The sequence below is a fragment of the Schistocerca cancellata genome, chromosome 3, assembly GCF_023864275.1.
Source record: "Schistocerca cancellata isolate TAMUIC-IGC-003103 chromosome 3, iqSchCanc2.1, whole genome shotgun sequence".
Classification (NCBI taxonomy): Eukaryota; Metazoa; Arthropoda; class Insecta; order Orthoptera; family Acrididae; genus Schistocerca; species Schistocerca cancellata.
Genome location: NC_064628.1, coordinates 164,939,529 through 165,011,617, shown reverse-complemented (window position 1 = coordinate 165,011,617; position 72,089 = coordinate 164,939,529). Strand labels below are relative to the sequence as shown.

At 41.9% G+C, this 72,089-nt stretch overlaps 1 protein-coding gene across 1 annotated transcript; it reads right to left on the bottom strand.

Annotated features, from left to right (window-relative positions):
* Positions 1-44,531: 44,531 nt before the first annotated feature.
* On the bottom strand, positions 44,532-47,148 carry LOC126176178 (transient receptor potential cation channel protein painless-like). The gene has a single exon (XM_049923319.1). It carries the CDS (start codon positions 47,146-47,148, stop codon positions 44,887-44,889), a length of 2,262 nt encoding a protein of 753 aa, XP_049779276.1. The 3' UTR covers positions 44,532-44,886.
* Between the last annotated feature and the right edge of the window lie 24,941 nt (positions 47,149-72,089).

Here is a 72,089-nt window from a genome sequence, read left to right as displayed (position 1 = left end):
AGTCAGACCTGATGATAAGAAGAATTGGAGCCAACTCTACACGAAAAGCTAAGTGAACTAGAAAGTTTATTGTAATCTTTATTCCACTCAAATTTTTCATAAAAGACTTTGCTTATTGTGGAGAACAGCAGGAATTAGGAATTTGGGGGGGGGGGGGGGGGGGAGAGAGAGATTGCAAGTGTGGGCGTCATCCATGATTAATTGACTAATAATGAAGATTCGTCTGTTGCAGAAAGTGCTTTATTTAATTGATTTTTGAAATTTAATCATGAATAAATTTTCGATCACATGAAGCAAAAACTGATGGCTGCCCAACATAGGATCCTTACACCGACAGTGACGATGTACTACCAATAATGATGGACCAGATCAAATGAATGTGAAGAGGACTTTACAACTACAACCAGGGACATCAAAAAGGAAAGATAAGTACAAACTATTTGTGAAGTTAATTTGTTTGTGGACTCATGCACTTGTTAACAAAATGAATATGGACAAAAGCAAAGGTGAGATAGAAATGAAAGCTGCTGGATCCAGTCAGGAAGTGTTTGGGCCAAGTGAAATTGTAGTCAGTAGAGAAACAGTTAATTTTGGCAAAACTAAAGGAAATGAAGGTAGACAACAACAGGAAGTTTCGGCCAGTTAATGTTCAGTTAACTGAAATAAGACCTGAAAACAATAGCAAAATGTATAGAGTACAAGATCAGATAGATCAACTTAGTAACCAAGTTTCAGAGTTAAAAAAATGGGTTTTCAGAATGGTTAAAAAGTGTGAATGAAAAAGTTGATGTTTTAAAAAATAAATTTATTGTTTTAGAAAATGATTTTGTGGATGAGTCAGCAGAACAATCAAAGAATGTTGATGACATCAGAGCTGAACAAAAGGCCACAGTGGGGGAAAAAACAACAACAAAATATTGCCAGTTTAAACCAAAAAAATTAAAATCTAGAAAACATTATCCAAACTATAACTGTTTTAGATAAAAAATTTCAGCAGTTAAGGAAATTTGCATTCACAAAAATCTGTGTGCAAACAATGGTATTGCATGTTACAACACACTTATCAAAAGTTTTCAAAAAAATGTTTGTGAATTCCCAAGGGGCCAAACTGCTGAGATCATCAGTCCATAGACTTACACACTACTTAAACTAACTGCCCAAGGGAGGACTCGAACCTCCAACGGGAGGGGCCGCACAATCTGTGACATAGTGCCTCAAACCGCTCTGCCACTCCGCGCGGCCCGAATGTTTTCCATTAGATAATTTACATCCAGTGGATGTTCCACACCACTGGAGAGAGAGCTTTGTGTCACACATGAATGACAATCAAAAAATTAAATTTTTTAAAAGATTTCTTGAAGGTGATACTCTGTCATGGGTAAATGTAAATTTAAGTCTGTGGGAAATGTACCAGAGTTTCATAAAAAGTTTTTTAGATAAATTTTGGTCAGAGGCAGATCAGGTTAGAATCAAAAGTGAATTTTTGAATGGTCCTAATTATAGGAATAGGGATGGCACTTTGAAAGAGTTTTGTGAGAACCAACTTAACTAATTAGCACATCTTGACAAACCATTTGATGATATGACCTTGACTGATGCACTTCAAAGGAGATTACCAGAAAGCTTACAGTGGGATTTAGTACACAGACCAGATGAATGTCTTGAACAGTTTTTGCTATATGTTGACATGCTAGACAGAGCAGTAGAAGGAAGGACATATAAAAAAAAAGCTTTGCATCATCTCGGTTCCGAGAGTTCCGGAACCTGTACAGAAAATTGGAATAGAGATAAACATAAACGTCATTTCCACCCTTTTTATTGCTCATGAAAACCACACATTTCATGTGTACCACCATACAGCAAGATCTTCGGACTTGGTAGTTCAGATTTCTGTACACACTGATACCTCAAATACCCAGTAGCACATGCTCTTGCATTGATGCATGCCTGTATTCATCATGGCATACTATCTACAAGTTGATCAAGGCACTGTTGGTCCAGACTGTCACATTCCTCAACGGTGATTTGGTGTAGATCCCTAAGAGTGCTTGGTGGGTCTGATCGTCCATAAACAGACCTTTTCAATCTATTCCAGGCATGTTTGATAGGGTTCATGTTTGGAGAACATTCTGGCCACCCTGCTCGAGCGATGTCGTTCTCCTGAAGGAAGTCATTCACAAGATATGCATGATGGTGGCACAAATTACCCATGAAGCCTTACCAATATGCTGCTGATATGGTTGCTCTATCAGTTGGAGGATGGCATTCATATGTCGTTCAGCCGTTACGGCACCTTCCATGACCACCAGTGGGGTACATTGGCCCCACATAATGCCACTCCAAGACAGCAAGGAACCTCCACTGTGCTGCACTCGCTGGAAAGTGTATCTAAGGCATTCAGCAAGATCGGGTTGCCCCCAAACATGTTTCCGATGATTGTCTTGTTGGAGGCATATGCAGCACTCATCGGTGAAGAGAATGAAATGCCAATCCTGAGTGTCCATTTGGCATGTTGTTGGGCCTAGCTGTACCATGCTGCATGGTGTCATTGTTGCAAAAATTGACCTCGCCTTGGACGTCAGGAGTGAAGTAGCGCATTATGCAGCCTATTGCGCACAGTTTGAGTCGTAGCACGACGTCCTGTGGCTGCATGAAAAGCGTTATGCAACATGGAGTCATTTCTGTCAGGGTTCCTCCGAGCCATAATTCATAGGTAGTGGTCTTCCACTGCAATAGTAGCCCTTTGGTGGCCTGAGCAAGGAATGTCAATGACAGTTCCTGTCTCTCTGTATCCCCTACATGTCTGAACATGATCACTTCGGTTCACTCCGAGACTCCTGGACACTTGCCTTCTTTGAGAGCCTTTCCTGGCACAAAGTAATAATGCGGACATGATCAAAGCATGGTATTGACCGTCTAGGCATGGTTGAACTACAGACACCACAAGTTGTGTGCCTCTTTCCTGGTGGAATGATTGGAACTGATCAGTGGTCAGACCTCCTCCGTCTAATAAGTGCTGCTCATGCATGGTTGTTTACATCTTTTTTCAGGTTTAGTGACATCTCTGAAAAGTCATACGGACTTTGTCTGTGATACAATAGCCACAGTCAATGTCTGTCTTCAGGAGTTCTGGGAACCAGGGTGATGCAAAACTTTTTTTGATGTGTGTAATTGGAATGATAGAAATCACAATGGTAGTAATCGCTGAAACTGAGATAATGGTATCTTCTATTGGGATCAAAATGTCCATAGAGAGAGAAATTCTGGACATCAGCAGGATAGGAATAATGGGGACAATCATGGGCATTTTAACAGAAGAAGCAATCATAGAAGTAACCATGCAGGAAATGACAGTTCGCCTCAATGAAGGTCTGCGGTTTTGGAATGAGGAAACATAACAAGTACAGGACTCCTAAGTTCCACTTGCAATTAGACAATAATAACAGCGTTAATGATATGACACACGTTTCTGAAATTGAACAGAGAGAATATCAGATTTCTCATTTATGTTTTGATCAAAAGTTTTGGGATACTATGTTTAATTATGGTAATGTAGCTGCTAATCACAAACCGGAATGTGAGAGTAGTGAGAATATTGATGTAGTATGTACTAATGATTTCTTCTCTTGGGCAGAAAACAGTGTTATTGATGTATGTAAATCAGGTGATGACTGTATTGGATCTCAACTAGGTGGAATTTTTTTATGTAGATTTGAATGAGAGCTGTGAAGTAACAGAGGTTGGCAAATCTGAGACTGGTGGATGTTGTTGGGGTAAGTGACTTTGATAAAGATGAGTCTTGTATTGTCAGTGATGTTGTTGATGAAGTAATTTTCGAGAAATAGGATGATAATGAGTATCAGGTATTTGTGAAGTAATGAAGTTTATAAGTTATTTGTAAATGATGTTGACAATACAGGTGAGGTAAGTGATGCATGTGATGTTGTAAGTGAGGGTCATGGAATACCAGTCCAGTCAAAACAGTTTTTCATTAATGTCATGCAGAGTAAAGGTCCAAACAGTAAAGGTGAGGTATTTTTGAGCCTCGGGAAGAAAGGTGAAAACTTTTTGAAGTTTGTTTGGGACCAGATTGATAACATAGATAAAGGTGCAGTCTGGAATAACCTAGCTGCGGTTAGTCAGAATTTGTACCCCAATTGGTCAAATGAAGTGAAAGAGGATCTAAGCAAGAAGTGTAATGTTGACAGTCATGTGTTTTGTGTTCCTTCTGTAACAAGTGATGTTAGTTGTGCCATGGAATCTATTCACTGTGTCTTTACCTGACAACATGAGTAATCAAAGTAATGTTATTATACCCATAAAGTTGAGAAAACCTTGTGAAAACAGTGTGGATGTCGCATTTGATGAAATTGAAAGTGATCTTTTGCTTGAAGTGTCTGACAACAGAGAGGATGATTCAGATTTTCGGTGTCATTACATTAGAATTAATATTGATCAGTGGGAAGACAACTCTTTGTTTGATATAGGTAGTCCAGTTTGTAGTATATCTGAACAGTTTAGAGACAAAATAAAGTATAGCAAAAATTTTGTGGAAATGCCCATTGTAAGTGGAGAGATAAGAGGAGCTACAGGTAAGCAAAGCAAATTGGTAAAATCTCAGCTACTTTTAACTTTTGTACAGAAGACAAAGCCTTTGAACATGGATGCTAAGTGACCCCTAGTCTGGAAGAGAATATATGCTATATCTGCAGGTTCATACAACAGTATTACATAGATGTAAATGAAGCTGTGAAGTAACTGAGGTTGGTAAGTCTGAGAATGGTGGCTTATTGCAAATGGATGTATGTGAGGTAAGTGACTTTGATGGTGATGAGACTTGTATTGTAGTGATGTTGATAAAGTAAGAATTTGAGACATATGTCATGTGACTATGTGGGTAGATCTTTTTACAATTCTGAAATGGAAATATCTAGTAATAAATTTCTTATTTTAGAGTACTGCTAATGTTAAATATTATTATTATTCCTTCTTTCTTTCTTTTCTCAGACGTTATGTCTGGTCAAAAATGGAAAGTGACGCGGACCTTGATCAAGCAAGACATCCTTTTAACTGTATGGTATATGTTGTATTGCATTTAGGAACTTTCGGGTGATTGAACATGTATCAATAATTACGGATTTCTGTAGTTGTATATATAAGTTTGGATGTAGCTGTATTGCATTGATGTACTGGTGGCTATTGTGTGGTATGACTCCTGTAGTTGATAGTATAATTGGTATAATGTCAACTTTATCTTGATGCCACATGTCCTTGACTTCCTTAGCCAGTTGGATGTATTTTTCAGTTTTTTCTCCTGTTTTCTTCTGTATATTTGTTGTATTGGGTATGGATATTTCGATTAGTTGTGTTAATTTCTTCTTTTTATTGGTGAGTATGATGTCAGGTTTGTTATGTGGTGTTATTTTATCTATTATAATGGTTCTGTTCCAGTATAATTTGTATTCATCACTCTCCAGTACATTTTGTGGTGCATACTTGTATGTGGGAATGTGTTGTTTTATAAGTTTATGTTGTAAGGCAAGCTGTTGATGTATTATTTTTGCTACATTTCTTGTCTTCTGGGGTATTCTGTATTTGCTAGTATTGTACATCCGCTTGTGATGTGATCTACTGTTTGTATTTGTTGTTTGCGAAGTCTGCATTTATCTGTTGTGGTATTGGGATCTTTAATAATATGCTTGCTGTAATATCTGGTGTTTATTGTTTGATCCTGTATTGCAATCGTGAATCCTTCCGTCTCACTGTATATATTGCCTTTTCTTAGCCATGTGTTGGATGCATCTTGATCAATGTGTGGCTGTGTTAGATGATACGGGTGCTTGCCATGTAGTGTTTTCTTTTTCCAATTTACTTTATTCGTATCTGTTGATGTTATGTGATCTAAAGGGTTGTAGAAGTGGTTATGAAATTGCAGTTGTGTAGCTGATGTATTTATATGAGTGACTGCTTTGTGTATTTTGCTACTTTCTGCTCGTTCTAGAAAGAATTTTCTTAAATTGTCTACCTGTCCATAATGTAGAGGGAAACATTCTACGTGGGAAAAATATATCTAAAAACAAAGATTTTGAGACTTACCAAACAAAAATGCTGGCAGGTCGATAGACACACAAACAAACACACAAAATTCAAGCTTTCGTAACAAACAGTTGCTTCATCAGTAAAGAGGGAAGGAGAGGGAAAGACGAAAGGATGTGGGTTTTAAGGGAGAGGGTAAGGAGTCATTCCAATCCCGGGAGCGGAAAGACTTACCTCAGGGGGAAAAAAGGACAGGTATACACTCGCGCGCGCACACACACACATATCCATCCACACATACACAGACACAAGCAGACATTTGTAAAGGCAAAGAGTTTGGGCAGAGATGTCAGTTGAGGTGGAAGTAAAGAGGCAAAGATGTTGTTGAAAGACGGGTGGGGTATGAGTGGCGGCAACTTGAAATTAGCGGAGGTTGAGGCCTGGTGGATAACGAGAAGAGAGGATATACTGAAGGGCAAGTTCCCATCTCCGGAGTTCTGACAGGTTGGTGTTTCTTTCAGTCATTCATGCCCACGGTTAATGAAGGCAGTGTTCCTACCATTTTCCCCTCAGTGGCTGGTTTATAAATAGTTTTTCAACACTCTTGTATTTTTTGAGTTAGATCTGTCAGAATTTCTGATGTGGTAAAACTTGAGCAATCATCATTGATTACCAATAAGAAATTTTCAGTATGACAGAGGCCTAGACCTCAATAATATAAAGTAAAAAAATCTAAAAGGCACTGCATAGTAAATTTTTGATGATGGATTCATACAGTCCACAACAAGCTGGCTGTCCAGAGTATAGCAAGAGAACAGTTGCTGATATTGCAAGGTACACACAAAATTACATGGATTAAACTCTATGTCCAAACAGGCCTCAGACTGCCAAATGGTACTGACCGACCACCACATGTCATCTTCAGCCGATAGGCAACACTGGATACAGATGTGGAGGGGCAATGTGGTCAGCACTCGGCCCTCACATCAGTTGTCGATTTTCGTAACTGGAGCTGCTGCTTCTCAGACAAGTAGCTCCTCAATAGACCCACAAGGACTGAGTGCACTCTCCTTGCCAACAGTACTCGCCAGTCCAGATGGTTTCTCATCCAAAAGTCCAATTGCTAGCCTAGCCCGACAGCACTTAACATCAGTGATCTGATGAGAACTGGTGTTAACACTGTGGAAAGGTGTTTGTCTGTATGGATTAAAACAGAGACTACATTGCTGGAACAAGTGTTTCAAGAGTGTTTTGGTAAAGTTTGATTTTGAAGAAAGCTAGGGTGACCAACACTTGTTTTGTGAAATTACATTCACACACAAGCTGTTTGTGACTGAATATGTAGATAAAGGCTTAGTAGGTAGGTTTGTGCATGGCATAGTGCAAACTTTCATTATAATTGCTGAACCAGTTGAATATGTTTCTAAGTGAGCACTTTTAATATCAAGATGATGAGTCAGTTGGCTATTCATAAATTCAGAGCATTCAGTGGAAGACTTTTTGGAAATATTATACAGGGAAAATAAAAACATAGTTTGCAATCCACTTGGGAAATGTGCATGGCAAGGAGAAGTTGAAAAAACTCAGTTATCTAGAAAATCATATTAAAAGGCTGTTGGCTGTCTAATGATTTGACTGTAGTTACTATTCTGAACTGTGCATTGAATTACCCATCTCATTTTCAGAAAAAATCATGAGAGAGGCATAGGAAGATAATATCTCACATTTAAGAGTACCTAATAGGTTCATCACCGTTGCATATTTTATATAAATCTAATTTCAGTAATTAGGTGATGCTAACCTTGTTTAAGAACCTATATCAAAATCAATCATCAACGTAGAGTGAAGCAGCAGTTATGTGAATCAGCAAGTGTCAGAGATGTCTACTGCTCCTCATTTGTGGCTATACGTTCTGTAGCGGTGATGAAGCTGCTAAGGAAGCAGTTCAGTTTTTCAGAGTATTTGTAATAGAGTAAGGGTGGGATTATTCTCCTTGTTCTTTTACCATTCCTGACTTGAATAATACTCTAGTCCTCTTATGATCCTGCTTCATTAATAATAGATATACAGTAGTTACTTAAAATACCCAGTTTCTTATTCAAGCGAGAATTAATAACATTTTAGCTTGACAGTCCAAAAAATTTTGAGACTCAAAAAGTAGACAAAAGTTATAATTATGGTTCTACTGAGTTTCCTATTAAATAAAATGTGCATAACGTCTATCCAGCGCTGTGAAACTATCAGAAAAGTCTTTATTTGGGATGTAGTTCAATCTGTGCATCACACTGACCTGAATATCTGTTATGTCATAAAAGAATTGACTCTTCACATGAATTATAGCACAAGGCAATTTTATGGTAGGTTATGATAGGTTTGTATCAATAACACAGTCTCATCACCTGTGATGATTCCCCCACCCCCCTACCCCGGATATGAGCTGCTTCTTAATTACGTTCTGGACAATGCCCAGAACTGCTGCTTTAGAGATACTGGTTCATTGGAACTTGTAACAAAGCATTCACACACTATGGTTATATGTCCATTACTTTATACTACCTGCTCACAACTGAGAGGGTTGAATGTACATGTCATCTACATTTGTTGATTCCAGATGCCACTATACTTACTGTATTGATGTCATTTATACACCAAGAATAAAATCAGTGTTGGTATTTTTTGGATGGATGATGTATTTTTTATTCATTGCATAATTTCTGTATTACTGATGACAATAATATAGTCATTTCACCTAGAAATATTTTATTTTAAAAATATTTGAGATTTGATATGTATGCAAACCACAGGAAGTTCAAAATTTCGATGAGCTAAAAGTTATTTGTTTTTTGATTAGCATAGATCATTTGAGAGCCATCATTCTCCTCTTTTCAACAAATGATTTATGATTTTCAAAGCTTCATATTTTGTACATTATTGATATTTAAAATTTTGGTGTTCTAAAGTGTTCCAGTCTTAAAACATAATTATTTAAAATAATCAGTACCATAGTTTTGTAACTCTGATGTTTCTATTTCCCAAAAATATGTCCTTTCACTAAAATAACATGTCAGTTTCTTAATTATTCCAGATAGAAAATTTCACTCTCTTGAGATATTCTGGCAAGCTCTGGTAATCCCCTTTCACAATGAGCTGTGCCCTCATAAAATAGTACCCATAATTTTGTTGTTTTGTAATTATACAGCCATTAGTTAAACAAACATACTTCTTTAGCTGCTGTATCTTTATCTCCTACACTTTTGCTGTCTTTTATGAAGATAAGTGAAATGTAATGGCGCTGTATTTCAGCAAATTGTTTTGTTGTTGTCTGTACTGCAGACATCTATAAATGGGCATACATACGGATATGTAGTCCATGTGTAAACATCATATAATCATTTAGTTTATGTCCAGTAGTCAATATCTAACCATCTATGGGAGCCAGACAGGCTGTGAATTCATACAAAATTCATGTTCTGCTGGTACTACAGTATAGTTACTATCCAGAGTTGTGTAAAGTAATAAGTTACTCTTCGACAAGTTAACTTTGTGGTGTTTTGTTAGTTCATTTAGCTTACTAATACACATAAATTTTGAAACTCCTATGGTTTACAAAGCTGATCATCAAAAACAGATCATTCGTTGCCAATAAATAGGAAGACATTAACAATCAGTTGCTGCATCATTGTCTACTTTATTTAAGAAATGTTCATTATGCACATTAAGAGCAGGAGGATGACCAAACAAGAAATGTTATGAGACTTCAAAGACATCTACATCTACATCTGAAAAAGCTACATCCCATTGTACCAGTTGTTAGGGTTTTTTCGTGTTCCATTTACGTATGGAGCACGGAGAGAATGACTGTTTGAATGGCTCTGTGCATGCAGTAATTATTCTAATCTTATCCTCATTATCTCCAACGATACATGGTGGTTGTAGTATATTCCTAGAGTGATCATTTAAAGCTTTTTCTGGAAACCTCATTAACAGATTTTTTTGGGATAGTTTATGTCTATCTTCAAGATTCTTCCAGTTCAGTTCCTGCAGTATCTCGGTGGTACTCAACCATAGATTAAGCAAACCAGTAACCATTTGTACTGCCTTCATCTCAGTTAAGTTACATATTCAGTTAAGTTACATATTACACTCAAAGCTATGCTTACTTTGAAATATATTAAAATAAGTACAGTAAACTGGGAAAAAACTGTAAATTTTAATATATGTTGTAATTTCATATTATCAGAGAATTATTGGAAGAGAGAAGACTACTGGATCAACATTGTAAAAGTAAGAATTATGTTGCTGATACATGAACAAAGTCAGTTCCTAAAATATTATCTTTACACTTGTATAAGTTATTAGACATCAAGGGATCAGCAGTTTAGTATTGGCGGGAAGAGAGAGAGAGAGAGAGAGAGAGAGAGAGAGAGAGAGAGTGTGTGTGTGTGGGGGGGGGGGTGTGTGTAAATATCTTAGAGGGAGATCAAGAGATGAATACAGTAAGGAGATTCAGGATTTAGGTTGCAGTAGTTATTCAGAGATGAAGAGGATTGCACAGGATAGAGTAGCATGGAGAGCTGCATCAAGCCAGTCTTCAGAGTGAAGACGACAACAACAACAACAACAACAACAACAACAACAACAAGAGGCTGTTAGGAATTTTAGTTGTAGATTTCATGTTTTTTGTACATGTGGGCAAACACAGTTTTCAGGGGAAGTTTTCATCACCCTTTTCTACCTGAATAATTTTTTTACATCATACATTCTTTTATATATATATATATATATATTTAAAAAGAAAGATGATGAGACTTACCAAACAAAAGCGCTGGCAGGTCGATAGACACACAAACAAACACAAACATACACACAAAAATCTAGCTTTCGCAACCAACGGTTGCCTCGTCAGGAAAGAGGGAAGGAGAAGGAAAGACAAAAGGATATGGGTTTTAAGGGAGAGGGTAAGGAGTCATTCCAATCCCGGGAGCGGAAAGACTTACCTTAGGGGGAAAAAAGGACAGGTATACACTCGCACACACACACATATCCATCCGCATATACACAGACACAAGCAGACATTTGTAAAGGCAAAGAGTTTGGGCAGAGATGTCAGTCGGGACGGAAGTACAGAGGCAAAGATGATGTTGAAAGACAGGTGAGGTATGAGCGGCGGCAGATTGAAATTAGCGGAGATTGAGGCCTGGCGGATAGTGAGAAGAGAGGATATGCTGAAGGGCAAGTTCCCATCTCCGGAGTTCAGACAGGTTGGTGTTAGTGGGAAGTATCCAGATAACCCGGACGGTGTAACACTGTGCCAAGATGTGCTGGCCGTGCACCAAGGCATGTTTAGCCACAGGGTGATCCTCATTACCAACAAACACTGTCTGCCTGTGTCCATTCATGCGAATGGACAGTTTGTTGCCGTCCTCCGTCACAGCGGGACCCACCTCCTCTTCCTCAAAATCACCCTCTCCTAACCTTCCAGGAATTTCTGACTTCCAGCCTTGCCTCTCAATCCTTCTTAAAAAACCTTAATCCTACTCCCAACATCACCACTGCTGAAGCCCAGGCTATCCGTGATCTGAAGGCTGACCAATCCATCGTCATTCTTCCGGCGGACAAGGGTTCCACGACTGTGGTACTTGATCGTCGGGAGTACGTGGCTGAGGGACTGCGTCAGCTTTCAGACAACACTACTTACAAAGTTTGCCATGGTAATCCCATTCCTGATGTCCAGGCGGAGCTTCAAGGAATCCTCAGAACCTTAGGCCCCCTACAAAACCTTTCACCTGACTCCATCAACCTCCTGACCCCACCAACACCCCGCACCCCTACCTTCTACCTTCTTCCCAAAATTCACAAACCCAATCATCCCGGCCGTCCCATTGTAGCTGGTTACCAAGCCCCCACAGAACGCATCTCTGCCTACGTAGATCAACACCTTCAACCCATTACATGCAGTCTCCCATCCTTCATCAAAGACACCAACCACTTTCTCGAACGCCTGGAATCCCTACCCATTCTGTTACCCCCGGAAACCATCCTTGTAACCATTGATGCCACTTCCTTATACACAAATATTCCGCATGTCCAGGGCCTCGCTGCGATGGAGCACTTCCTTTCACGCCGATCACCTGCCGCCCTACCTAAAACCTCTTTCCTCATTACCTTAGCCAGCTTCATCCTGACCCACAACTTCTTCACTTTTGAAGGCCAGACATACCAACAATTAAAGGGAACAGCCATGGGTACCAGGATGGCCCCCTCGTATGCCAACCTATTCATGGGTCGCTTAGAGGAAGCGTTCTTGGTTACCCAGGCCTGCCAACCCAAAGTTTGGTACAGATTTATTGATGACATTTTCATGATCTGGACTCACAGTGAAGAAAAACTCCAGAATTTCCTCTCCAACCTGAACTCCTTTGGTTCCACCAGATTCACCTGGTCCTACTCTAAATCCCATGCCACTTTCCTTGACGTTGACCTCCACCTGTCCAATGGCCAGCTTCACATGACCGTCCACATCAAACCCACCAACAAGCAACAGTACCTCCATTATGACAGCTGCCACCCATTCCACATCAAACGGTCCCTTCCCTACAGCCTAGGTCTTTGTGGCAAACGAATCTGCTCCAGTCCGGAATCCTTGAATCATTACACCAACAACCTGAAAACAGCTTTTGGATCCCGTAACTACCCTCCCGACCTGGTACAGAAGCAAATAACCAGAGCCACTTCCTCATCTCCTCAAACCCGGAGCCTTCCACAGAAGAACCCCAAAAGTGCCCCACTTGTGACAGGATACTTTCCGGGACTGGATCAGATTCTGAATGTGACTCTCCAGCAGGGATACGACTTCCTCAAATCCTGCCCTGAAATGAGATCCATCCTTCATGAAATCCTCCCCACTCCACCAAGAGTGTCTTTCCGCCGTCCACCTAACCTTCGTAACCTCTTAGTTCATCCCCATGAAATCCCCAAACCACCTTCCCTACCCTCTGGCTCCTACCCCTGTAACCGCCCCCTGTGTAAAACCTGTCCCATGCACCCTCCCACCACCACCTATTCCAGTCCTGTAACCCGGAAGGTGTACACGATCAAAGGCAGAGCCACGTGTGAAAGCACCCACGTGATTTACCAACTGACCTGCCTACACTGTGAAGCGTTCTATGTGGGAATGACCAGCAACAAACTGTCCATTCGCATGAATGGACACAGGCAGACAGTGTTTGTTGGTAATGAGGATCACCCTGTGGCTAAACATGCCTTGGTGCACGGCCAGCACATCTTGGCACAGTGTTACACCGTCCGGGTTATCTGGATACTTCCCACTAACACCAACCTGTCTGAACTCCGGAGATGGGAACTTGCCCTTCAGCATATCCTCTCTTCTCGCTCTCCGCCATGCCTCAATCTCCGATAATTTCAATCTGCCGCCGCTCATACCTCACCTGTCTTTCAACATCATCTTTGCCTCTGTACTTCCGTCCCGACTGACATCTCTGCCCAAACTCTTTGCCTTTACAAATGTCTGCTTGTGTCTGTGTATATGCGGATGGATATGTGTGTGTGTGCAAGTGTATACCTGTCCTTTTTTCCCCCTAAGGTAAGTCTTTCCGCTCCCGGGATTGGAATGACTCCTTACCCTCTCCCTTAAAACCCATATCCTTTTGTCTTTCCTTCTCCTTCCCTCTTTCCTGACGAGGCAACCGTTGGTTGCGAAAGCTAGATTTTTGTGTGTATGTTTGTGTTTGTTTGTGTGTCTATCGACCTGCCAGCGCTTTTGTTTGGTAAGTCTCATCATCTTTCTTTTTAAATATATTTTTCCCACGTGGAATGTTTCCCTCTATTATATTCATATCATTAATTTGAACCCAACAATCACGTTTGTTATTGTTATTGTCACTGTTACATTTCGTAGTCTTTTCTGTCATCTTATTTCCTCCTTCTGTTTTTGCCAGCAGTTTTACTTTCTATTCACCTTCTCCTTTTTTACCGTAATCCAGTATACAATTTTATCCCGCCGATACATACTCAATAATACGTAATAATACGTAACCCACTTCCAAACCATAACCAAAAATTGTTTTTTTCCGCTTTCAACACTACCGCTGCTATAAAATCCGCCGTTTCCAGTTCACAAACAGTTCCTTTCAGCTATTAAGCAACCTTTTCGGCCAGTTTCAATATCTTTTGCTTTATTTCCATTTCCGTTTTTCTCACATCATCGATCATTTTTAGCCGCTTCCCACAGGTTTTAACGTCATTATTTCTTCATCAGACAATTGTTAGCTTCATTTCCATAATCTGCCACCACCAAACCACCATTTTAATACATCCTCACGTAGTTTTTTCGAAATTTTCCCCTATTTCTCCACCCTTTAACGTGTTTTGGCGGCAACACAACCACCTAACCTTTATGCACATCATTATCTACCTACACAAGTTCACCATAGAATCAACATAGCCAAGCTCTAACCAACCCTTTTTCGCCTTTTTTCACACCAGATCTCCATTTGATTTCTAGTTTTACCTTTATCTCTCCCCATATATTTTTATATTTATTTTCATTTTCATTTCAGCCTCGTGTTCCACTTTCCAACTTCTAGTACCATGTCACCCTCACAACACCTCCACAACGACCCCATTAAGTTTTATTTACATTCCCTCCGCAAACATGCCTTCGCCCTAGCCAGATTACACTCCCATATTTTATTTTCTCAGGCTTGTCTGACATTTGGCATCACCCCCAAAGGCCTCACACTTAAAGTTCCCATCTCTGGCTGCAACCCTTCTTTCCATCAGTCCCTATACCAGTTCCAAACCGAACAATCCATTGCCCTCACCCACCTAATCCTTCACCTACACATCCACTCAGCCAATCAACACACCCATCAACTCCTGTCCCTAATAAAAGTCCTCAATCTTTCCTCTCCCACATCCACACCGGTTGTTCAGAGCATCCTCCTACAGGCCAACCGCAAATTAGAACAGCATGCCACCCTCGACCTTAAAAAACTGTCCAATCTCCTGGTTTCCCACCTCCGGAAAGGCAACTCACTCACCCTTCACAACCATTCCAGCAAACCTGAACCTCCTCTCATTGCACACAAACCCAGTCTCTCCCATCTACTCAATCTCCCACTTCCAGCTCCACTCCCTCCAAAACCTCAAAATTCCAATCAACACAATCTGGAACCACAACACCCCAATTCAGTAGTTAACCTCTCCTCCAAACCTCTCTCCCAATCCGAAACCTCTGTCCTATCCAAAGGCCTCACCTTCAGCCCCACTCCCAGATTTAACCAAACAGCCCTTGTCAAAGATTTACTGTCCTACACCCGTACTCTCTGCTGGAAATATCACTTTGCCACGAAGAAAAATGATCCTAATCCTACTCCTAATGATCCAACTCCCCAAGATACTATCCAAATTGAACCATGCCTGGAACAGTTCCGTCCTCCGTCACAGCGGGACCCACCTCCTCTTCCTCAAAATCACCCTCTCCTAACCTTCCAGGAATTTCTGACTTCCAGCCTTGCCTCTCAATCCTTCTTAAAAAACCTTAATCCTACTCCCAACATCACCACTGCTGAAGCCCAGGCTATCCGTGATCTGAAGGCTGACCAATCCATTGTCATTCTTCCGGCGGACAAGGGTTCCACGACTGTGGTACTTGATCGTCGGGAGTACGTGGCTGAGGGACTGCGTCAGCTTTCAGACAACACTACTTACAAAGTTTGCCATGGTAATCCCATTCCTGATGTCCAGGCGGAGCTTCAAGGAATCCTCAGAACCTTAGGCCCCCTACAAAACCTTTCACCTGACTCCATCAACCTCCTGACCCCACCAACACCCCGCACCCCTACCTTCTACCTTCTTCCCAAAATTCACAAACCCAATCATCCCGGCCATCCCATTGTAGCTGGTTACCAAGCCCCCACAGAACGCATCTCTGCCTACGTAGATCAACACCTTCAACCCATTACATGCAGTCTCCCATCCTTCATCAAAGACACCAACCACTTTCTCGAACGCCTGGAATCCCTACCCATTCTGTTACCCCCGGAAACCATCCTTGTAACCATTGATGCCACTTCCTTATACACAAATATTCCGCATGTCCAGGGCCTCGCTGCGATGGAGCACTTCCTTTCACGCCGATCACCTGCCGCCCTACCTAAAACCTCTTTCCTCATTACCTTAGCCAGCTTCATCCTGACCCACAACTTCTTCACTTTTGAAGGCCAGACATACCAACAATTAAAGGGAACAGCCATGGGTACCAGGATGGCCCCCTCGTATGCCAACCTATTCATGGGTCGCTTAGAGGAAGCGTTCTTGGTTACCCAGGCCTGCCAACCCAAAGTTTGGTACAGATTTATTGATGACATTTTCATGATCTGGACTCACAGTGAAGAAAAACTCCAGAATTTCCTCTCCAACCTGAACTCCTTTGGTTCCACCAGATTCACCTGGTCCTACTCTAAATCCCATGCCACTTTCCTTGACGTTGACCTCCACCTGTCCAATGGCCAGCTTCACATGACCGTCCACATCAAACCCACCAACAAGCAACAGTACCTCCATTATGACAGCTGCCACCCATTCCACATCAAACGGTCCCTTCCCTACAGCCTAGGTCTTTGTGGCAAACGAATCTGCTCCAGTCCGGAATCCTTGAATCATTACACCAACAACCTGAAAACAGCTTTTGGATCCCGTAACTACCCTCCCGACCTGGTACAGAAGCAAATAACCAGAGCCACTTCCTCATCTCCTCAAACCCGGAGCCTTCCACAGAAGAACCCCAAAAGTGCCCCACTTGTGACAGGATACTTTCCGGGACTGGATCAGATTCTGAATGTGACTCTCCAGCAGGGATACGACTTCCTCAAATCCTGCCCTGAAATGAGATCCATCCTTCATGAAATCCTCCCCACTCCACCAAGAGTGTCTTTCCGCCGTCCACCTAACCTTCGTAACCTCTTAGTTCATCCCCATGAAATCCCCAAACCACCTTCCCTACCCTCTGGCTCCTACCCCTGTAACCGCCCCCTGTGTAAAACCTGTCCCATGCACCCTCCCACCACCACCTATTCCAGTCCTGTAACCCGGAAGGTGTACACGATCAAAGGCAGAGCCACGTGTGAAAGCACCCACGTGATTTACCAACTGACCTGCCTACACTGTGAAGCTTTCTATGTGGGAATGACCAGCAACAAACTGTCCATTCGCATGAATGGACACAGGCAGACAGTGTTTGTTGGTAATGAGGATCACCCTGTGGCTAAACATGCCTTGGTGCACGGCCAGCACATCTTGGCACAGTGTTACACCGTCCGGGTTATCTGGATACTTCCCACTAACACCAACCTGTCAGAACTCCGGAGATGGGAACTTGCCCTTCAGCATATCCTCTCTTCTCGCTATCCGCCAGGCCTCAATCTCCGCTAATTTCTAATTTCAATCTGCTGCCGCTCATACCTCACCTGTCTTTCAACATCATCTTTGCCTCTGTACTTCCGTCCCGACTGACATCTCTGCCCAAACTCTTTGCCTTTACAAATGTCTGCTTGTGTCTGTGTATATGCGGATGGATATGTGTGTGTGTGCGAGTGTATACCTGTCCTTTTTTCCCCCTAAGGTAAGTCTTTCCGCTCCCAGGATTGGAATGACTCCTTACCCTCTCCCTTAAAACCCATATCCTTTTGTCTTTCCTTCTCCTTCCCTCTTTCCTGACGAGGCAATCGTTGGTTGCGAAAGCTAGATTTTTGCGTGTATGTTTGTGTTTGTTTGTTTGTCTATCGACCTGCCAGCGCTTTTGTTTGGTAAGTCTCATCATCTTTCTTTTTAAATATATATATATATATATATATATATATATATATATATATATATATATATATATATATATATATATATATATATATAGGGAAACATTCCACATGGTAAAAATATATCTAAAAACAAAGATGATGAGACTTACCAAACAAAAGCGCTGGCAGATCGATACACACACAAACAAACACAAACATACACACAAAATTCAAGGTTTCGCAACAAACGGTTGCTTCGTCAGGAAAGAGGGAAGGAGAGGGAAAGACGAAAGGATGTGGGTTTTAAGGGAGAGGGTAAGGAGTCATTCCAATCCCGGGAGCGGAAAGACTTACCTTAGGGGGAAATTTTACAAATGTCTGCTTGTTGCTGTGTATGTGCGGATGGATATGTGTGTGTGTGTGTGTGTGTGTGTGTGTGTGTGTGTGTGTGTGCGAGTGTATACCTGTCCTTTTTTCCCCCTAAGGTAAGTCTTTCCGCTCCCGGGATTGGAATGACTCCTTACCCTCTCCCTTAAAACCCATATCCTTTTGTCTTTCCTTCTCCTTCCCTCTTTCCTGACGAAGCAACCGTTTGTTGCGAAAGCTTGAATTTTGTGTGTATGTTTGTGTTTGTTTGTGTGTCTATCGACTTGCCAGCGCTTTTGTTTGGTAAGTCTCATCATCTTTGTTTTTAGATATATATATATATCAGCTGCTGTGGCAGTAAGCATGTAAACTTTTATTACTGTAGTGGGTGCTGTACTCCTGCATTACCCCTTACTAATTTTGCATTTAAAATCCTGTACTGACATGACCAGAAGTCCTATTCTTTCTGCCATCTGCCACCAGTTCCACCTACTCTAGTCCTGTCACAGGCATTTCATAGTCCATCCAAGGAAGGACCACCTGTGTAAAAACAGCCATGTGGTTAACAGAGTTATCTGCAACCACTGTGTAGCATTCTATGTGGGCATGACCACTAACAAGCTATTTGTCTGCATAAATGTTGACCACCAAACTGTGGCGAAGACCTGGACCTCGCAGTGGCCAAGCATGCTGTGCACATTGTGCTTGACTTCAGTGACTGCTTCACACTGCCTGCCAACTAGATTCTGCACACCAATGCCAGTTTTTCTGAGCTGTTCTGATGGAAACTCTCCTTGCAACATACCCTCTGTTCCCATCACCCTCATTCGCCTCAAACTTCACCAGCCCCTGTTCTCTATCTGTCACTAACCCATTCCCTGCATCCAATCCAGCTTTTCACATCCCCCCCCCCTCTCTACCCATACACATACATAGGCTTTTTCCTTTCCTGATTTTCTCCTCTCTCATTTATGACCCCCAGCACAACCTCCTGATGCTACACCGAGCAGCCCACTACCCTCTCCCTGCCAAATTTCTGCACAGTCCCACAGATTGCACTAGAGAATTTTCCCCCATGCCCTACCCTGCAATGCATGCATTCATAGCAGAGTAGTTAGTGCAGCTGACTGCCATGCAAGGGCCAGGGTTTGATTGCTGCTACTGCCAGAGATTTTTCCTTGGTGAGTGGGCTCATATGGGGTGCACTCAGCCTCATGAGATCAACTGAGAAGTTACTTGACCAATTGTTATTAGCAGTTCTAAGGCCAAGAAACCCATCAACAAATGGGAGAGCAGTGCTTTGACCATATGCCATTCCATACTGCATCCTATAATACCATTAGCAGAGGATGACATGGCAGGTAGTCAGGCTTCGTTGACCCATTTATGGCCAGATCATGGAATTATTTTTTAGCTATACTGCTATCTGTTGAGAGTGCAATTTCAGTGTTTATACCATATGTGTGATTTATGTACAGTATCTTCATAGAAAAAAAAGCTTTGCTTTTGTTATTCTGTGCTCAGTTGTCTTCAGTTATTTTTCAGTTTAATAAAACCAACTAATAATATATTTTGTGAGTATTACTTAAGTGGGAGAAACAAAATTTATCATGTGAATGTTATGTAAGGGTGAGAAACTGAAAATTTATCAGGTTATGAGCCCAGGTTTGGTTTAAAATGGAATTTATAATAAATTTACCTGGCCACAAATAGATGCCCATGTAAAGTTTTTTTCAAAATGGCAACTGAAGTGGAAAAATATTGTATTTCTTTATTTTACTGAACAAATTTCAACAATTGGAAATTCGAGATAGAAACTCTTCACAAGGAATTGGAACTTTCATCATTTGTGCAAGCAAATTATCAAACAAAGATGGAATTTCTGGATAGAGAGGTGACACCAGCATGTTGCAAAGGAAACATGACTGGCTGAGTTAGCTAAACAATATCGAAAATGTATGTCTCATCTTATTCAATGCATTGCTGACAGTCACTTGGAATATATGAAAGATAAGGTAACCTCTTTTGATTTATGTACATCTCTGTGCAATATGTTTGAGAGAAAAGAAATTGCTAGTCAGCTGTTGTTAACTATGAAACTGGCGTGACAAGTGATATACTAGTTAACCACTTTCTTAAGTTTGATAAATTGATTCAAGAATTACATTCAAATTGAGCTACTGTCGAAGAAACTGACATCATATGCCATCTACTTTGAATGATTCCTGCAGAATACAACTAATGGTCACTGCAGTTGAAATGCTCTCAATGAAAGACTTGAGGCTGAGCTTTGTGAAAAATAGGCTTCTGGCTGTAGAGTCAGAGCTGAAGGGAGTCATCAAGAAAAACGAAAATGAAGATACACTGCCTCCTACAGCTTTTCAGACTCAACAGTTATCAGAAAAAAGGTTTGTCAGATGTCAGTAAAACAAGAAATCAGCAAGGAACTTCAGGGAGCTCATTCAATTTTACTTGTCATTGTTGTGGAAAGCCTGGTCACAAATGGGCTAACTGCAGAGTTAAGTTACTGAACAAGAACTCAGGAACAAGCAATTCAATGCTGGTGGCTAACATTAAAGAGGAAGATGGTTTTTGTTTTGCAGCATCAACTGAAGATCAGGCAGTGAAAAACATAATTTTTTTTCTTGGACTCTGGAGCAATGGAACACTTGATTAACAGTAAGATACCTCTCAGTTATTTAAAGAAATTGGAACAACCAATTAAAGTTAAAGTATCTAAGATGGGCATTTTTCTTGAGGCTAAAGTAAAAGGAGAAATTAAAGTCACTATAATAATAATAATAATAATAATAATAATAATAATAATGGCGTGTGACGAGGGCCTCCCGTTGGGTAGGCCGCTCGCCTTGTGCAAGTCTTTCGATTTGACGCCACTTCGGCGACTTGCGCATCGATGGGGATGAAATGATGATGATTAGGACAACACAACACCCAGTCCCTGAGTGGAGAAAATCTCTGACCCAGCCAGGAATCGAACCCGGGCCCTTAGGATTGACAGTCTGTTGCGCTGAGAACTCAGCTACCGGGGGCGGACATTAGTCACTAATGCTGTAAAAGCAAAGGAAATTCAGATAACAATTAAAAATGTTTTATCTTAATTATGATTGGCTGTCAGTTAGAAAATTGTAAATGAATGGTTTTAGTATCATATTTGAAAAAGCTCAAGGTTTAATTAAAAGCAGGAAAGAAATCATTGCCATTGCAAATAGAAATGAATCTCAACTATATGTTTAAAATTTTTTGCAACATAGCAACTTGTCAGCTGCTCCAACTGAACCAATGTGAAACTGCGACACCACAGATTAGGCCAGTTGAGCTATGTTAGCATTAGACACCTTTCGTCACCAGTTGATGGTACGTAACAGGGCACTTCAATACTCCCCATGGAATGATGATGAGATGGTGTTATAGGAGAACGGTTAGAACTTCCATACAATCACATTAGAAAAAGAGCCAGCAGACCTCTTAAGCTGATTCACAGTGGCTTGTGTGGGCCAATCTCACCAGAAGTGTTTGATGGTAAGAAGTATGTGCTCACGTTCATTGAAAACTTTACACATTTCACAGTGGCCTATGCACTGGAATCAAAGTTGGAGGTAACTGGCTATCTGAAAATGTTTCACGATATGACTACAGCTAATTTCAACTTGAAGATCAGCAAATTGCAGTGTGACAATGACTATGAATACATGTTAAATGATATTTGCAAGAACAAGGAATACAGTTCGTGTTTAACCAGATATACTCCTCAGAAAAATGGTGTCTTGGAGTGAATGAGCAGAACTCTTATTGATAATACTCACTATTTGATACTTCAATGTAAATTAAGTAAGATATTTTGGTCAGAAACTGTTCGTATTGCTGTATATTTACTAACATAATTTCTACTGTGGCTTCAGAAGGGAAGGTTTGTGCAGCTTTGTGGTACAACGAGAAACCTAACTTGAGTAAGGTGAGAATATTTGGATGTATTGCTTATCTGCTGGTACCAAAGGAATTGAGAACAGGATGTTTGACTGCAAATCTCTGAAGTGCTACTTCACTGGCTACTGTCCTAATCACTACAGACTTTGGTGCCCAGAGGAAGGAAAAAGTCACAGAAGGAACATTTTTTCTATGAAGGAAGATTTGAATTTGAGTGTATACCAGTTGAGGACTGGGTTCTGGAATCTGTACAGGAATCATCAGAGAAGGAACACAAAGACGATAATGGCAGTTAACTCACCAAAGATGATGTTAAATCAAATTATGGAGGTCATGAAAGAATTCTCATACCAGAACTAAACAGTGATGATGAAAAACTGAAAATGAAGCTGTTTGACATTCTACCAGGAAGAGGAACACTCACAAATACCTAGATGACTATGCTGTTCTTGTGCTGAATGCTGAAACATTTGTTGACGATGTACCAAAAAGGTACGCGGAAATTGTAACTCGTGAAGATAATGAATACTGGTATAAAGCTATACTGGATGAAACTGACTCTGCAAAGGAAAACAAGTCTTGGATCTTTGTTAAATTACCCCCTGGAAGGAAGGCCATTGCCAGTAAGTGGTTACTGAAATTGAAGGAGGACAAGAATGGAAATATCATATGACACAAGGCTAGACTTGTGGCTAAAGGGTATTCACAGACGAAAGGATTTGACTACAAAGAAACATTGCACCACTGGCTTGACTTACAGCTGTTAGATTAATGCTTACTATTGCAATCCAACAAGGACTGATTCTGGAATGATTTGATGTTTCCAGTGCTTTTCTTCATAGATTACTCAAGGAGGAAATTCACTTGGTTATTACTGAAGGAGTGGCTATTGCTAAAGACTGAAAGACCCAAGTGGATTGGTTTGCTGAATACAGAATGACTCAAAGCAAGTACCACCAGCATGGAATCATTCAGTTCATATGTTTCTTATCTATTTAAGATTCACTCAGTCAGAAGCATATAAATGTCTTTACTATTTGATTTTTAAAGGAAGTTGTCATTTGCATAGTGTTCTAAGTTGGTGACATTCTGATGGCAGGAAATAATAGTGAAGAAATGGACAGAGGGAAATTTAAATTACAGATGAAGTTTAAAATAAAGGAACTGGAAGAGCCACAATCCTACTTGGGAATTCAGATTTCAAGGAACAAAGAAGAAATGTATCTGAGCCAAACATCATATTTGAAGAGCTTGGTATAACAATTCAACATGAAAGACTGTAACTTTGTCGAGACACCTATGGAAGTTAACTGGAAATCAAAGAAGGAAAAAGGACCTATAAACCATCCAGAGAGTTGATTGGATGCTTGATGTATCCAATGACAGCAACAAAGCCTGATTTGTATGCTGCAATCAACTTTTTAAGCAGATACCAAAGCGATCCATTGGAAGAACTCTGGGGATACTTGGAAAGGGTTTTGAGATTTATTAAAGGAACCATCTGCATGAAACTAAATTATCGAGAAGGGAATCAAGAAGCTCTAGTGGCCTATGTTGATGTAAACTGGAACAAAAAGGGAGATGCAAGGTCTACCTCCTGTTATCTGCTACAATTGTTTGGAAATAGGTTTCTTTGTCTTCTACAGAGGCAGAATATGTAGCTCTGGCAACATCTGCTGCTGAGGTACTCTGGCTGAAATGCTTGCTGGTCAGCATTGAAATTACACTCCAGCTACCAGTTCATGTATTCAAGGATAATCAGTTCTGTTTATGTCTACTGAAGAAATGGGAACATTGTCGGTTGAGGCACACCAACATTAAACATAATTTCATGCATTTGCTTCACCACGAAGCATGTATGTTCATAGAACCAGATTGCAGATATTTTTACCAAAGACTTACCAACTCCTAGATTCACCACTTTGAGAAGCTTATTGGGTTTGTTTTAATCTTTGTTAATGTTGAATGTAAAAAAAAACATTGAATTGACGAGGGGATCTTGAAAGTGCAATTTCAACGTTTATACTGTGTCTGTGATTTACATAAAACATCTTCATAGATGAAAAGCTTTGCTGCCATTGTTATTCTGTGCTCAGTTGTCTTCAGTTATTTTTCAGTTTATTAAAACAAACTAATAATACATTTTGTGAATGTTATTTAAGGGTGAGAAATTGAAAATTTATTGTGAGTTTTACACTGAAGAGCCAAAGAAATTGGTACACATGCCTTAACATCGTGCAGGGCCCCCATGAGCACGTGGAAGTGCCGCAAGAAGATGTGGCATGGACTCAACTAATGTCTGAAGTAGTGCTGTAGGGAACTGACACTACGAATCCTGCAGGTCTGTCCATAAATCTGCAAGAGTACGAGGAGCTGTAGATCTCTTCTGAACAGCAGGTTGTATGGCACCCTATATATGCTCCATAATGTTCATGTCTGCGGAGTTTTGGAGTTTGGTGGCCAGCGGAAGTGTTTAAACTCCGTTCCTGGAGCCCCTCTGTAGCAAATCTGGACATGTGAGGTGTCTCAACATTCTGCTGGAATTGGCCAAGTCCATCAGAATGCACATTGGACATGAATGGTTGCAGGTGATCAGACAGGATGCTTACATACATGTCACCCCTCAGAGTCATATCTAAACATATCAGGGTTCCAATATCACACCAACTCCACTGACATGCAGGGTCCATGGATTCATGAGGTTGTCTCCATACCCATACAAGTCCATCCGCTTGATACAATTTGAAATGAGACCCATCCAACTAGGCAACATGTTTTCAGTCATCAACAGTCCAATGTCAGTGTTGATGGATCGAGGCAAGGTGTTGCAGTGGGTCACCTGGTTTTATTTTTTGTTGATTGCCCTCAGTCTCGGCGTACTGGCTGAAAAAATAGAGGACGTGCAATACTGTCTACTGTAAATGATGTAGCTGACAGATGCACAGTTGCGTTTCACAGTCTTTTACTTTCACTTTTCACAACCCCCGCCCCCAATAATACACAGTTACATGGCCAGTGCTCTATTGCTTAACTTTCCGTAAGCCTCATTAATAGTTAGCAGGTGAATATCCACATACTGCTACAATAGTTTACTGTTGTACATCTACAAGCAGAAAAGCATAACCACACAGTTCAGTCTTTCATATAAATTGAACAGTCACTGAGTCACTGTCATTGCTTTAACACATGGCCTATTGATGTAACACGTATTTCACTGTTAAGTTGATGCATTGTTGTCGTTCTAACCAACACAGGCTCCTTGTCTGAAATTCGACCATGGACTGACTATCTCATGACCAAAAATCGGGCCCTTATATATCATCATAATAATAATAGGTACTGAAACTACAAAGTTAAATTTACAGAAATTACAATTAAAACTTAACTCTTTAAATTAACTGAATACATCTAAAAATTCCTTTTTTTAACAGTTACTTCTAGTATAAGGGTTAAGCAGAATTATTTGTTTAAATGATGAAATTAACATATATCTTTATGGAAACAATACTTTTGACAAAACTGTTAATTACTTTGGAATTAATTACTGGCTGGCTTTGCTAACATGTTTTCGAATAGATCCAAATAAATACTTTAAGATCAGTAGCATTTCATCTTCCAAACATTTATAATTATTACAGTATTTATATTTATTTTGTATGTCAACAATAGAATTTAAGTTACAAAACAATTAGCCGTTTCACCCTATAATGAAAGATACTAACTAGGAATACTCAAAATAAATTAGAAAATCAATTGCATACCTAAAACTAAGCGCAAAATTAGATCTGGTGTTATATTCTTTAAAACTGAGGTCAAACTGTTCTCTTCTATGAAAATGCGGGTTACATTCACATATGTTAATGGTACTTAATTCAAAAATGGATTTTACGGAGGCAGATTGCAAAACAAGAGGGGAAGTAAAAATATCCCAGCTTCCTTTATCACAGTGTAAAGCTTTGTGTTGTGCAGTCATCAAGGGTACAGAAATGGGCTTTCGGCTCCAAAAACACACATCAGTGATGTTTCATTGAATGGTTCACATGCTGACACTTGCTGATGATCCAGCATTGAAGTCTGCAGCAGTTTGAAGAATGGTTGCACTTCTGTCATGCTGAGTGATTCCTTTCAGTCATCATTGATCCTGTTCTTGCAGGATCTTTTTCCAGCCATAGTGATGTTGGAGATTTGATGTTCTACCAGATTCCAGATATTCACAGTACACTCATGGAAGGTTCGTATGAGAAAATCTCCACTGCATCACTACCTCAGAGATGCTGTGTCTCACTGCTCATGCGCCAACTACAGCACCACATTCAAACTCATCTAAATTTTTAATAACCTGCCATTTTAGCTGCAGTAACCGATATAACAACTGTGCCAGACTCTTGTTTTCTTACATAGGATTGCTAACCGCAGTGCCGTATTCTGCCTGTTTACATATGTCTGTATTTGATTACCCATGGCTATACCAGTTTCTTTGGCACTTCAGTGTACTTTATGTGTGTCATGTGAATGTTATTTAACAGTGAGAAACTGAAAATTTGTCACTATATTTTCCTCTTCCTATCCCACATCTCTTCAGTACTCCCCTTTACAGGCTCCAGTTGGCATCACAGCTCACAACAATCATGCCTTAGCAACTGAAGCTGACAGTGGCCGTGGGTGTTTGAGATGTGTAAGCATTCGTTTGTGAGTGTGCTTCTACATCTGAAAAAGGATATAGTCTAATAGGTTAATAGTATCCAATAGTCTACTTTTAAAAGTGCTTGCCTGTTTCTTTACATCTCCTGTGTTTGCTGAGCAACAGTATATCCTAATTCATACTGCTGTTATTCCATCACACATTCTCCACTAGTTGAAATTACATTCTGTAATGTATAACTAAACTGTAGGCACATCTTTTGATTTTTCATCTGATTCTAGTGATATGAGAAGATCACCTTAGTTATTTAACAATCAGTATACTATGTTTATCACCCTCAAAGTGCCAAAACGAGCATTTTTTGCTTCTTCACTGACTTTTTCAACTGTGTCTATATTTATATTGCAACTCTGTGTCTTGAAAACTTTTTGCCTTAAAAAGGGCAACAGTTGCATGTTGTCAAGGGCAACTCTGGGTGCTGCCCCTGTGATCAGATCTGGATATAGGTCATGAAAGTAACATCTTCCTGGAACATATTTAGACTATGCCATGTGTAGTACAACCACAATGCATTAAACACACCCACATTACCAACCTATTCTGTTGTGCAAATCCTAATTGACAGGCCTTCTCACATTGCTCAAAAAAGTTACACAATCATCACATTAATCTTAGGAGCATCTCAGCAATGAACTTGGTGTCATCCTCAATAGTGTAGTTGAGGTTATGATTGGAACTGTTCATTACCCCTCCAATTATCATTAAAGAATATCAGTTACTTGTCTTTCTACTCAGGGAAAATTGTATTAGTTCGAACAGCACTTACATACAAAACATGCTATATGTGTACATCACACATCATATCACATCTGTAGTTCTTGACATCATTCTCAATATTCTTTCACATGGGTAACTCTGATAGATGCTTACAGCTGATGACACATATCACTTTATAGAGTTCCATGATTGGGAAATGAGGGATGGGACAGGGAAGGTTTTACACACACACACACACACACACACACACACACACACACACACACACTCTCTCTCTCTCTCTCTCTCTCTCTCTCTCTCTCTCTCTCTCTCTCTCTCCCTCTCTCTGTATGTCCCTCCTCTCCAATGAAAGAACTACACTAAAGCACCAAAGAAACTGGTAGAGCCATGCTTATTTAAGTACAGTGATATGTAAATAGGCAGAATATGGTGCTGTGGTCAACAGCGCCTACATAAGACAAGTGTCTCACACAGTTGTTAGATCTGTTACTGCTGCTACAATGGCAGTTTATCAAGATTTAAGTGCGTTTGAACATGGTGTTATAGTCGGCGCACGAGCGATAGGATGCAGCATATTCAAGGTAGTGATGAAGTGAGGATTTTCCCATACAACCATTCCATGAACATGCTGTGAATATCAGGAATCTGGTAAAACATCAAATCTCTGACATCTCTGTGGCAGGAAAAAGATCCTGCAAGAACAGAATGAATGATAACTGAAGAGAATTGCTCAAAGTGACGGAAGTGCAACCCTTCTGCAAATTGCTGCAGATTTCAATGCCAGGCCATCAACAAGTGTCAGTGTGTAAACCATTCACTGAAACATCATCAAGATTGGCTTTTGGAGCTGAAGGCCCACTTGTGTACCCTTGATGTCTGCATGACACAAAGCTTTACACCTTGCCTACGCCCGTCAACACTGACATTGGACTGTTGATGAGGAAACATTTTGCCTGGCCGAATGACTCTCATTTCAAATTAACCCATTAGCACCGGAATTAATTTTTTTCATGATTTTTTTTAAAATTATGTTGTTATGCCTGTAAAAGGCATAAATTACACAACAGAGTTGTTTCGACGAATGTCATTACCGCCATTAGCGAGATATTTGATGTTGCCATATGGCAACGCTAGGCACTTTCACTACCTAAATTTATAAGGATTACAACTTCAACTAAAATAAGTAGGTTATTAAAATTTCATATTACATATACAAGCTTTGTGCAAATTTATTATTCAGTCTTCATCATAAAAATTGATACTTTATGACACAGTACAATTAATAATCAAAAATCAAACCTTGAACTCAGCATTATTTTACATGAAATGGAATAAAACAGCCAATACACAATCCCACATTACACTTTGAACACATTGTTCTCACAATAGATTTACAGTCCTTGTGTGCACACCTTTTCTTTTTCTTTCCTTCTGTGTGCTGTACGAGATGGTTAGTCTTATCAAACCTAATTCAATCTGAAATGTGGCTGTCGGAACATGCCCTTGATGCAGATGGTCTCGCGGCTCCTTTTGGTAAAGCTTGGTGTCTTTGCAAGTACACTATTGCTACTTCTCTCTTGTAATCAAGCTGAGAAATATGTTGGTTTCTTGCTTTATTATACAAAATCCAACTGTTTTGTATGGCAACATCTAACATCCATGTAAAGAGACACCAGTACCATTTCTTGCTTCTTATTGCAATGCGATAGCATGCTAGATTCTGATCCATTTGATCAGTACCTCCCATATATGTATTATATTTGGCTACCAGTTTTGATCTGGGAGTCATTATATTTTGCTTTTGTAGTTGCGAGAATCTCTTGACTTGGCCAATTTCTTGTGCACCACATGAAGAAGAGATCATTGCGACAACTGAGTTGTTCAGCCACCGCACATACAATAATCCATCATTCTTCTCTATTACTGTCTCAAAATATACCCGATATTTCTTGGAAAATAATTTTGGGGCTCAACAAACACATCACCTTCAATATCATCATTATAAAGAATCTCCAGCGCCTCAGCAAGTGAGAAACCTCTTCTCAAAAAAAAAGAGAGAATTCGTCCTTTTACTGAGTACAAGCGCCTAGCGTTGCCATATGGCAATACCAATGTTCAAACGACCTAAGTGAATGTAATTTATTTCACAGCAAGCAGTAACCTCCAAAGAATATATATTCGGGTATTTAAAGCACAACCATACTAAAAAACCAAATTATGTATCCTAAGCTACTGTGTGAAACATACTTACTCGAACTTATTCTCCATTTTTCTTCGTCATTCAGCAAACAATGACTTTCAACACTGCTTACGCCGCAGGATTTAAATGTATTGTTGGAACTGTTGCATTGTAGTGATCTTTACAGGCTTGCGGAATAGAATCCAGTACTGCCAACACTCTTGCTTCGTTGATGTCATGGAATCAAGGATTTTAAAAAAGTGTTACAAACGTTACCATATGGCAACGCACGGCGCTAATGGGTTAAATCAAGCAGATGGACATGTGTGGGTATGGAGACAACCTCATGAATCCCTGGACCCTGCATGTCAGCAGGGGACTGTCCAAGCTCTTGGAGGCACTGTAATGGTATGGGACATGTGGATTTGGAGTGATATGGGAACCCTGATATGTCTAGATACATGTACGTAAGCAACCACTCTGATCAGTTGAATCCATTCATGTCCATTGTGCATTCCAACAGACTTCGGCAATTCCAAAAGGACAATGCAACACCCCACGTGTCCAGAATTGTTACAGAATGGCTCCAGGAACAGCCTTCTGAGTTTAAACACTTTTGCTGGCCACCAAACTCCCCAGGCATGAACATTATTGAGGGATGCCTTGAAATATGCTGTTCAGAAGAGATCTCCAGCCCCTCATACCCTTATGAATTTATGGACAGACCTGCAGGATTCATGGTATCACTTCCCTCCAGCACTACGTCAGACATTAATCGAGTACATGCCACATTCTGTTGCAGCACTTCTGTGTGCTCACATGGGCCTACACAATATTAGGCAGGTGTACCAGTTTTTTTGGCTTTTCAGTGTATTAGTTCCAAAAGCTAAATATTGTGTCTCTTTTAGATTTATATGTATTTATTGGCAGTAGTCCATATTTTGCCTGTTGAAGGTACATCATGTGTGTGAACTATGCTTGTAGAAATGTATGTTTCCTACTTCAGGAAGAGCCATTTGGCCTAAGGCTTAAATTTACAGCAGTCTTTTTGTTGTGCCTGTGTGTGACTCAATGTCTCCACTGTATGGCGAGTACCAATCTAACCTTTTCAATAATACTGTCATTATTCCATCCTGGATTTTCCACTATTTCATTATTCCTAAGATAAATACTTCATTTAGTTGCCTACTCTCTTTCACATGCATAATACATACACCACATATGTAGGAAATAACCAGATTCTGTCCGAAGTTCTGATTTCTGAATCTCATTGTTCAATCTATGGCTTACGTGATGCAGGTAACAACATAAGGATTTTATTTAGAAACATTTTATTTCAATAAATATTAAAAATTGATAGTTGCTGGAAACTATATGCACGTCAAAATTTAGCTCCATTAATAAATATTTGCTCTAATACTGACATCCTTATTTTAAATCACTTATATTCTTCTTTCCAACTAACATCTTATATTTCCTGCCAACTGTGAATCGCAAATGTTAAGCACCATTCAAAATGTTTGAGTCGGGAAATGTAGACCTTTCCATAATTGTCTTATAGTACTGAAGACCTATATCTACATCTACATCTACATCTACATACATACTCCGCAATCCACCATATGGTGCATGGCGGAGGGTACCTCGTACCACAACTAGCATGTTCTCTCCCTGTTCCACTCCCAAACAGAATGAGGGGAAAAATGACTGCCTATATGCCCCTGTACAAGCTCTAATCTCTCTTATCTTATCTTTGTGGTCTTTCGGCGAAATATAAGTTGGCGGCAGTAAAATTGTACTGCAGCCAGCCTCAAATGCTGGTTCTCTGAATTTCCTCAGTAGCGATTCACATAAAGAATGCCTCCTTTCCTCCAGAGACTCCCACCTGAGTTCCTGAAGCATTTCCGTAATACTCGCATGATGATCAATCCTACCAGTAACAAATCTAGCAGCCCGCCTCTGAATTGCTTCTATGTCCTCCCTCAAACCGACCTGATAGGGATCCCAAACACTTGAGCAGTATTCAAGAATAGGTCATGTTAGTGTTTTATACGTGGTCTCCTTTACAGATGAACCACATCTTCCCAAAATTCTACCAATGAACCAAAGATTACTATCCGCCTTCCCCACAACTGCCATTACATGCTTGTCCCACTTCATATTGCTCTGCAATGTTATGCCCAAATATTTAATTGACATGACTGTGTCAAGCACTACACTACTAAGGGAGTATTCAAACATTACGGGATTCTTTTTCCTATTCATCTGCATTAATTTACATTTATCTATATTTAGAGGTAGCTGCCATTCCTTACACCAATCACAAATCCTGTCCAAGTCATCTTGTGTCCTCCTACAGTCACTCAACGATGACACCTTCCCATACACCACAGCATCATCAGCAAACAGCCACACATTGCTATCCACCCTATCCGAAAGATCATTTATGTAGATAGAAAACAACACCGGACCTACCACACTTCCCTGGGGCACTCCAGATGATACCCTCACCTCCGATGAACACTCACCATCGAGGACAACGTACTGGGTTGTGTTACTTAAGAAGTCTTTGAGCCACTCACATATTTGGGAACCAATCCCATATGCTTGTAGCTTAATTATGAGTCTGCTGTGGGGCACTGAGTCAAATGCTTTCAGGAAGTCAAGGAATATGGCATCCGTCTGATACCCTTCATCCATGGTTCGCAAGATATCTTGTGGAAAAAGGTGAGTTGCATTTCACAGGAGTGATGCTTTCTAAAGCCGTGCTGATGCATGGACAGCAACTTCTCTGTCTCAAGGAAATTCGGTATATTCGAAGTGAGAATATGTTCAAGAATCCTGCAACGAACTGATGTTAAGGATGTTGGTCTGTAATTTTGAGGATCCATCCTTCTACCCTTCTTATATACATGTGTCACCTGTGCTTTTTTCCAGTCACTCGGGACTTTACGTTGGGCAAGAGATTCGCGATAAATGCAAGCTAAGTAAGGAGCCAATGCAGTAAAGTACTCTCTGTAAAACCAAATTGGAATCCCATCAGGACCTAGCGATTTATTTATTTTCAACCCATTCAGCTGCTTCACAACCCCAGGGATGTCTATCACTATGTCATCCATACGGGAATCTGTACAAGACTTAAACGGCGGTATGTTCGTACGATCCTCCTGTGTGAAAGATTTCTCAAATGCTAAATTTAAAATTTCAGCTTTTGTTTTGCTGTCTTCCATTGCCAGGCCAGACTGAACAGTGAGTGACTGGATGGAAGCCTTCGACCCGCTTACCGATTTTATGTGGCCAGAATTTCCTTGGGTTTTCAGCAGGATCTTTTGCTAAGGTATGACGGTGGTAGTGGTTGTATGCTTTGCACATCGCTCTTTTTACAGCAGCATGAATCTCTACTAACTTTTGCCTGTCCTCATTCTCCCGATTGTTCTTGTACTGCAAGTGCAACTGTTTCTTGCTTCCTGAGCATTCTCTGAATTGCACTGTTAAACCACAGTGGGTCTTTTCCATCCATAACCCACGTTTTCGGCACATACTTCTCCAATGCGTGATTTACAATGTGTTTAAAATTGGCCCATAATTCTTCCACGTCCATCATACCGGAAGTAAATGAAGTTGATTCATTTACTAAGTGGGATGCTAACAACTGCCTATTTGCTCTTTCTAGTAAGAATACTCCCCTAGCCTTTCTTGATCGACTTTACAACTTTTGTAACCATAGTTGTAATGACATCATCATGATCACTAATCCCTGTCTCAACACTGACACCGTCGATGAGGTCTGGTCTGTTCGTGGCTACCAGATCTTAAATATTTCCATTACGTGTTGGCTGTCAATTTAGCTGCTCAAGACAGTTTTTGGATAATGTGTTCAAAAGTAATTCACACAACGGCTTGTCTGTACCACCTGTAATGAATCCCAGTCTATACTAGGTAGGTTGAAGTTGCCTCCGACTAATATAGCATGATCTGGGTACTTCTGTGATACAGTGTGTAGACTCCCTTTGAATGATTCTAGAACTGTCATGGTGGAACCTGGTGGCTGGTAATAACACTCAACAATTAACTTTATTTCTCCTAGCCCTGTTAAATGCGTCCTGATAACTTCACAACCACACACTACTTTGACCTCAGTAGACACAATATTTTTGTCAACTGCAATGAAGACACCACCTCCTATGGTGTCTAATCTGTGTTTCCAATACACGTTCCAACCCTCACTAAATATTTCAGAACTTCCTATCACAGGGTTCAGCCAGGTCTCAGTTCCAAGAATAATTTGCACGCCACATGCTTCCTGGAGGGCAGTAAATTCAGGAACTTTATTTCGAACACTCTGAAAATTTACTGCTAATATCTTGATAGCTGAAGTGTCTTTATACTGAGCGCATCCTAATTTCCCTGCCTGCATGTCGACTGGTGAGTGTTCATCAGGACACCTCACACTACTGCCTAGCCTAAAAAATCCCCATAGGCACACCACAAGTACTCTTCTACCCAAGTAGCCACTTCATTTGTGTAGTGCACCCCTGACCTATTTAGGGGCATCCTACAATTCCCCACCTGATAGCGCAAGTCTAGAAATCTGCAGCCAAGACCATCACAGAGACGATGAAGCCTCTGGTTGAGACCCTCTACTCGGCTCCAAACCAAAGGACCCCGATCCACTCTGGGAACGATGCTGCAAATAGAGAGCTCTGCTTGCACCCTGCATGCGGGAACAACGGGCTTCACCAAATCTGCCAGCTGCCTTTATGAACTGAGGATCACCTCAGAACCCAAGCGACAGGCATCATTGGTGCCGACGTGAACAACTACTTGCAGTCGACTGCACCTCGTATGCTCGATAGCCGCAGGCAAGGCTGCCTCCACATCTTGGATGAGGCCCCCCAGCAGACAAACTGAGTGCATGTTGGAATTCTTTCCAGCCCTGTACGCTATTTCCCTAAGGGGCTCCATCACCGGCCTAACATTGGAGCTCCCAATAACCAGCAAGCCTTTGCCCCCATGTGCCTGCTCGGGCCCTGCTGAAGGAGCGGCTACCTGCCCACTGACAGGATGAACGGGCGAGGCCAGCTGGTCAGCCTCCACATTGACCTGATTCTTCTGCTTGCAGAAATGCATAATTTCAGTAGCATAAAATGTTAGTTAATTAAATTTTTCAAATAGTCAGTTTAAGTTTCCAGAACAATCTTGGTGGACTTTATTAAATCCTACGGGTAAAACTGCACATCCAAAATCCCACTACATTAAGCAGAACAGCATTTATTTATTTTCTGCTATAAGTGTGTATTAACTAATATCACTTTTTTTTAAAGATACTGTTGAAAGTACAGTCCCTCCCTTGGAGCTTTATCAATACCTGTCCTCTGCATACAGGCCCCTTGAACAAAGCTGTAGTCAGTCCTGGTAGCATTTTCATAGAGTGAAGTTTCTACCGACTGTCACTGCACAGCTAGAATCATTTGCAGTCAGTGTCAGTCAGTCCCAGTTTGGTAGTTATTGAGTAAAGTTTTGTGCAGCATTGCACACAGGCAATAGTGTAAATTTCTAATGAAACATTTATTGAGAATGGACAATGTATTATTGTCACATGTTAAATTTTATTAGGCTTCTCAAAGTCAAAGTGGTCTGCTGACCTGGCATGTATGAAGTGTTCTATATAAAAGATGTTCGTTATTGATTTGAGCTATGAAAATAAGTAGGTATAAAATGGAAATCTACATTGAGAATGTTGTGTAAAATTAATTAAAAATTATTAAATACTCCCAGCAACAAATAACTGAACTTTGAAAATGGAAAAGTTCTGGTTTACAGTCAGTTCAAATGTGTCAGTCAACTCACAAACTGAAAAGTCTTATGTAGGAACTTAGAGTGAAGATAACAGAATGGCAAATTAAATTTTCTTGGGAAATTAAATGACTAGATGTCAATTACATTGTGATGATGTTTCCTACTTTGTTTTTTCAATTTTTGTCCTCGGTGTCGACGTACTGTGTTGTTACACTGGTTGAAAAATGGGTTCTGCAAGTACAACACTGACTACTTTAAATCACGTACCCGACAGGTGCACATTTTTGTTTCATAGTACTTTAACTTTTCGCAGTCTCTCCCCGCCCCCCCCCCCCCCGCCCCCCCAATAACACACAGTTATATGGCCAGTGCACTATTGTTTAGCTTTCGATAAGCCTCATTAATAGGTTGCAAGCAAACATCCATATACTGCTACAATAGTTTTCTGTTGGACATCTACAAGAAGTAAAAATCTAGCCACATAGTTCACATTTTTTGAAGAATAAAATGGTACATATGGAACAGACATTGTCATTGTTTTAACACACAGTCTAATTGTGTAACATTTACTTCACTGTTAAGTTGAAGCACTGTTGTTCTAACTAACACAAGTTTCCAGTCTGAAACTCAGCTGTGGACTGACTGTCCTCTGTCTTGGGATCAAAAATTGGGCCCGTATACAGGGTGTGTCAGGAGAAAAGGTACATTCTTTGAGGGGTGATAGTATTAGTGATTCTGAACATAAAACAACTCGAAAACTGCACCCTTCAATGAAAACGTGTTGCAGTCCAAAATTAAACCACATTAAATTACCTACATAAAAGGTCCTATGAATTTTTTCCCTAGAACTATTGGTTTGTGTGAAGAGAGTGCAAGAATGTTGAAAAACTCGCTCGACGCACATGTGCTGTAGCTTACGTAGTTTTTGTAGGCCAATTTGAGGTAGTTTAATGACTTGATAGACCATATGTGTCCCATATCAGACTGTTCATTTCAGTTTGCTACCTCAAATTGACCTCCAAAAACTACATAAGCTACAGTGCATGCGCATCAAGCGAGTTTTTCAACATTCTCGCGCTCTCTTCATACAAACCATTAGTTCTAGAGAAAAAAATGAATAAGACCTTTTTTGTAGGAAATTTAATATAGTTTGATTTTGTACTGCAACACGTTTTTGCTGGAGGATGCATTTTTGAGTTATTCAAGAAAAATGTACAAAAGTGATATTAAATGTGTTCTAGCTTGGAAACCATTTTGAATAGCGCATACGTCCATATGAAGTTCTTTGTTCAGAATCACTAATACTATCACCTTTCTGCCTAATTCAGCCTGTATATCCTCACAATAATAGGTACTGAAATTACACATTGTTCAAAGTTATATTTACAGAAATTACAATTAAAACTTAGCTCATTATGTTAACTGAATACATAAAAAAATTGTACCTTTTGACAGTTTCTTCTACTACAAGGTTTAGACTGAATTATTTGTTTAAATGATGAAATTAACATATATCATCATTATGCAAACAATACTTTTGACAAAACTGTTAATTACTTCGAAATTAATTAAGGGCTGGCTTTGCTAACATGTTTCCAAATAGATCATTTAAGAATACTATTAGTTGTTCCTCCAAATGTTGATAATTAGTACAGGATTTATATTTGTTTATACATCATCAATAGAATTTAAGTTAAGAGACAATTACTGATTTCACCATATACCAAAAGGTGCTAAGTAGGAATAGTCAAAATAAATTAGAAAATCAATTACATACATAAAACTAAGTGCAAAATTAGATCTGGTGTTATATTCTTTAAAACTGAAGGCCAGCATTTCTCTTTTATGAAAATGCAGATTATGCAGGGCTATTACAAATGATTGAAGCGATTTCATAAATTCACTGTAGCTCCATTCATTGACATATGGTCACGAAACACTACAGATACATAGAAAAACTCATAAAGTTTTGTTTGGCTGAAGCCGCACTTAAGGTTTCTGCCGCCAGAGCGCTCGAGAGCGCAGTGAAACAAAATGGCGACAGGAGCCGAGAAAGCGTATGTCGTGCTTGAAATGCACTCACATCAGTCAGTCATAACAGTGCAATGACACTTCAGGACGTAGTTCAACAAAGATCCACCAACTGCTAACTCCATTCGGCGATGGTATGCGCAGTTTAAAGCTTCTGGATGCCTCTGTAAGGGGAAATCAACGGGTCGGCCTGCAGTGAGCGAAGAAACGGTTGAACGTGTGCGGGCAAGTTTCACGCATAGCCCGCGGAAGTCGACGAATAAAGCAAGCAGGGAGCTAAACGTACCACAGCTGTGGCTGCATAACATTCAATTGCGTGACTCCTGAAATTGACGCTGGCAGATGGAAGGTTGGTCCTATTATGTTACACTTAGTTCCAATGATTAAAATTTCCGCTTACTTCGAGCTCTCCACGTTTCATATCCGTAAACACTCCTTGCTCAAAACAACTTGCTACTACTACCAAATTCTCGTAGGTGGAGAAGATCCAATGCATCCTGACGTGTTGCAAGCTCAATTTTGGTTCCATGATGTCCCTTAGACATTCTATTCCTTCTCCCATGGCTAAAAATAACTGCATCGTGCATGTGTCCCATATTTGTAGCTTCACAGATTTCCCTCTGACATTCATTATTTTTAATCCAAAACAACACCGATTGTGTGACTACTTTCATCCTTAACTTTACATTATTTGAACTGGTGCAATAAACACGACTTTCCTCACCCAGCACTGTTTATAAATAAAAATTTAAACAGGAAATCGTCGACTCTGACATCGTTCAACACAGTTATTACGGCTTTGCCGCAAAATTTACTCCGACGCATTTCTCTCTCCAGAACTGCGTTCGATTTCTCCTCCAACAACGCTCCACATACGTCAAACGCTACACTTCCCTTTTCAGTGGCCTGAGGACAGGGATCACCATCACCCTTCCTCCCTCTTCAAAAAAGACTGCTTTTCCTAGCAGGCTCATAATACTCGAAAATACATATAAAATACAATGCCTAATTAATCTATGCAAACCCAATGATACATGACACGAACACAAAAAAACTATACAGGGTGTTACAAAAAGGTACGGCCAAACTTTCAGGAAACATTCCTCACACACACACACACACACACACAAATAAAGAGAAGATGTTATGTGGACATGTGTCCGGAAACGCTTAATTTCCATGTTAGAGCTCATTTTAGTTTCGTCAGTATGTACTGTACTTCCTCGATTCACCGCCATGATTTCATACGGGATACTTTACCTGTGCTGCTAGAACATGTGTCTTTACAAGTACGCCACAACATGTGGTTCATGCACGATGGAGCTCGTGCACATTTCAGTCGAAGTGTTCGTACGCTTCTCAACAACAGATTCGGTGAGCGATGGATTGGTAGAGGCGGACCAATTACATGGCCTCCACGCTTTCCTGACCTCAACCCTCTTGACTTTTATTTATGGAGGCATTTGAAAGCTCTTGTCTACGCAACCCTGATACCAAATGTAGAGACTCTTCGTGCTCGTATTGTGGACGGCTGTGATACAATACGCCATTCTCCAGGGCTGCATCAGCGCATCAGGGATTCCATGTGATGGAGGGTGGATGCATGTATCCTCGCTAACGGAGGACATTTTGAACATTTCCTGTAACAAAGTGTTTGAAGTCACTCTGGTACGTTCTGTTGCTCTGTGTTTCCATTCCATGATTAATGTGATTTGAAGAGAAGTAATAAAATGAGCTCTAACATGGAAAGTAAGTGTTTCCGGACACATGTCCACATAACATATTTTCTTTCTTTGTGTATGAGGAATGTTTCCTGAAAGTTTGGCCGTACCTTTTTGTAACACCCTGTATATACTCTACTACATTCTAGATCGCAAAGCATACGGTATTTCATGCTGTACTCTATCCTCCTGGTTTTTTCTGTGATTAGCACCTCTCTTCACTCTCTCTTTCTTCCTGTTTCCTTCCTGTGACACGCATGGTATCACATCTGGGGAACCCTTAAATGGCCGTAACCGCCCAACGTGTACTATCGTTGTTCTAGTTGGCAGCTGAAGCTTTAACTTTAACGGGAGATGTGGTTGCAACAACTTGGTATGGCCCTTGATACCTTGTGAGGAACTTCTTCGTTTTCCTTTTTTGCGTATAGGGGCTGGACAGCATTACCCATTGCCCCACTTTATACTGCGGTTAACTTCCTTTCCGCTTTACTGCGTCTTCCTGCCTTTCCAAAGCCTATGTATTCGCCTTTTGTATTTCGTCTCCAAACATCCCTAATTATCCTTGCGGAATGACGTACAGATTCACCAGTCCTTCCTTTCCGTAGCTTTACTAAATCAGACGATGACCTCATATGGAGACAAACCGGTATTTGTATGGACTTTTGCATTGTATGCGCATGCAATATGGTCCAAATACTCGTCCCATTGATGGTGATGAGAATCCACATAAAAACTCAGCATCTTCTCGATTGCTCTGTGTACCCGTTCTGTCTTTCTGTTGGCCTGTGGATGCAACGCGCTCGTCCTCAACTTCTTCACTTTCAACAATTTACACAGTTCCTTCATTAAATCCGACTTGAAGTTGGTCCCTTGGCAGTAACTATTGTCTCTGGTACACCAAACTTCAAAATCCAGTTGTTTACTAACGCTTGCGCGACCATTGCTGCCTATTGATTTGGCATAGCCATCATCTCCACATACCTCAAAAAATGGTCTATTATTGTCAGAACGAATCTGTTCCCCGATGGTATTCGCCTGAAAGGTCGTAAGACATCAGTCCCCAGAAAATAGAATGGACATGTTGCTTCCGGTAATCGTTGTAGCAGTATCTGTTTCCGGCTCAAATCTGCTCTCGGCACACATGGTATACAATTCTTGATATACTGATCCACGTCTCCTTTCCTACCTCTCCACCAATACCTTTCCGTCACTCTCCTATTCGTCGCTCTACGCCCTCCATGACCGGATAACATGCGATCATGTGCTTCCTTTAAAACCTCATCCCTGAACTTCGCTGGCACTACTACCCTTGGCCCTAACATAGTTTCCCTGCACGGAAGACCGTCGTACACATTAAACTGTGGCTGTGCCCTATACAATTTACAATCGTTTTTCACGTCCTGTAATTTTTGCTATACTGCTAGGTCATAACCTATGACTACTACTGTTGCCACCTTCCTAGTTAGTGCATCCACATTACGGTGTTTCTTCCCAGGCTTGTGCACCGTCTCGTAGTCTAATTCACTAAGCCTCACAGCCCATCTAGCGAGTCTAGTGGACGGATCCTTCAACCCCAACAACCACTTCAAAGCAGCATGATCTGTCACTACATTACCCGAAATCTTCTCCCATATAAATGACATTTAAAATATGTGATTCGATAGATTACGCTAAGCGTCTCTCTATCTGTTGTTGAGTAATTCTTCTTTGCTGCATTCAACTGCCTAGACGCATAGGCTACAGGCTGTTCTTTCCCATCAGTTTCCTGACTAAGAACACACCCTAAAGCTTGATTCGATGCATCGCATGCTATTATAAACTCCTTTTCAAAATCTGGAAACACAAGAACCGGACTTGATTTAACACTTCTTTCAGTTTGTCAAACGCTTTCTGACACTTCTGTCCACTCAAATTTCACAACCTTCTGTAACAATCGCGTTAAAGGTTGTGCTAAATCTGCAAAACCCTTCACGAACTTTCGATAGAAATTGCAAAGTCCGATGAATGATTACACTTCCTTAACTGTTTTCGGTTCTCGTAAATCCCTTACAGCCTGAACCAACCTCGGATCTGTTCGCACTCCGTCCTTACTGATATAGGACCCAAATATTCTACTTCTTCTAATGCGAAATGATACTTCGGCAGGCTCAACGTCAAACGAGCGGATCTCAACCTCATAAAGACTTCCCTTAACCGCTGTCTATACTACTCCATACTACTTGAAAACACTATAATATCATCCAAATAAATAAGACACTGCTGTGGTTTCAAACCCCTCAAGACACTGTCTAGCAACCTCTGAAACGTTGCCGGAGCGTTTTTCAAACCGAATGGCATTGTAATGTGCTGGTAATGGCCTCCAGGTAGAGAAAGCAGTTTTCGGATGATCCTGTGAAGCCACCTCTAACTGATGATAACCACTTGTCAAATCCATCGTAGGAAAGCACTGACGCTGTCGTAAGTGATCCAAAGCCTCCGATATGTCTGGAATAGGGTATGCGTCCGTTACTGTCTTATTATTGAGGTATCGGTAGTCACAACAGAACATGTATTTCTTAGTTCCATCCGCAGATTTTTTAGGCACAACGACAATACCTTCTCCCCAGCAACATTACTGTGCTGTATAATACCGTCCGCAAGCTGCTGATCAATGAAATCCTCCACAATCGGTTACAAATACCTCGGTATTCTGTACGGTTTACGGTAAACAGGTGCTTCATTGCCTGTTGGTTTTCTATGTTGAACTTATGGAGTTGCTGGTAACAGCCCTTGTGGAAAAAACAAATCCTTTAATTCCCACAATAATTCTTCCATATGCTCTCTTTCTCCTCCATTCAAATGCTTAATTTTGTCACGCAATGCAGTTCTATCGGGTAGTTGATCGCTTCGCCTACCTCTCAAACACGTCTTCGTCATCTGGCACATCCAAATTTGCTACTAAAACTCCTTTCCTCAAATTCGCGTCTACAGCGCATTATCCACGTTCACGGGAACTACTCGCCCGTCGTTCCCCTCCTGTACACGTACAACACTACATTTCACAAAACAACCCAGCGAACACAAAACTTCATTACCCTTCAATGGTTCAATAACACATACTGTACACACAGGTAGATTTGATTTCCCGGTGCCACTAGACACACACCCATGCGAATTAAGCCTTAATGCTAATGTACACGGTTCAATTGGTTTGTTCATTACCTTGATCGCCCCTCGCGACAGCTCTGCATTGACAACAGTTTCCCCTAGCTGAAATAACATTCCACCAAGTTCCACAGTTCGTTGTCCAAGGTCAATTTTGGCATGATGTTGATGCAAGAAATCTACTCCTAAGATTATGTAGTTGCCCTCGCTCATCCATGGTACTACTTCCATGCATGCATTAAACCGGACTTTCTCTATTCGAAAGTCAACTGTCACCGACCCCAAAGGCGTGACCTCCTTATCCCCCACTCCACGCAACCTATAACGTGGTGGGGCTAACTTCCTTCGTCCCATTATATTCTTAGTAGCCACTGACAATTGCGGCCCTGTGTCCAACAAAATCTTAAACCTTTGTAGTTCCTACGGATCCCGCCACTGAACATTCCACCTCTGCATACGTATTCGTAGCATTGAAATTAGACGGGAGCTTCCTTAGGTGGGTCTTGGGCCCCCTCTGCCGTTTAACGCTTGTCCACCTCTCCTATCTCCACTTCTCCATCCTCCACGCTGCTGATTTCCACCCCTTTCTCTATTCTTCGGTGATTGGGTACATTTCCTCTGCACATGTCCCCTACGACCACACTTAAAACATTTTGTACCCGCTGCAAATTCTGTTTGCCTCTCGTGTACCCCTGTTGCCACGTCTATTTCCTCACATTGAATTGCCAGCTGAATGACCGAATACAAATCTTTAGAAGTCCTTTCACGCACTTTCCGTGACATATGAGCCGGTAACCCTCACAAAAATACATCGAGTGCCCTTTGCTCGGCCTCCTGCAACAGAACACTATTTGCTTCATCGCTCTGACCCAACTCGTAAGTATACTCATTAATTTCCCTTATCCTGTCCGCAAATTTCTCCACCGTCTCCCTCTGCCTCTTTGTCATTGTACTTAACCTTAACCTCTCCCTAAAGTAGCGAGCACTATTTTGTTTCTTGAACCTTTGTAAAAGCCCTTCCTTTAACTGCTTAAACTGTCCTGCCTTCCTTAAGGTCTCAGAACACCTAACATATGTGTTCGCTTACCCGTTAATCTAATGTAACAACTGTTCATCAGACCAGCCATTCATCGTAGCTGAAATTTCCAAGTCCTCTGCAAATGAACGCACATCCTCAGACGCCTTGCCAGAAAACGGAGTAATCAGACTCGCGGCAGCTGGATCAATCTCCTGCACCCGAGGCAACAACGACTGATCAGATGCGGTTTTCCACTCACTTCTAGATGTTAATTCATTTCTCAACTGCGTATTGTCTGCTGTCAATTGTGCTACTTTTTCCAACAAAATCCGCACGGCTTCTGCTTCCGACACTCCTTGCCCTACTTACGTTCTGTATTTTAATTTAAAAAACCTACCTGTTACCAACTATTCGTCTAAAATTGTTAGCTGTATGTTTGTGACTATTACAGCACCATCATCACAAAGCGAAAAAAGTGATTCAACTAAAACATTCATATTTCTTTACGTGCTACACGAATAAGTAATAAAAATGGGGGTTCCTGTTAAAAAAAAAAACAGTTGATATCCGTTTGACCTATGGCAGCGCCATATAGCGGGCCAACCATAGTGCCATCTGGTTTGCCCCTTCAAGCTAGACAAGTTTCGTTCTCTGTAGTTTTTTCGTTTGATGCTTATTTCATGAGATATTTGGCCCGGTCACGATCAATAGACCACCCTGTATGTGCAGTCTTTCTGGAGAATAATAATTGGACAGGCATAGCTAATGAACTAAATGTAAATGGTACTCAAAGTTACAGTGGTCTCTTTCATAATTTTATCAGATTTACACTTGTGAATTAAATTCGTAGTTTGATACTTAAAAGCGAATTATCTATACTAAAGACAATAAAACACTCAATTATAGAGAAATTTCACTTTATTATTTGATCATGTCCACTAACCTCAGATTCTTCAGTTACATTACGTACAAATCCAGCACATCTTGCTTGCTTTTTACTGTCTAACAACAACGTTTCCTGGGAAGGACGTTGCACGTATGTAGAAAGCGTAGTTCAATCAAGTGAGTTTGTACTGAGCAACGTGGGCATCACTGTGTAATTGGAGAGAAAGAGATTAATTCAATCGAGTATTCCGGGCAAATGAGAAACGAGACACAGTATTTTGGGGTTTGCGTTTATTTTCGTCTCCAGGGAAGAAAGATGCACAAGGCATACTGGCCCGTAAGTAGTATTACAGAAGATTATCATTTCCTCCTACGAACGTTCTTCTGTTGGCTGGGTTAACAAAGGTCGCCAGTTTATAAATTCTATGTATCATGAAACTCTTGATGTCGTAGTCTCGTTTCCTATACTGTTCCAGAAGAAAACCAGGCATTAGCAAGTAATATGCCTAGACGCACTCAGAGACAGTTTACAGACGTTTTGGCTTCTTCGTATTTTCCAGCTCCACTTTGTAGTTTTCCATCTGCATCTGAACAATTTTCAACTGTTCGACGAGTTTATGGAGTTGTTCGAAGCCCTCTTTCTCTGACAATATCGGCCGTTCTGCCAACAGTTGCTTGGCTTCTTCTATTAGACTCATGTCTATCGTGCCGGACACAGGTGTGTCTATTTTTTCACCGCCCAACTCACTTACCAGTTCACCAATTTGTCCTTTGTTAGGCCAGACTTCCAGCCGATTTTTTTCTGATCCTTTTCGGAAGAGCCACACTTTTCTCAATCGATCATAGAGAAACTTGAGTTTCAGTGCTTTAGTGATCTCGTAGTGACGTGATGCAATTTTTTCCATTTCGTAGAGACAGTCGATCTGTGACTTCAGGCTGAGTATCTCGGCGTTTTCTCTTATCTTTTGTTCATCAGATACCGCGAGTGCTGTCAGCAGATTTAAAAGAACGATTGGTAGAAAGAACATGAAAAGAGTGACAACGAAGCATGCAAGGACGACGTCTAAATTGAGAGTGATGTCTGGGGCCATGTCTCCAGCCATCATATTGACTATTTTGAATAAAGTGAACAGGGGGTGGGAGAAGTAATGTACAGTGTCAACCGTCGTGTCGTTGCTGGGAATTGTATTTCTGTCTGAGGAGAATACCACGTAGAAAGAGAACGAGAACCCTAAGATGATCAAAGAAAATATGGTGAAGAAGTAAGTATAATTTCGCAAAACCGTTCTGAACATCTCGACATACATTGCATGTGTTTGGAAACGGCCACAAAGCCATAATAGTTCAAACCACGAGAGAATTATCGTTAGGGTTGTCCACCACATACCAATACCATTCTGGGGAGTAAAAATTAGGGTGAATACTGTGCCAGAAAGCATTAACATATCTTTGTAGTTCTGAACGTTTCTGAAGTACGATTTCGGGTGAATCATTTGAAAGATTTCTCTTACTGCGATTGGTACCAAGCACACCCACGTTAACACATTCAAGACGATCCATGCAGTGGTGTCGCGCTTCTCCGTGTTACTATACTGCACCCATATGAATGAACTAAAAGCAAGCACATATGTGAAGTACAAGATGAAGTTCAGCCTCAATAGCCATGTTATTCGCTTATACTTCAAGTGTAGGAACGCTTTGATTACTGGGTGATGTAGAACTTCTTCATGTTCTTCTGAGTGGCTTAAGAAACGCAGGAAACGCATTTCAGAATACAAGCGACGTGTTGGGGTACCTATGCGTTTCTCAGACTCAAGAAGCGCTTTCTCTGGATCTTTAGTGTCCCTGTGTAATATTTTAGCAAATGGCGTAGGAACTGATGACCTGACATCGGTGAGCAGCAGACTGAAGTTGAATTTTATGACGTACTGGAGATGTGTCGGCAAGCAGTTGTCGGTAGAGCTGAGACTGTTGTTGAGTAGTGCGTCGACGTTCGCAGCACTGAGTGGATACTCGCCATAGGAGCTCTTTGCTCTCATATTGGCACCGCGGTTGAGGAGTTCAATAACTGTATTCAGATCAGCGTTCCTGGACACGAAATGCAGCGCTGTGTACCCTCGGACGTTGCTGGCGTTGACGTCGGTCCTTTCTGTCTGGAGCAGCAGTGTTATCATTTTTTTAGCGACGCTGTCTTTTCCTTTAGACGCTATAAATGAGGCCAGCACCAGGGGAGGGCTAGCGTGCTTGTCGGAGACGCCGATACAGTTGGGGTCAGCGCCCTTATCGAGCAAAGCTTTGACCACCTCGCACTGTCCTCTGATAACAGCGAATTGCAGTAGTGTGTACTGCCCGCTCTTGTTATCCAAAATCTCTCTTCCCTCTTCGCCTAGCTCGTCGATGTCTTTTATGAATGATTCGTAGTCGCCAATGACCAGGCTATCGAAATAGCGCTGCCACGGGGAAGTTTGCTGTGAAATCAGCATGGATCGTTTCTGACGAACAAGGAGAGGCGGCGACCGTCGAGAACACGCCTCCTCCAGCATTTGGCGCACCTGTAGATCGGCGGCCACGTCTGCCGGTTTGTGGCCCTCTGCGTCAGGGACTGCCGGGTGCAGGTCACGCCTTTCCAGCAGCTGACGCAGGCAGTCGACGCCGTCGTCGGTGGGCGCGGCGAGCGCTGCATAGTGCAGCACGGTGCGACCGCGCGCATCCACTTTGCCGGCCTCCAGATCGCTACGCGCCAGCAGTCTCTCGACGCAGTCCAACTCCGCCGCCTCCACGGCCAGCATCAGCGGCGTTACGCCATCACGGTCTTGCGCGTTGATGTCCACCGATTCGTCTTCCAGAAGGCAGTCCAGAACGGCCACGTTCCCCTCTTCTGCTGCCACATGGAGAGCCGTTCTGTTTAGAGAAGAAAAACATTTTAAGGTCTTCCCAACAATCTGAAAGCTATACGATTCATAGTGGATATTAAATGTTCCGATAAACATGTGAGAGTAGAAGTCTCTGATATCTAGACGTGTTATAATTAGCAGCTTTGCCAAGGCCACAGCGTCTACTGCTGATGCAGAGCTCGTACAGCTCTACACATTTACAATGCTATGTTTTCCTACCCTTACGGTGTCGTGTAACTCGTGTACAGCCTGGAGGACGAGAGCAAGGAGGAAAGTGGGGTTGCAGCTATTGATTGTGTGGGGTTGGAGTTATTGATTGTATGGGTCTATGTTGTGGCGTAACTAGGGTGTGGCAGCTGGCACACTGTACTACCGTCTTTCTCGTGTTGTGCAGTTTCAGGACAGGCGAAGAAAATAAAGAAGGGCAAAAGTGTAGGGACAGAGGGAGGGGGAAGTAGGGGGGATAAGAAGAGGAAGGATTGAGGGGCTATAAAATGGGATGGAGTGGAGGTGTATGAATGTAAGTCGTGAGGCGATTCGGATTGGTCTGTTATGAGCAATACTTCCATAAGAACTACCTCTCAGTTGCTGTGAGACGTTTCTTTCTTGCTCCCGACTACTACACGGAGCCACTGTCGTTATGCCAGGTGAGCCAAAGCAAAGATAGTCTGAAGAGCATACTTTGTGTTTGTTGTTTTATGCTTGCTACGGCTTTATATTGAATGGCAAACGATGCGTCTTTGGACTTCGTGTTGATCCATGTTTTGAATTGTATTATACAAAAAAAGAACTATTGAAATGTTTATCTTTTCCTTAATTGTAAATTCATGTTGATCTCAAAAAGGAATGAACAGTATAAGCAGCGATGAGGATTAAAATAAATGTGGAGATGGTGACAGGGCGATAAGGGATGCTACACCACTCTCTTTGCGTAGTTACGTAATCTGTCTTCCGGTATAAAAGTATCCATTTCAGAATTCAAAACATCTCATTTCACTCGAGGTACGAAATCTTCATCAGAATCTACAAATGCCAAGATCGCACTCTGCCTATTGTTAATGAGCATACAGTCTGAGTTGACAGATGACAACAAATGAAATCAATGCGAACCTTGCAGGCACCATCATCGCAAACTGTCGGGACCGGATTACTGCAAGCTGGGTTGAGATCTAGAGTTACCGTGTGTCGTTTACCAGAAAACAGATACTAGCGTGATGTACAGCCAGAATCAGCAGGGACAATGAGTGGCATTCTGTAGTGTTCAGCGATGATTCTCACCACTGTTTCTAGTAGGCAGATCGACTGCAACGTCTTTGTAGACGACTTGCTGCAAGGTTACAGGAACCAATGTTTCTAAAGACCCATATCTTTCTGACTCATGGAATGAAAATTTGGGGAGCTATCTGATACGACGAGAGGACTGATTTGATAGTTCTTGAAGGGAGACTGAATGCTGGCCAGTATGTGGCAACAAAGGTAAACCCTGTAGTAATACCATTCATGACCACATTGCCGAATGGCACATTCCAGCAGGATCATGCAAGACCCAACACTGCATTTCACGCGATTGACATCTTGAGGAATGTAGAGATCGCTGACTGGCCTCTACGATCGCTTGATTTTTAGCCGTAGAGCATGTTTGGGATGCGACAGGAAGACGATACCTTCATACCAGCCGTCAGCAACCACTCTTCATGAAAGATGGCAAGAACGTCCTCGATACGACATTTATGGGCTGTTTGCTTCGATGCCACAACGAATAAAATGTGTTCGTACCTGTGGGCGTTACGTCTCATAGTGAGGGTGGTGATGATGATCAGTCCAAATGGAGTGAAAGTGTAATAATTTAATATCCGTTACATCAAGAACGTCTTCACATTAATTAGATGTAAGTTAGATAGATATCGAACTGGAGACTCATCCCGTCAGGGTACGTCCTTAAGCGGGCGTGTCAGTTCCTCAACAAGGTGGGATAGTACGAAGTTTGGAAGCTATGTAGAGAAACCTATGACAATTTAAAGCCTGGACTCAGTCTGTGGGGTGAGCTAGAGTAGTGCGATTGCAATATACCGCTCGATAAATGAAGTGTTAAAAGTCCGATCCGATAGGGCCTTAATATGTCAAGAACATTCTGGGCAGCTTATACCGTACTCCAATAATGAGCCAAAACATTTCATTTCAGAAGGCATGAAGGTTATCTCGCGGAGCCACACGGAGTGATGAGCCGGGACAAACGAGATTTGGAAAAGGGAAGATCGATAAAGTGCAGATAGGTTTCAAATACGCACCAGAGAACCAATTTCTGAATTTCAGCTTAGAACAGGAAGAATAAAGAGAAGCCAGATTGTCTGTACTGCAGTCGCAGACCTAGAAAAAACACTCGATAGTGTTGGGTCGAATAACATGTTAGAAATCATGAGCAGCATGGGAATAGAGTTCAGAAACAGGACTAATAAAAATAGGAGACCCAGAAAGATCGCACTTTTCTAACAAATCATGTGTGTTCTGGTCACGGCACTTCATAGACAAGCCGTTTATTGTGGAGTAGGTAATATAGAAAAAGCACCGCAAATCAAATGAGCAGATACAATTTCAAGAGAAATTTGACGTCGGTGGGCTCGTTGTCTTGGGAAGCATCGGGATGGACAGCCCTACGTAGCTCCATGTCTTCGCCGGTGATTGGATGAATACTTTTAACGCCCAGCAATACGTGCAGTTACATATGTTACTTTCCATAGCTGCTTTTGGTCGAAACACCTTTTTTATGGGCAACAGTGTCGATGTGTACAATATTGCTCTGACAGACGAATTTCTCGAAGGTAAGGAATATTGACAGGCTAACGAGGCAGTTGAATACGGATTCTCTAAAATATATCTCTTACTTATTTGTTTGCTGTGGCGGTTTTATTACAGTTTTTGTAAAAAATGTGTAATTGCGATGTTAGAACTTTTCTAAGCATGTGCCTCGTGCTAAATATCTTGAAATTCCGCTTAAGTTCCGTCTATATTTTTTTCAATAGCCTCTTCGTGAAAACTGCGCTCATATCTTGATATGTCTAACTTTTGGACTCTAGTGTAAAGCAAATAGGAGAAGAAATACGTCACCTGAACAGAAGTCGCTTGATACACCTATTTAATATAGAATTGACTACTAGATGTCGCGAGAGGAAGAATCGTCAATATAAAAAGAGCCAGAGAGTATGTGGTTTGGCCGGGAGAATTCAGTGACTTCAAACGTGGTCTAATCATTGGCTGTCACCTGAGTAGCATATCCATCAGGGTCCTTTCGACCATTCGAAAGCATCAAAAGACGATTGTGAAGTGAAAATTTGACTAGATCGGGCAGAGCACATGATTTGACAGACAGGGACTTCCGAAATTACGGAGGGTGGCTGTAAAAAATCGCATGAAACTGGCGGAAGAAATCACTCGTGAGTTCCAAAGTGCTACCAACAGTCCAGAGAGCGCAAAGGCAATTCGTAGGAAGCTAAAAAAAGGGATACAATGTTCGAACAGCTTATCATCAGTCACACATTTCTGCAGTCATTGCTACGTTACGCTTGAGGTTAGGTAAAGCAGATGACTGGAGACTACTGATTTCGAAAGATTAATCACGTTGTATCCTGTTGAAAACCGATGGAATGGTTCGGGTTTGGTGAATGCTTGGAGAACATTATCTGCCACACGTGTAGTACTATCAGTGAATTAGGGAGGTTCAAATGGCTCTGAGCACTATGGAACTCAACATCTGAGGTCATCAGTCCCCTAGAACTTAGAACTACTTAAACCTAACTAACCTAAGGACATCACACACATCCATGCCCGAGGCAGGATTCGAACCTGCGACCGTAGCGGTCGCGCGGTTCCAGACTGGAGCGCCTAGAACCGCTCGGCCACGAAGTAGGGAGGAGTTAGTGTTAGAATATGGGGTATTTTTCGTGGTTAGGGTGTGGTCCCCTTCTTGCACTTAAGGAAACGCTAAATGCTGAAGGCTATGAACAAACTTTGCAGTATCATGTACTGCATACAGTAGAGGAACAGTTCGAAGTCTATGACTGTATTAACAAGCAATGTACCTTGTCATAAAGCGGAGTCTGTCAACCAACGGTTTGTGGAGAATAACATTTTATGAAATTTATTGGCCTTCTGAGAATCACGCCGTGAACCCAACGGAACACCTTTTGGATCAGTTAGAACATCGACTTCGCTCCAGAACTCAACGTCCGACATCACTAACTTATTTGGTTTCGTCTCCTTAGGAAGAATGGGCCGTCATTCCTCCACAGACATTCGAACAGCTCACTGAGAGTGTCCTCTAGAAGAGTTCAAATCGCCATAAATACGAAGGATTGATACAGTCCGTGTTAATAATGTCTTCTAATAGGTATCTGAATACTTTTGCTCAGATGGCAGAATTCTATGCTAATATCCTACAAGAGGTAGACCATCCAGACTATGTTATACTGTCACTAGAAGGTGCGCTACAGAGAGAAAATTATAGCTTACTGAGGTGATTCCTGTGTCGACATAGGGCAACAATAGACAGTGAGAGTACCTGTGAGTCTTAAGGTTGATGGCGTTGGGATCGGCGCCAGCGGCAAGTGTAACGCGTACGAAGTCTGGCGCGGAACGGTGAGTGGGCAGGCGGCAGGCGGCTTCCAACAGGCGCATGCCCAGTGGCTCGTCCAGCCAAAGGTTGGCGTCGAACCCCCACGCTGCAGCTGCCACCAACAGCTGTCTGTAGCGCGCCGACTCGCCCTCACTCAGCGCAGACAGCAGCTCTTCCACCGCGTCGTCTTGTGGCAGCCCTGCACCTGGGAGGCTAACGTCAGGGAACACCTTCTGAGCGAGCTGGCGAGCTGTGTGACCGCCTGCAGTCGCCTTGTCCAGGTCCAGTGTCCGACCAGCCTCTCTGCAAACACACGTATCTATTGTCTTTAATATTTCATATTCGCTGAGTGTAATGCCGCTAGCACAAGGAGAAAACAAACACAGTGAATGAATTGATGTGTTAAGCTCACTGGACAGAATATTAATCGTCCCTTTACAAGAGCGCACTGGTCTCTTTGGAGCGCTGTAGGTGATGGAGAGAACTAGTACTTGGCGTTCACTCTAGTGACTTCACGCCAGTGAAGTGATATACATGGTCCAGTCACATTAATGTGACCACAGCCCATGTTCAAAGTCAACATGCAACAGTCACTCTCAGACGGCAGTGGCACCATTAGCAGTCGACGGTATATAAAGTATGTATGGGGGGCGCAGGAAACAGTGCTGCTGTTGTCAAATGTGGAAATGGAGTTTATCTGACGTCCAATACCACATGATCATTGACTTTTGGGCCAAGGATTAAATCATTTCCGAAACGGCTAAGTTTGTAAACTGTTTGTGTGTTGCTGTGGTGAAAATATGCCCCTGAATTACAAAATGACGCTATCCAAAGCCGGCACTGAGGCATCAGCGATGCAAAATGGTTCAAATGGCTCTGAGCACTATGGGACTTAACCTCTGAGGTCATCAGTCCCCTAGAACTTAAAACTACTTAAACCCAACTAACCTAAGGACATCACACACATCCATGCCCGAGGCAGGATTCGAACCTGCGACCGCAGCGGTCGCGCGGTTCCAGAGTGTAGCGCCTAGAACCGCGCGACCGCAGCGGTCGCGCGGTTCCAGACTGTAGCGCCTAGAACCGCTCGGCCACCCCGGCCGGCACACCGATGCACCACGGGTCATAGGCGGCAGGGGTGAAAGACAGCTGTGGAGATGTGTTCGGGCGAATAGGCGTGCAACTGTTGGGCAACTGACACCCCAGATGAACCAGGGGGCTACCAACAATGTCTCCTCTATGACCATTCAGCGAACGTTACTTTGTATGGATCCTTGCAACAGGTGCCTTGTTCATGCACCTGTGGTGACTGCTGTTCATCAGCGACGAATTCTGCAATTTGCACACCAGTACCGCAATTTGACGTACACCGTGTGGTGACAGGAGACCTTTCCAGATCAATGATGTTTTATGCTCCATTGGAGTGAAAGATCTGAAAGGAGACACTCTCACAACAATTCTCAGAAGGGACCAGGCTGGAGGAGGGAGTGATAAAGGCTGGGGAATGTTTTCATGGCATTCCCTGGATGATCTCGTCTTTCTAGAAGGCACAGTGTATCAATAGAAGTATGCATCTATCCTTGGGGACCATGTACACCCCCACATGCAGCAGGCGAATGCAACGTTTCACACAGCTTGCAGTGTGTGTGCGTGCTTCAAAGAGCACTGGGGTGAGTTTACCGTACTCACTTCACCACTAAACTTCCCGAATTTAAACCCATTTGAGAATCTGTGGGACCATCTCGATCGCGCTGTTCGTGACATGGATTCTCAACAGAGAAACCGGGCGCAGCTGGCCACGGCGTTGGAGTCACCATGGCTCCACATCTCTGTCAGTGCTTGCCAGAACCTCACTGACTCCCCTCCTGCACGTCTCGCAGCGGTACACGCTGCAAAACGTGGTTATTCCACTTAGGTGATTGGACAGTACGTACGTGCGAGTCCGGGAATCAGCACAATGAGATGGGTGGAAGTGGAGGCATGTCAGAGTGGCAGAAAGGAGCTACAGTCCTTGTATGTACTCCCCGCGCCACACTGTAAATGAAGTCGCCATCTTTATTGGTGTACGGATGCAGAGCGCCCAATGTGTCCACAAGGAAAGGGGTACCAGACAAAGCCATGAAATTCGATGTGGAACAGTGTTAGTAAGAAGATCGTAATTGGCAGTGACCAAAGATGAGTGTCACGCCTTGTCAATGATAATCGATTTCATGCGTGACAGGAGTAGCTGTGTCAGTGAATGTAGATCCATATTAAACAGTTTCCCAGCGAACACTGTGAAGAGAACTGCGGGCAAGGGAAATCTGGAGTCGGGTACCTAGTAAAAGACCATTGCCCATACTAACTCACTGTAGGCGAGTAGAGTGGGCTGACGAGTAGAGTTGCCTCTTTAAAATGATGCAAGCCTTATAGCGGACTGACAGCCCAATGAGGCATTTGAAACGCAGAACGTGGAGAACGTAACTAATAGCCGCGGTGGTTACCCTATATTTTTGGGCGCTTTTTCGTACCTTGAGTTGGGCTCGCTTATTCTGGTTGCCCTGCCAAAAGAAATCAGCGACGTGGTGGTCGGAAATAATGATACAGTTAAGTCTGTCGATAACGGCTTGTTTGGACCAACATGAATTCACCTAGAACAGAGATAAGATAGCACACATATTGTAGGAGGTGCACGTGTTGAAGTGTACAGAAGTGTTGGTTCATTAAATCAGGAAACTTTATTCTTTCATACCAACTGCACGTCATGCGGGTTCGTGTGACAGTTGTAAAATGGCTTCTGAGACAACATATATAATTAGTGAGCAATGTACTCAGACGGATCAGGAAACTTTATTCTTTCATACCAACTGCATGTCATGCGGGTTCGTGTGACAGTTGTAAAATGGCTTCTGAGACAACATATATAATTAGTGAGCAATGTACTAAGACGGACTCTGTGACATGATGTCATCAAATAATGGTAACTAGACGTAAAGGTAACAAATTCTAAGGCTTCTATTGCAGAAAATTTGCTATCCACAAGTGATAACAGAACTTTAAATGTACTTCCCACGTTAAAGTTCTGCATTAAATCAAAAAATTGTCTACTGTATCTTACAGTTTGAAATAATGCCATCATTAACATATTTCCGTGATTTTATTCATGAAACAAGACTTAAATAGTGAATCCATAGACCTTTCAGTCTACGCTCTTTAGGTTAAAGTCACCTCCAACTTATATTGCATGACCCGAGAATTTCCGCGATATTGACTATAGATGCGAGAAATTAGGGTTTGTACGGAGACTTTTAGTCGTTTTCCCCTCGCTCTATTTGCTAGTGGAACAGGAGAGAAAATGACTAATAGTGGTACAGAGAACCCTCCGCCATGCGAGTGGTGTGCTGAATACGTATGTTGATGTAGATGTAGATTAGGAGATAACTACTCGAGGTAATCTCTAAATTTCAATACGAAATTTGAAAGTAATCGGTGTTTTGAATCAGACTTTTTGATTCTCTTCAAGACTTGCACTTTGTGAGTAAAAGTTTTTCGTTATCATTAATTTCGTACACGTCTAAATAACACGTTACGAGGATTTATTAGTGTCACCCTCTTCATAGAACTACAACTTAGACCTTCAAACATTGGTCTGAAGTAGTGCTAAACTATAAGTAGAATGCAACACCAGAATCTTACGGTGGTCCCAAAACATTTCAGAGAACAAGGAAATGACTTAGGTACGAGTATTTGTTTTCATAAAAGCAATTTCTTGTGTTTGTCTTTTCTGCCGTTGCAGGCTTGACAGGAAAACATAGTAACACCAAATTATATTTCCTGAATGGGAAACCAGTCGCTGAAACCGAATGCATACGACACAAAAACCATGCAACAATCTGATGGAAGAATACTTCATCAACTCGACTGAAGAAAGCAAAACAGGCGAGAAACAACATGATAACAACACGTTTTCGATGAAAACGATTTATCCCATCATGAGTTTTTTCCCCGCGGTAACAAAATTAACAAGTACTCACTTTTGCTTTCAAATGATGAACTGACTGCGGATTGCAGTGTGACGATAACGTTTCTGGTCACACAATGTTGAAGGTGAGGTAGTTGTTAAAGTTAAGAAAATACCATTTGAAGGGTGGTAAACTTTCAGTTTTGCTGAAATAAATTGCTTCAGTGAGTTATTTTTGTGGACTTGTCATTGCCATGGTATTTCTTCTATGCAGAAAATCTAACAATTGCACGTACCGAAAATTATACGAATGTTTATATCAACGTACTGTCAGTTGTTACAGTAGTTAACGATTCATCATAAAACATCCTGCTGAGTTACTTTCTCGGTTACTGAGTCAGTGATAAATGCACAAAACAAACATTCAGTCATTCATTGTGTGACATCGCCTCTAGCTTTTATAAGGATCTCAGTGCGGCGACAGTAAGAGTCCAAAAATTCCTTTAGTACTGTCATATCCATTTGAAGCAGTTCATTAATAATTACAAAAAAAATATGGTTCAAATAGCTCTGAGCACTATGGGACTTAACATCTGTGGTCATCAGTCCCCTAGAACTTAGAACTACTTAAATCTAACTAACCTAAGGACATTACACACATCCATTCCCGAGGTAAGATTCGAACCTGCGACCGTAGCGGTCACGCGGTTCCAGACTAAAGCGCCTAGAACCGCACGGTCACACCGGCCCGCTTAATAATTACACCCCTTGTGGCAGTGAAGTGTGGGCGTGATGAGTATTACGTTCCAACCACTCTTCAGAATAGTTCCTGACAGTTTTTATGGAAGCTACGTTGGGTGATTTCGCAGACCAATTGAGGCGCCGTAGAATACCTTAGTGTTATTTAAACAGGAACATACATGCGTGCAGACCTGTGAATATGACAGTTGTCAATCAAATCGCACACTACGTCTCTGTCAAGACCAGCGATGGAGGACCAATAACCAGCTGATCCTCTACAACATTCCAAAGGGACCAGTATGCTCTTTTTATAGAGGTGGCTAATACTTTGTCATGTAAGCACAAAACCACCCAGTATCACCAAAGTAATGTGTAGTATTGTGAAGAAACAAGACTGCTAGTAATGTGATAATCACCGCGGTTTCTTCCTTCACGTTTGCTGGAGCTTGCTTTCGAAAGTAACGCGGGCTTACCTGTTAACTATTGTGCAATATCACGTCATTAAAATTAATGTTAATTAATATCTATATAAAAAGTTGTGTAATTTGTTCAGATGTATAGAAATGTAGGGTATCCAAATTTTGACGCAAGTTCAGTTAATATTTTATGGGAAAGTCAAGTTTTTTCACAACACTGGATTCCACCAAAATACAAAAGCTACAAGCCTTTGTAGTAGGTGTATTTTTTGTGAGAAAACATCCTTCTGACAATCTTTAAGTATTTTGTGTTTTTGTAATGAAAAACTAGAAAACATTATACATTATCAACCCTTTTAACTTATCTTATAGTTAGAAGTTTCAGCAAAATTTTTATTACATAATATAATAACGCTGCACCAGTTTTTATGTTTATAAATATATAAGTTCCATGTACATAGAGTTTTGAATCGACACTTTCGGGGGGGGGGGGGGGGGCTGCAGTATTACCATATGAAAAATTATTGCTTTCGTGTTTGCGAGAGCAGAGGTTGCTATTGAACTTTGTCGTAAGAGGAAAAACTCACCATAATGTAAAAAAATTGGCATTAACTTAAATTCACAACTAGGATGCTAAGGGTCTTGCTTAGACTCCAGTTCCCATTGCGAGAAACTTGAGTGTTCCCTCGGACGTCCACGTCCACAAACGATACTCAGTTCGTTCTGGAGACGTCAAGGAGTTCATGTCAAGCAATCTGTGAGGTCAGTCAATGTCGAGTAATCTTTCAGTCTCTGCTAGACTGCGTAAATTACGAAGTTTGGAGCTTTAATAGTGGCAACTATTTATTTACAGATCGTACAAAATGTACGTGTTTCAAAGTTTTACTGACCTTCAAAGTAGTCACCAGCATTGTGTATAAGCCGTTGCCAGCGATATGGAAGTCGTAGGATGCTCTTAGCAGTGCCAGTTGTGTTGACAGTTCGAGCGGCGCGGTCTATTGCCTGACGAATTTGTAGCAGTTCTGAAGCGAATGCCGTGAAGTGTTTCCTTCAGTTCAGAAATCGAGTTGAACTTGCGAGGGCTTAAGTCAGGGGAGTGCAGTAGGTGGTAAAGCACTTAGCAGCTCCATCAGTCAAACAAATCAGCAACAGCTTGCACTGTATGTGCTTGAGCATTGTCCTGCAGAATAATGGTCAGGTCCTACAGAAAGTGTCATCACTTCTGTCTCTAAGCTGGTCGCAGGTTGTGTTCCAAAAATGAACAGCATAGGGACAGAAGTGATGACACTTTCTACAGGACCTCACCATCGCTTTGCAGGACAATCCTCAAGTACGTGCAGTGCAAGCTGTCACTGATTTGTTTGACTGACGGGGCTGCTAAGCGCTATACCACCTACTGCACTCTCCTGACTTAAGCCATCGTGAGTTCAACTCGATTTCTAAACTGCAGGAAACACTTCCCGGAATTCGCTTCAGAGCTGTTACAAATTCGTCGGGCAATAGACCGCGACGCTCGAACTGTCAACAGACTGGCACTGCTAAGACTATCATACGATCTCGGCATCGGTGGCACCGTGTTATACACAATGCAGGTGAGTACTTTGAAGGTCAGTAAAACTTTGAAACACGTATCTATTTTGTACGATCTGTAAATAAATAGTTGCCACTATTAAAGTTCCAACCCTCGTGTAATCGTGCGCCTTGAATGACCGCTCTCGGTAAACGTAATTTTGTGAACAGAACAGTGCGAATATAATATCGATGCTTACAAAACTGACTCTTTTGATTGAAATGTTTATAATTAGATGAAAGCGACTTACTGATTTACATATCTCATACTTCGTAAAAGTTTCTGTGCGCCGCCTGCATAAAATATGGCGTGGTGAGTACAGTAAAACTAACAGGCCAATAATTATTTCAGTCACCAGAACCAAAAATTGAAATATTCTCGGACTTTCAAATCGGAAACCCGCCGGTTGCAGCTTGTTTGTATTGTAAAAGAGTTTGCTTATAGTGTTAACTTTGAAGTTTAAATATAGTTCCGTTTTATTAAATTCAGCTTTACGTTATTTCTCTAAAAGCGTACGTTACTATCCTCTGTCATATTTCAGACAATGTTTCTCAGCAAACAGAGCTGAGATGACAACAAGTAGACTGAAGATTACAGACAATCGTTTAGAGAATTTATAGGTTATCTACACTCCTGGAAATGGAAAAAAGAACACATTGACACCGGTGTGTCAGACCCACCATACTTGCTCCGGACACTGCGAGAGGGCTGTACAAGTAATGATCACACGCACGGCACAGCGGACACACCAGGAACCGCGGTGTTGGCCGTCGAATGGCGCTAGCTGCGCAGCATTTGTGCACCGCCGCCGTCAGTGTCAGCCAGTTTGCCGTGGCATGCGGAGCTCCATCGCAGTCTTTAACACTGGTAGCATGCCGCGACAGCGTGGACGTGCACCGTATGTGCAGTTGACGGACTTTGAGCGAGGGCGTATAGTGGGCATGCGGGAGGCCGGGTGGACGTACCGCCGAATTGCTCAACACGTGGGGCGTGAGGTCTCCACAGTACATCGATGTTGTCGCCAGTGGTCGGCGGAAGGTGCACGTGCCCGTCGACATGGGACCCGACCGCAGTGACGCACGGATGCACGCCAAGACCGTAGGATCCTACGCAGTGCCGTAGGGGACCGCACCGCCACTTCCCAGCAAATTAGGGACACTGTTGCTCCTGGGGTATCGGCGAGGACCATTCGCAACCGTCTCCATGAAGCTGGGCTACGGTCCCGCACACCGTTAGGCCGTCTTCCGCTCACGCCCCAACATCGTGCAGCCCGCCTCCAGTGGTGTCGCGACAGGCGTGAATGGAGGGACGAATGGTGACGTGTCGTCTTCAGCGATGAGAGTCGCTTTTGCCTTGGTGCCAATGATGGTCGTATGCGTGTTTGGCGCCGTGCAGGTGAGCGCCACAATCAGGACTGCATACGACCGAGGCACACAGGGCCAACACCCGGCATCATGGTGTGGGGAGCGATCTCCTACACTGGCCGTACACCACTGGTGATCGTCGAGGGGACACCGAATAGTGCACGGTACATCCAAACCGTCATCGAACCCATCGTTCTACCATTCCTAGACCGGCAAGGGAACTTGCTGTTCCAACAGGACAATGCACGTCCGCATGTATCCCGTGCCACCCAACGTGCTCTAGAAGGTGTAAGTCAACTACCCTGGCCAGCAAGATCTCCGGATCTGTCCACCATTGAGCATGTTTGGGACTGGATGAAGCGTCGTCTCACGCGGTCTGCACGTCCATCACGAACGCTGGTCCAACTGAGGCGCCAGGTGGAAATGGCATGGCAAGCCGTTCCACAGGACTACATCCAGCATCTCTACGATCGTCTCCATGGGAGAATAGCAGCCTGCATTGCTGCGAAAGGTGGATATACACTGTACTAGTGCCGACATTGTGCATGCTCTGTTGCCTGTGTCTATGTGCCTGTGGTTCTGTCAGTGTGATCATGTGATGTATCTGACCCCAGGAATGTGTCAATAAAGCTTCCCCTTCCTGGGACAATGAATTCACGGTGTTCTTATTTCAATTTCCAGGAGTGTATTTCAGTGATATGCAGTTCTTGTCATGGCGGTAAATAAAGTTTAGGTAGCGGTGAGTGAATATTAAGTAGAATTATGTGCGTAAAAGAAATTGGATGTGGTTAGGATGTGCATCTACTGAACATATTTGACTTTCCCTCTCCTGAACAAACAGGAAAAACTTTGCCGATTCCACCCCCACAGTATAATAGTGTATGCGCGCGCACTGCTTGAAGGCGTGGTGAGTACCGGCACATATCGAGGATGGCAGTGAAGGCGAGTTGGTTTTTGTAGTGGGCTGCGGCGTGCGCGGCCGTGAAGCCGCGGCTGTCGACGCCGTTGACGTGGAAGTCCGGGAGCGCCACCAGCAGGTCCACGCACCGGCGGTAGCCCTCGGCGCGCTCTGCCTCGCAGGAGTCGTGGAAGTGCTCGGCCACGAGGTGCAGCGCCGTGCGGTCAGCCGCGTCCGTCGCGTTAACGCGCGTCTTGCTGTGCCCGAGCAGCGCCTCCAGAGAGTCTGCCTGTCCGTGTCTGAGAACGGCAACCGGCCGCAAAATAAGGAATTACACAGAGTGACGTAAAATACCTATGAAAGGAGAGAAAATTTTAGTGACTGGACGCAAATCACGAAGGGAGTGCAACAAGATTTACTTTGGGGCCCACTTCTATCACTTACGAGCTGACCGACAAAAAACATTAGAAAGCAGAAGAGGAAACGAAATGAAACTTCAGGGGTTGAGATAGTACACGATGTTAATTAAGCAACAAACTCGAATCAAATTTACAATGCGGACCACATGATGAATCGGCAATATTAGCCAGGCAAGACAACGAGCCAATACGTAACAGGGAAATGCAAGGGCGCGAAGGTTATAGCGTGAAGTTTACCGATACTCGAGCAGAGCCGATGGAAGAAAGTCATTGCGTTCCATTACAACGATATCATGCAAGACTAGGCGAAACTTACAGTGGGCAATATCCAATGGATTTGTCACAACCTGAAAGACTGACACGTGAAATGCTCGGGAACAGAAGTAGCGAGAACTCTCGAATTTCGTACGGTACCATGACGAGGTATGACAACGATCATTTCCTCACTGTGAGGAAGTTTCAGCATTTCCGTGAAGGAAACTAACTGCATCCACGAAACTTCATTGATCAATTCAGAGTAGGACTACCAAAATATTGGACATTAGCACACAAATTGGACTTTATAAGTGCTCATACGTCTGGAACCGTACATAAACAATGCAAAACGTAGCAGCTATGTGTCAAACGTATGAAGATTTCACAGATAGGTTCCTCTCACGTTACTGGTCGAGTGAAGCGCAAAAAGCCGGCCGTTGTGGCCGAGCGGTTCTGGGAGCTTCAGTCTGGAACCGCGCGACCGCTACGGTCGCAGGTTCGTATCATGCCTCGGGCATGGATGTGTGATGTCCTTCGGTTAGTTAGGTTTAAGTAGTTCTAAGTTCTAGGGGACTGATGACCTCAGATGTTAAGTCTCATAGTGCTCAGAGCCATTTGAACCATTTTGAAGCGCTAAATAGAGTGACCTATGAACTACTACAAAATCCATAATCCATAACTCGAGAATTCCGGAGAGAAGTAAAAAAAAAGTTCAAATGTGTGTGAAATCTTACGGGACTTAGCTGCTAAGGTCATCAGTCCCTAAGCTTACACACTAATAAACCTAAATTATCCTAAGGACAAACACACACACCCATGCCCGAGGGAGGACTCGAACCTCCGCCGGGACCAGCCGCACAGTCCATGACTGCAGTGCCCTAGACCGCTCGGCTAATCCCGCGCGGCGTGAGAGAAGAGCGCTGTAAAATTTTTCGAAGCAATGTCCAAGAAGAACCAATGTTTGGATGTGCCATGCAGCGATGGAGAATTAACTAAATTGTGTACCATGAAACTGCCACTAAAATACCAACAGTCATTGGTAGGGCGTGGAGACAAAGACGCAGAAGCCTTCAAAGGAATTTTGAGAGAATTAGAATTCATTTTCTTGGAAGATGAGGCAAGAAGAAAGCGAAACCCGTTTGAAAACGTGAATGAAAGACCGCGAAATGCGCCGGGGACCGCACAAAAGAATGTCACCTATTACGAACCGCGTCATAACTTCGCACAGAGAAGTGACAGTAGATTCCAACTGCCGGCTGGAGTGGCCGAGCGGTTAAAGGCGCTACAGTCTGAAACCGCACGACCGCTGCGGTCGCCGGTTCGAGTCCTGCCTCGGGCATGGATGTGTGTGATGTCCTTAGGTTAGTTAGGTTTAAGTAGTTCTAAGTTCTAGGGGACTTATGACCACAGCAGTTGAGTCCCATAGTGCTCAGAGCCATTTGAACCATTTTTTAGATTCCAACAAACGATCGGTTATGGGTACAGAACAAGTAATGCCAACGGTTATCCACCCAGGAATATCAATAATTACGACAGGGGGAATGACGGCAATCGCAGGCCGACAAAGTACCAGTAATAAAACCCGTGTCACCCAGTCGAACAAAGACAGGAAGGACCGAAAGAAGGCGTGGAGATAACGCCACCAAACCCCGAAAAACGTTAGAACTGACGAGAGAGTGCCAAAGTCAAGGAGAACAATGCACCTACCCACGCAAGCAGTAGCAACGTAACAAAAGAAATATGTACCCTACCACGAGAGGTGAAAGATCAACAAACAGAACCACAGCTATCGAAAGAAGTCAAGGTACCGCAAACATCATGTTGGACAGGAATTAGTTGGGAGAATTTCGCAAAAAACGGACTACCGCAATAAAATGAAGCAGACATAACGCGAGTCCAGTCAAAAGCAAAGTAATTAGCATTGCACAGTTATTTAATTCTGAAACTAGGGAGGGACGATTCCAAGAGGATAACGTACCGTCGAGAGAAATAAACAAAATAAATGAGGAAATAGGATCGCGGGGATCAAACGAAGGCAGGATATCAACAACATCATGCTGGGGAGAAATTATTTGGGAAGAAACCGACGAAGAAAACGAACTGCTAGAATCAGGCACAATGGGAAAAGAGAACAGGGACGAAGTAATTAGAACTGAAGAGTTATTTGAGGTTAAGACCAGGGAAAACGAACTCAAGGAGGATAATGCGCAGTCGACGGAAGTTGAAGATAAATTACAAATGGGCACAGATCCCAATGTGTACAGTGATGGAAGTTACAGAGTTATAATTAGGGCATTTAGATGCGATTATCTGGGAGTTTCGGTGAAGAAAGAAGAGGCATATGTAGTTGAGTAGGGGGAAGACAAAGTTAAAGGTGGAGAAGAAGTTCTAGAAGAGAGAGAGAGAGATAGTGTTCGAGTAATACCTGACAGAAGGTTTGAATTCATAGGTAAAAATCTTCAAACGAATCACATATAATTGAATAGAGGATGCTTTAATGCAGGGAGATGAGGAAGAACAGAGCTAACCGGTCGAGTTTCAACCAACTGTGAAGGCCATGGTAGCAAAAATCCCAGTTAATGTAGTCATAGACAGCGGACACGAGCTAATCGCGATTTCGGAGAACTTATTTAACCAATGCAATGCTAATGAAGAATTACCGATTTTGAAAACGAAGAAGATTAAAATGAAGGGTCCCACCAAAAATCATGCTGCGGATGTCAATAAACAAACAAGGTTGACTCTTTCGCACCAAGGTCAAAATAATCGAAACAAATTTCTTTATCGTACCGAAATTAACCATGGACATGATAATAGGTGCGGATTTTTTGAATGAAAGACGAGCAGTGATACAGATGGGAAAGGGTAAGGATAAGGTAGAGATGTTTTTACCCAAGCCAGGCAGTATTAAACACTTCCAATACAAATTTGAAGTCAAGAAACGCAAAACGTTTAGAGTACCGCCTTATACAATACTACTAAGCTACAGGGATAGAGTATTTAATGAGATATCCAAAATGTTAGACGATGACATCAATGAACCATCCTCCTCAACATATAATAACCATCTCTATATTGTGAATAAAAAAGATTGCAGTATCAGGCTAGTGCTTGATTCCTGACAGATAAACGTCATCATTATCACAGAGACAGATCGTTCTGAAAAGTCAGAAGATCTAATTCAACCAGTTCACAGTGCAAAGGTTTTCTCTTCCACTGACTTACGTCCTAGCTTCTGGCAGACTGAACTGGCGCCTGGATGTAGGATATGTAGAGCATTTGTCGTTTTTGGTAGATGTTACCAATTTAAACGATTACCATTTGGCCTGAATACACTCATGCTGAGTCGTGAAATCTTATAGAAAATCGTGTTTTATGTTGATGTCATTACAGCAGAATCCTCATAAGCCATCACAACACACTAAGCCAGGATCATAGTGTAACAGTCAACATAACGAAGGTCAAATTTGGAATGCGGGAAATCAAATTCTTAGGACATACAATATTAGAAAGGGGAATGGTACCAGACCCAACCGAATTAATAGCAATTAAAGAATTTTTCACCCCATATAATAGAAAGACTCTAAGGAGATTTTTAGGGCTAATCAGCTTTTACAAAAATCACTTCGATTAACACTCTTGCAACACCACGCCTATGTGGACTTTCTGTTAAAAATACGACATGGGTATGGGATGAGCAAGATAATGAAGAATTTTTAAAACTGAAAAATGCATTAGCAACAGTACCAATACTAGCTCACTCTGACCTGACACAAAATTTTTGCATGGCCATGGACAGTGCGAAAAACAGGGTTAAGAGTTGTTTTGTTCCACGAATACGAACAGGAAAGGAAGATGAATTACAATACAATTGCATTTGCCAGTCGAGTACTCACAAAAAGAAGAAAACTTATTCGATCGCAAAGTTGGAAGCATTGACTTCTGTATGGGGCTTCCAACGTTTTAGATACTTCCTATTCGGAAGAAAAACAAAAGTATTCACAGACCACAAAGCTTTAGAGTTCCTATTATCCGCCAGATTAACTCATGTAAGTCTAGCCAGATGGATGCGAATTTTACAAGAGTTTTATTTCACAATCACACACATTGCAGGACCAGCCAATATATTAGCAGACGCCCTATCACGATGTCCACAGGGAGCATCTAAGAGTATAGGTTTGAAAGTGGAAGAAGATCAGTTCACACTGTATTTAAAAAAAAAAAAAAACCGTACACTTCGAAAACTACATCACTACTGCATTACGAAACATAGGTAAAAAAAGGAGAGAGATCCATAAGCTCAAACAAAAATGGAAAAGCAGAGATTTCCCAGAGATCAGGCGACATTATCTCCTGAAAAATGTCTTATTTTTCAGACGAAATATTGCCACCAGCTAATGGCTAGTTCGTATCCCAGCTGGAATATTTAACAAATACATATGGTACGCACACTTGAGTAATGGCCACTTTGTATCAAAAAAATGCTTCCTAAAACTAAAACAAACAAGCCGCTTCACTGATATGGAAAGGTAAATAAGGGAAGTTTTATTGAAGTGCAAAAAATTCATGAGAGCAAAACACGTCATTTTTCAGACCAAACACCTATGTTTCCAATAATCCCTGACAGATTAAAACAGATAGCATTAACAGATTTAATGGGACCTCTCCCACGCACAAAGAAGGGCTACACCATCATCTTTGTGGTACTGAAATTAACTTCAAAATATGGCACACTAAGGCCTTTAAACCAGGCAACAGGTTTTACAATAAGCAAAGCGTTCAAACAGGATTTTCTCAAAAATGTTGCTAGGGTCGAACGAATCCTTTCAGATAACGGGCCACAATACAAATGAGCACAGTGGCAGGACACGTTGAAACAGTACAAAATTAAACTACTTTTACATCAAAACGATCAATGAAAGACATAGGTACTTTATGTCGATTGTATGCCAGCAACAAACATAACTTGGGATGTGTACCTGAGAGATTTCCAAGACATTATAAACCAAATGCCCAGCATCACTATCTTACTTCCACCCATCACAGTACTTAAAACATTGAAGGCCCTGATAAAACCAAATAAACAATAAGATTTCCCACGGTACCATGCAGGCAACACAAACAGGTTACAGCCACAACATTAACAAACATTGAAAGGGCAGCCATGAAAAGAAAGGAAAGGGAGGATAAGACAGCAGTGAAAGGGACATTCACAGTGGGGTAGGGCAGAAGGTGTTTGTGAAAACTAGCCATCTTTCCAGGAAACACAAACAAAAGAGCCATAAGCTTTTCGCTGCGTAGAAAGAACCTGTGATAACAACTAGAATTGCTCATAACAACGCCAAAGAAGTAATGAATCCAAAGACAGGCAAAAATTTAGGACTTCTTCATGTAGGCCATATTAAATGATATGATGAATAATCACTTATAGGCATCAGTAAATAACACCAAAGAAACTATCAAGTATGTTTCAGACAGGACATGACCAGGAGTCTGAAGGAAAGAAGAGACAGAGAAGGAAAAACGAGAAGTACCTTACGTTTTTATATGTAACAACTAACAATGACGTGTAGAGTTTGCAAAGGTGAAACAGATCTAATAGCATGACATACTAACATACCACACCACGACACCACACATAATAAACGTAAGGAGTCTCATTAGCTTAAGATATCAGGAACAAATTGGAACCTGATAGAGAAACTGGAATTGTGATCCAGAGATAGGACGTCGAACCATCTAAATAATTTCTTAAGAGATGTAAATAGGCATTAGGCATAAGGTAGATTATAAGAAAAGATTTTTGTTCTCGGAAATCCTGCAAGAAACAGCGGTCAACTGCACACGATGATGCGACAGACAACAACTGAAAATGTATATGGGACGTGAATGGATCAGATCAACGATTTTCTACGATGCGGAGGCGCTGTCAAGGGCACGAGAAGGAAGGCGATTTGTAACCAAGGTAACCCTTGTACCTAATTGCGGTAGCAACCTTGCCGTGATAAAGAAAGTACAAAGATGGTGGATGAGTAGCAGAAGATCGACGTTGGGTCCAGGCCTAAAAAACATACGGAGCTCAAGGAAAATCAGTCAATCAATGCTCAACTACATGTCGTAATCAACGGTTGAAACACTAACGAATGTAAAACTTCAAAGCAACTAGTAATCAAAAACTTACTATATCCTGCCCAGAGCAGAGACAAGATTCAAGTCTTAAGGGAGGTAGATGCTTGGAAGAACAGAAGATGAAGAGGCCCAAGACTAATGTTGAAGAGAGAAGATGGACGAAAATATTTCAAGATACACCTTCCAAATACCCATTCGACTGTAAACTAGTTGTCTGCAAAGTGCTACAAATATATAAACACCTTCAGCAATGTATTGAGAAGAAGAATACACCATGAGGCTTCGCACTAAAAGGTCCATATTATTATGAGAGCCACACCAAAGTACAGCAGTATCCTGTTGTAAAATTCTATGAAGAACGACACTTTCTCCTAAAGGTTTGCCGACAAACATCTTGTACAAGCCCATCAGCTCTGTGCAAAGACATTCGTTACCAACCTCACGCAAGAACATTCGTAGACATCGTGTGAAAATAGTGGTCGAAATTAAGTAAAGATCAGAGTCAGACAGTGAAAAAGCTGCAAAAATCATAACAATTAACATAGGACTTCGATGTACTGATGCAATTTACATCTCCCTACACAATGTGTGTAAGTGTCTGAATAAGAACTGTATAACAGTCTTTTCATTATAGTTGTCATCAGTAATGCAGGATAAACCTTTTGAAAGAAATGTTTTAGGTACTTGTAATATTAATTAGAATAATGTGTTAAAAAGAATACCAGTTCACCTATATTGTGTCTTAAGGATAACATTTTTTGTAAAACTGTTTAACTGTCTATGAGTGTAATATTTTGAAATTTTATTCATACATAATTATCAATGCATCATGTCTTAAAAACCACATCGTCTGTTAGAATAATTTTTTTTAGAATAGTATGGGGGTATGAACGTTGTTTACAACTATAATTCTTTTGAATTTTCATGAATGAAAATTTTGGCATGAGTAGGATTTGTTAAGGAATTATTTTGATGCTTGTATTGGTGTTAGAATCATAATTTTTGCAAAATAAACAGCAGAATGTAAACAGTGCAATTTCGGGTTATGTATAAAGCTCATTTAACTTTTGAGCTGATTTAAATTGTAAGTGGTTGAGGAAATTGCATTAAAAGATCGAAGTGAGAGGCTCCTCATCTTTGATATAAAATCTAAAATACACACAACACATTTAAATAAATAAGAAAAAGAAACTGATATCAGTGCTAAAAAATCATTGTCTTCATTTAAGGGAGACAATTAAATCATTAACAAAATTAACCATGTTCAAGTATACAAACCAGTAGAATTAAACAGAATAAGGACCAGACTAAGTGGCTGACCAATATTCAATGCTCGAGAAAAAGTATTATTTTTGACTGATTTAGACAACTCCTCAACCATTGTCCAACTTCAGTAAAAAATTATCGTGGAAGAGTGTCAAACACATAACACACCTTACATATAATTCCTGAAACACGACACAGTTACATGAAATTGTACGAATTTTATTGATATGCAGATCTAATAAATAAGCCAGCATTTCGTGAATGTAAACCACTAACACTTATACTAGTAACTGCAGAGACGCAGTCCTGAGGGAAGGAAAATTTTACAGCTGCGCAGCCATCCCACTCGGCTGAAACCTCACAGCGGGACACCTAGCGGTCACAGTGAGACACCGGAGCCACTGCGTAGGCTGCCGGCGAAAGCAGCCCTGGTCCCTGCTTTTAATGACAACCCTTCGGAAAGCCCTTCTACAGGAACATGGTGGGAGATGCCACATAAAGGTCTGGAGAAAGCCAACTCAAAACATTGGTGACTCAGTGTAGCCACCTGTGTTAAAACTCGTATGAAAGTAAAAGCTGTTTATCTCAGTATTAAGTAGCAGAAGTTAAACTCTGCCCTATGAAAGAAACAACGCCTGTGATAGGCTAGAAAAAACTTTAGTGGGTGGAGTTATAACAGGTACAAACCTTCTGATTGGCCACCAGCTTTGATACAGGCAAATTGTAGAAAGAGTAATACGCTTCTTGTCTTGAAGGAAACCTTCGAGTGTTTGAGCAAGGCGACTCGCGCCACGCTGAGACTACTGAGAGAGTCATTACGTGAACACATGTTCATAGGCTCATCTTAACTCTTGAGGACTCAAATTGCAAAGTCTCCTAGTATGGAGAATCGCACCAAGCACTGACAGTTAACACTTGTGAGCGATTTGATGGCAACGATGTACGTGCTATTCCAGCCAAATAGCGTGTACCATGCCAATTAAACGAGCTAGGGAGTAACTAGGAGTCTTGGCTTCACCAAAGATGTAGAAAATGTATCTGCATGGTGTTTAGTAGTCGAAAGAGATTTAGAACAGATTCTCAGGTTCACAGCTCACACCAGCAGCTACCACTGCCTCCACTGACCAAAGGTAAACACACGCACTCACACTAGCTTCAATTGACACTCCGAACTACGGTCGTCTTCGTCTCTCATAATTTTTTGTAGACTCATCCATGACCTGCAGTTAAAGATATTCACGATTGCCAGGTCTGATTGAAGCAGAAATGTGTGATGTCCGATCTAACGAAAAGGATTGATCATCCACTGTAGAGCTATGCAATTGTTTCTATTGTGTACTTCTTTCTGATTCCTCTTTACCGACCCCCATTCAATTTTGGATATTTTCATTGTGCATTTTAGCGTAATTGATATCTCTGGCTCCCATTGTATTTAATTTGTTTGTATTTTTATCGACCCCCAGACATCGTCATCAACCATCTTACCATTAAAAGAACCTTATAAGAGTTAGGAATTTCGCTCCACAATTGTGAACACCCAATATCAATACTATACCATCCTGTGCGTAATTCTGCTAACATTGCTATGTCATGAAGTCATACTTGCAGTAAAAATAAATCTTAATAACGAAAATCTAAGTTTTTCATTTTTGCTAACATATAGTTATGCCTGAACCTGTAGCCGGCCGCGGTGGTCTAGCGGTTCCAGGCGCGCAGTCCGGAACCGCGCAGGTTCGAATCCTGCCTCGGGCATGGATGTGAGTGATATCCTTAGGTTAGTTAGGTTTAAGTAGTTCTAAGTTCTAGGGGACTGATGACCACAGATGTTAAGTCCCATAGTGCTCAGAGCCATTTGAACCATTTGAACCAACCTGAACCTGTACACTAATTTCTGTTAGCAGTAACATTTCCTTTAGAGGGACTGTAGCGGAACCACCATTGAGCTCATTGTCTGATTACATCACTGTGCATACTGCTGCACTCTTCTGATCTCTAAATCAGTGAGATCGTATCTTCCTACCCTTCAGGCCATGGGTTCAACACCAAGTTCCTTGCGCACCTGTAGTAGGAAGATACATCAGAACCAGTCTCACACATGTTAGAGTTGGCCTCAAGGCTAGTAAGGAACTGTTTGTAGAGGGGTGTTCCATCCCTCCACCAGTGTGGTTTGCAACTGCTGGTTCATTGTTGATGGATGCAAACGTTCTGCAATATGGCTTCCAATACATTCCGAATGTGCTCGATGGAATTTAAGTAGGAGAGTGGACAGGCCAGTCCATTCGCTGAATATCATCTTATTTCAAGAGCTCCTTCACTGCACTGTTCGATGCTCTCATGCCTTGTCATCCCTCAGAATGAACTGAGGGCTGAATGCACCCCCAAAAGAGATGCACATGGCGAAGGAGTACAGTGTGAAAATAACATTGAGCGAGGAGTGTACTATCTTCAAAGATTTGGCTGTCAGTATATCTACGCAACAGTATGCCTCCCAACACTTTAACACCTGGACAACCAAAACGATCATATTCTATGAGCGTGGTGGCTTGTCATCCTGTATAGATTTTCATATGATCTTATCTTTGGCTCTAAGATGTTATGAAGCGAGCACAACTCCCTCTGTCATGGCCTGGAAGGCTGGATTGTGTCGACAGTTCCAGCACCCCATTGGCACAGGGAGGAGCGTGCAAAAAGCTCGGGGAATCGGCGCAGGGAGGCGACTGAAAGAAGCCAGCATTCTTAAGAAGATGTTTTCCTCGACAGTGAGGACATTCCTTGTAAATGACGGACGCCGGCAGATTTTGAGACGGTGACCGAACATGAGTCTGTCCAGGGCTCTCACAGAGAGAGTGGTTATAAAAGAACTGTTGTGTAGCTGCTCTCCCAATAGCCTCGGAATGCAGGAACACATGTTAAGAATGTGAAATTGTGAGAAAGATGCCAATACACGAGGCACACACCAGCTCACGCCAGATAGAAAATTTACACCCTGCACGGAGAGGCGTGGCGACGAAACGGCGATCTGTCTTGGGGCGACATTGAAAATTTTGTCTGCCAGTGACAACGCCGAAAGGAATAATGTTTCGAAGAGGAGTTGAGCTGAGAGGTGGATAAGAAGCGAAAAAAAGGGGAGTCGTGGAAACGTCGCCGAAGCGAGAGGACATGGGTGCACTTCCACCCAGCGTGAACATCCGCCTTCCGACACTTTGACAGCACAGCTTCGACCACGCAA

Excerpts from the sequence above, each read along its gene's own strand:
- LOC126176178 (XM_049923319.1), bottom strand. The coding sequence starts at position 47,148 with ATGCTGGCCGTGGAGGCGGCGGAGTTGGACTGCGTCGAGAGACTGCTG.